This window comes from Phragmites australis, chromosome 1 (genome assembly GCF_958298935.1).
Source record: "Phragmites australis chromosome 1, lpPhrAust1.1, whole genome shotgun sequence".
Classification (NCBI taxonomy): Eukaryota; Viridiplantae; Streptophyta; class Magnoliopsida; order Poales; family Poaceae; genus Phragmites; species Phragmites australis.
In genome coordinates this window covers 44,089-116,177 of record NC_084921.1, presented here as the reverse complement: position 1 = coordinate 116,177, position 72,089 = coordinate 44,089, and the positions used below count along the sequence as shown (strand labels likewise).

At 41.7% G+C, this 72,089-nt stretch overlaps 4 protein-coding genes across 5 annotated transcripts; 1 reads left to right on the top strand and 3 right to left on the bottom strand.

Annotated features, from left to right (window-relative positions):
• The first annotated feature begins 39,959 nt into the window (after positions 1–39,959).
• Positions 39,960–41,358, top strand: LOC133886631 (uncharacterized). The gene is made up of 2 exons (XM_062326367.1): positions 39,960–40,766; positions 40,866–41,358. Exons 1-2 carry the CDS (start codon positions 40,305–40,307, stop codon positions 40,872–40,874), a joined length of 471 nt encoding a protein of 156 aa, XP_062182351.1. The 5' UTR covers positions 39,960–40,304; the 3' UTR covers positions 40,875–41,358.
• A 674-nt stretch (positions 41,359–42,032) lies between these two features.
• LOC133928542 (rhamnogalacturonan I rhamnosyltransferase 1-like) lies at positions 42,033–45,579 on the bottom strand. Its single transcript, XM_062322370.1, has 8 exons — positions 45,098–45,579; positions 44,472–44,539; positions 44,260–44,348; positions 43,873–44,035; positions 43,499–43,788; positions 43,212–43,416; positions 42,972–43,129; positions 42,033–42,805 (listed from the first exon to the last, which is right to left on the bottom strand). The coding sequence occupies exons 1-8, from the start codon at positions 45,336–45,338 to the stop codon at positions 42,559–42,561; spliced, it is 1,461 nt and encodes a 486-aa protein (XP_062178354.1). The 5' UTR covers positions 45,339–45,579; the 3' UTR covers positions 42,033–42,558.
• Positions 45,580–48,711: 3,132 nt separating this feature from the next.
• LOC133914502 (autophagy-related protein 18d-like) lies at positions 48,712–52,905 on the bottom strand. Of its 2 annotated transcripts, XM_062361185.1 has the most exons (4): positions 51,434–52,905; positions 50,983–51,241; positions 49,780–49,903; positions 48,712–49,100 (listed from the first exon to the last, which is right to left on the bottom strand). In XM_062361185.1, exons 1-4 carry the CDS (start codon positions 52,190–52,192, stop codon positions 49,028–49,030), a joined length of 1,215 nt encoding a protein of 404 aa, XP_062217169.1. In that variant the 5' UTR covers positions 52,193–52,905; the 3' UTR covers positions 48,712–49,027. The 2 variants fall into 2 exon arrangements, with proteins under 2 accessions (XP_062217169.1, XP_062224324.1); XM_062368340.1 differs by lacking the exon at positions 49,780–49,903.
• An 875-nt stretch (positions 52,906–53,780) lies between these two features.
• On the bottom strand, positions 53,781–57,469 carry LOC133883150 (uncharacterized). The gene is made up of 8 exons (XM_062350747.1): positions 56,642–57,469; positions 56,412–56,488; positions 55,502–55,670; positions 55,069–55,157; positions 54,764–54,928; positions 54,608–54,685; positions 54,371–54,474; positions 53,781–54,193 (listed from the first exon to the last, which is right to left on the bottom strand). Exons 1-8 carry the CDS (start codon positions 57,111–57,113, stop codon positions 54,088–54,090), a joined length of 1,260 nt encoding a protein of 419 aa, XP_062206731.1. The 5' UTR covers positions 57,114–57,469; the 3' UTR covers positions 53,781–54,087.
• Between the last annotated feature and the right edge of the window lie 14,620 nt (positions 57,470–72,089).

Here is a 72,089-nt window from a genome sequence, read left to right as displayed (position 1 = left end):
GCCGCATTTAATGAGCGTGCACGGCCTGATATCCCCAACTGCTCCCGCCGTAGTGTCAGTCCCTGCCATGCTTTGGTAGAGAGGCATGGGGCCATTAATTGCACGGGTCCCGTCCCGTATTATCCGGTGTGTCTCAGGATAACATCGCCAGGATCAAGGCGTTCCGTCCGCCACCCTGCTGTGGCAGAGAAACAAGACAGGGCGGGCACGCTGGGTTGCTCTGTGGCTGCCTGGTGGGCCCTCTCTACGGCGTCCATTGCCAGGGCGTTTATGGTGATAGGTGATCGGGCGTGCGCCGCGTTTTCCACCCCCAGTCACTTCACCCAGAAGAAATGATGACGCCTTTCCCAGTCATGATATCTTGGAACTTGTGCCCCCTCCTTCCCGTTCGGGGCATGCCTCAGCCGGCGAGTGCATAAAAGAGTCGGCACACCCAAGAAGGAAGGGGGGCCCCCCGGATCAACAAAGAAGAAACCGTAAGCATCGAACATAGAAGCACCAAGAGCCGAATCATAGTCCCTGCCCAAGAACAAGGAGCCTCAAGCTCTTAGTTAGACACAATATTCTTGTAACCAGCACACCTTGAGGGACTTCCTCAGGGCAGTTAGTACATCCACACAGGAGTAGGGTATTACGCCCCCATGCGGCCCGAACCTGTCTAAATTTCCGGTGCATTTACTTCCTTCTGCACTAGATCATCATCCCCATCCACCGGCCGTTGCATTTACTCTCATTCATTTCTCCGACGAACTTATTCAGGATCATCCCCCCGGCCGAATCTCTAAAAAGGGGTCTCTCGGGATCCCTGCGACAGGAGTTAATCCTCCGACACAAGTCGACATGCAAGCCATCTGACAAGTTCCTTATGGTCAAAGGTATGGATAACGATGTAAGTGATGATGAATCCGATGAGGATTCTCCCTCCTATGATGAACTCCTTCATTTGATCAATAAGTAACAAAGGGTCCTTAAAAAACAATCAAAAGAGTTTAAAAAATTTAATGCACTTGATGACATTCAAGTTATATTTGTTTCTAATTATGAACAATTATTGAGTAAATTCAATTTGCTAAACAAGGAGAATGATGAGCTTAAGGCTAAATTTGAGTGCATTGAATCTCAAACTAAAGTCCCTTTGAAGCAATATAGCTCTATATTTAATTTCAATCCTAAGGTAGATGCTTATACTTCTTGTGATGATTTAATTACTTTATCTAGGTCACCCTTTTGTAATGAGATTTGTGTTGAGAATGTTGTTGTAGAATCATCTAACAACCTCATTACACAAAAGATTGATGAGCTTAAGCAAGAAATGGAGAAGCTCAAGAAGGACTTGGCAGGTTTAAAGGGCCAAGAACGTGTTCAACCTCCTCAAGATAATTGTGCTTTTATGGTAAAGAAGCTTGCGGAGGGGTCAACTGTGACATGCTTCAAATGCCATCAAGAAGGCCACAAGTTCCTCTAATGCAATCAATTAAAGAAGGAGACCAAGGAGAAGAAGAAGATGTCGAACCTTTCCAACAAGATCTCCAACCTCCACACAAAGCTCAACTACAAGATCAAGACCAAGAGCAATCACTACAAGCTCAAGAAAAAGGATAGTGGCAAGGTGGTTGCACACATAGTTGGCAGAAAAAATTGGAGGTGGAACCAACCCATTTAGCTATCTAAGGAAGTCATTACCAACTTGAAGGGGCCCCAATCGATTTGGGTTCCAAAAAAGACTTGAAGCCCGAAGGAGCTATGGGGATTTGGAGACTTAGCTCATAAGATGAAGTGAAGATTTAAGCAAAGAAGTCAAGTATACAAGTTTGGGTGCTTTGATGAAAATCATGATTATCGTATACCCAAATCTCCATCCAAAGATAAAAGAGGTAAATGGTAGCTAAACTTATGTTCTTGCATTTTGTTTTTTCTTCTAGCTTATTTGCCTCGTCTAGGATTGCATATACTTATTTTAATTTATTGCAATGCCTAGGGTATGTTTTCATATGGCGGGTTGCTTGTGTTTATCTCTAACCCATGAGCAAGCTACATAGTTTATTAATTATAGGTTTATTTTATAGTACTAGTTTTACATTTATTATATTTCATGTGCCATGATCCAATCTATAGGATAAATTCTCGTTGTTATCAATATCAAGTGCATATATCTCACAAGTATTCAACACCTGTATACACATATTTAGGGGGAGTATATCCTATAAGTTGTGATTTTGAGACTAACATGTGTTCCAAGTTGTATCTCTTATAATTTCATGGGGCAATCAATAGGTCCCCAGATTTATGCAATACTTAAATGATTCAATTGGTATCATTGTCAAATATTTTATTCATTTAAGCTATCTTCATGCATAATATAGCTTAAACTTCCTATCTTGATATATTATCTAGTTGTGCATATGTTTCTTTCTCATCATATGTATGCATACATATAGGAGGAGTTTAGACTATATTATATGAGTTTTATAAATTATGATCCATGTGCTTTCCTAGCCTACAATTGATATCTTTTATTTGTAGTGATATCTATATAATTGGTATCCTTTTAATTGGATCATGATTTCTAAAGCTCTCGGCTATTTGCTCTAATGTTTTTCCCTTTGAGTTCAACATGTGCACATAGCCTTTTTGGGAGATTATTAACAAAGGGCGAGAATTTTGATGACCAAAGCAAGATGCAAGTTGCAACATGAACAATGTGGAGGAGATTATAGCAACTAGCAATATGTCTAGGAATGTGAAAGTTGACAAAAGAGGAGAAGAAGAAGAAGCTCTTGCAAGGTCAATCAAAGGGGATAGTGTCGATGGAGAAAGAGAGAGCCGCAACAAAAAGAGACTAAGTGGTAAGAACATGATTGTGATTTTTGTGATTAATGATACATAGTTAATGAGACTAACATGTTTGTCAAAAATATATGTTAGTAGGTATCATGGATGCAATACATGAGGAAGCCACTACAGTCAGGACAAAGTTTGGTCGAATTAAAGAAGTCCCGTGAAGATTTGCCTCACCGGATGGTCCGGTGCTATGGGTGTTGAACTTACCGGAGCATATTTGACAAAGGGGGAGAGAGTCCTGAAGACCTCACCGGAGCAATTCTTCCAGAGAAGGGTGTCGTCCTGAAGAATGAAGGCCAAGCCTCACCGAATAGTCCGGTGATTAAAAGCATGGCAACACTGAAGTGTTTCTGTCCAGAAGGCGGAATGGAACAACCTACCGGATAGTCCGATGATTGGAGGAAAATACACACCAGAGCATTTCCACCAGAGAATGTTGCAACCATGGAAGATCGAAGATCAACACGCCGGAAGGTCCAATGATGAAGCAAGGCTACACCAGACAATACACCGGTCAATGAACAATGCAAAGAGACAGAACGTAGTTCAAGGCATCGGATAGTCCGGTGATGCAGTGATGTGCATCGGATGCTTTCAGCGGAGCAATTTACAAAGAGAAGAAGGAAAGGCTCGGATGGCTCAGGTAACTCACTGGATAATCCGGTGATGGAGATGAAGTATACACCAGAGTATCTGGTGTTCACAGAGGTTTGAGTAGGAGTTCCAACGGCTAGTTTGTGAGAGTGTACTCACCGGATGATCCGGTGTTAGTACTATTGTTCTCACCAGATCATCCGGTGTTAACAACTTTTCTGAGCCATTGGGTTAATGGCTAGTGCACAGGTTTAAGGCTATAAATACCCCTTCACTAAATTATTTGAAGGTGTGGCATGCTGCTGAAGTCCGGAGGAAGCTCATACACACTTGAGAAGACTTCAAAGCCATCAAAGTTCTTAAAGTGATTATCTAATGCAATTAAGCACAAGATTAGAGTGTGTTTAGTGCTTACAGGCCTAGAGTGAGTTGTAGTTAGATGTTGCAGCTTGAAGAAGGGATCAAGGAGTGATCCTACCTTGTACCGAGTGGTACGTCGACGTCTTGGAGTCTTGGTGACTCGCCGGCATCTTAGTCTTGGTGACTCAAACTTGTTGACCCTCTGACTTGGTGTGGAGCGGCAACGAGAAGCGTATACGGGGACGCGAAGACCTTTGCCTTCATGGCTCGAGCTTGAAGTGATCACTGCGGCATGGAACCGGAAGAGAGGCTAGTAGTGAGACTTTGCCTTGGTGGCTGGCTTATTCAGGTGGAGGCCTTGTCTTTGTGACTTGATGGCTCAAAAGCTATGATCGGGTGCCGACCGGGAGCATATCCTTTGTGGAGCTCTAACGTGGACTAGGGGTGGTATTTATACGAAAGACACCATGAGATAAAAATCCTTTGTGCCGAGTTTTCTTTCTCTACCTTATTTACGTTTCTGCATTTACTTTCTTGCAATTTACCTTTCTAGATAAATTGCAAGTTCTTTTGATTGGTAGAGTATACATACTAGATAAATCTAGAGCATATTTAGATAGAAATTGATATATGTTTAACTTGTGTAGTTTTTGAAGCCGAATATATTCTAAGTTCCCTAATTCACCCTCCCTCGTAGGATGTCACCGATCCCTTCATGTATGCATCACAAATCATGCGTGAATGGATGATTTGTAATGAGAAATAATAGCAGCAGCACTTTGTGTGAAGATAAGGAAGTTGGAATCAACTAACTTTGTTGCGGCTACAAAGAGAGGGGGCGCCAGGCAAAGGCAAAAAAATTGTTCAATAGCGTCAGTAGTCGCCAGTAGCTATCAGTAGTTTTTCAGTAGTTCAGTAGTAGTCTTGCAGTTGCTCAGTAGTGTTCAATTGTTTCAATTCATAGTAAATTTTGTTCAATAGTTTTTTTTCAGTAGTTTTGAGTATTTATTCAGTAGTTTCTAGTCATAATAAAATTATTCAATAGTTTGTTCGGTAGTGTCAATAGTTTTATTATGTAGTTCCAAGTCATAGTAATTTTTTTCAGTAGTTTATGTTAGTAGTGTTAGCAGTTGTCAATAGTTGCTAGTAGTATCAGTAATTTTGTTTAATTGTGTCAGTAGTTTTGGTTTAGTAGTTTCAAATCGTAGTAAATTTACTCAATAGGTTTGTTCAAAATAGTGTCAGTAGTTATGTCAATAGTTCAGTAGTTATATTAATAGTTCAGTAATTTATGTCAGTAGTGTCAGTAGTTTCCGGTCATAATAAAATTATTCAATAGTTTTTGTCAGTAGTATTAGTAGTTTATGCTCAGTATTTTATTCAGTAGTTATGGTATGAAGGGCGGGTGCAACAGAAAACATATGTTGTTGGCCTACTGCTTCTGAATGATTGTATATCTTCGTTTTCCATACCAACATGGCTATAAACAAAGAGAGAGAAGAGCTAGGGAGTATTGCCGAGCAGCTACCCGGCGCATTCCTGCTATTTCCAAGCAGTAGTCATTTGCTATAGGATTAAAAAAAAGACCATCATAATTTTTAGACTTGACTGTACGGCAAGCCAGTGGTCATTTACTATAGGACTAACAAAATAGACCATCATGATTTTTTGACATGACTGTCACGGATTGGTGGATGATGAGGTACGCGTGGATGGCACGCATGAAGAGCTAGCATAGGGCAAGCATACGTAGCACACTTGTGGTGCGCAGACGGGATCGTGCGGGGCAGGCATGCGGACCAGGGTGTGTGGAGCGGGGCCCATGAGGCACGTGGGGCAGGGCCCATGTGGCGCATGCGCTCAAGGCAGGCCGGTGACCTGATGTGATAGGTATGGTGGGCTAGGCCGGTTGAGTGTAGAATAGTGTGTAAAATAATTATTATATATATGTACATGTGTATGGTATTATGCATGCCTGGTGAAGTAAGAATTACGGGAAAATCTTGTCTCTTGCGCAGAACGTGTTAATTAAGCCTTTGGAAATATGTGTGTAGGGTCGTATATATACGTAATACTATGTGTAGGCCCGTTATTACCAAACCTCTCCATCACATCACATCACATCGTGGGATGAAAACTTTTGGATGCATGCATGCATACACATCGATGCGACACATCACGTACAATACACTTTTGACTCGTGATGCTATCATCCACATGAATTCCTGGGAAAGCTATTTGATTGTTAAATAATATCAAACTCTCTCCCCGGCAGTTTGTTGTTCACATGAACATGGTCACCGATACTTTTGCCATTGCCTGTTATAATTATATGTTGATAAAATTAGAAATATAGTCACATGGAAGTAGCTAGTTTTGATGACATAAAGACCTAGTAGCGTCATTTCCATGTAAAAGTATATTTTTCACGTAAATTAGTGATTGAAAGTTTCAGAATTGGACTATGCATGTTAGCAACTTAACTTGCAAGTCTGAAGTAATTAACATCTATTTCAGATTCGAGGGGCTGATGGAGTAACCATGAACTGTGATCATAAAAATACTCCACCCATTTTTTTATAAGGTATACTGTAGCACTTGGAAATATACATGTTGTTCGGTCTGTGGACCGGCTTGACTCAAATTAACAAATTGTAAGACCTCATAATCCAACAACTTGCTGGCGTCGGTCGCTGGTGCCCATGCATGGTGACGAAGCCGCCCGGGAAATTTTCCCGGCACGCATGGGCCATCGACTCGTATTTACAAAACCATCCTTGATAGCTACGCTCTACCATAATTTCATGTGCCATTGTGCCATTTGGGAGTAGTTAAAATAAAGATGCTGACACAGGCACACACAAGAAAACACATACATATGCGCTCGATCATGAAACTTTCTGCGTGATATTTAGTTATTTCAGATGGCCATGTTGAGCTCAAAGTTACATGCGTGAGTAATAGGTAGGGATGTAAATTTTATAATTTTTAGTTACGGGTAAATCTGAAACTAAAAAAATAAACTAGAGATTTACTTATATCTAATTAAGTTAAGAAAAATTAACTAAGTAGTAACTAGAATTATTCAGCAGCCACTTGTATTCTTAGACCATCTTCAAACATATTCCCTTCGTTTTGTTCCCTTTCCGATTTCCTTCCCCGTTTATATTTTCTTTTATCTCTAACGGCTTCACTTCGAGAAGAATTATGAAAGGAAAGGAAAGAGAATCCCATACTAAAAGGAATAGTCTTGGGAATTCCTTCGTGATGAGAACCGTGAAGTGAAACCGTTGAAGCGTTGAAGTTGAAGCGTTGAAGAAAACGAAAATCCCGTCGTAAAGGAATTCTAGGACCTAAAGAAAAACCCTTGAAGATGATCTTAATCATAATACCACGGTGGAAACCTGACCACACAAGCCTACCACGGTGGAAACCTTAACCACACAAGCCCGTAGGCTGTAGCTAGGGTAATGCCTGATGGGAATTCGTGGATCACTATCCTGTACGGTTTCGGATCATCGTCGACGGGTTCTGACCGTCGAGAAGAATCCGGATCCTGGTAATGAGTAACAAGATATGTCATGCTCAGTGCGTGCAATCGTAGGACTTGTGTCCCAATTGTCATTAGCTGGTACTAGTAACTTTATTGCTCCCCACAGACAAGAGTTTCTGACCAGCCAATGACAATTGAGGTCAGATCATGTTGATCCGAGATTACCTACTACCAAAGCATCATTAGATCCCAATTAGTTATCCTAATCCTGTCCTGCAATCTCCCCCCTGAAAAGCGAGGAGACAATAAGATCGATGGCAGAAAAAGTTATGATCATTACAAGGAATCTGACACGTGATCTCGTGGTGCGCTCAACACTAGCAAAAGAAAAAAACTTATCCCGGTCAGGTCTAGAGGGCTTATATCCTAGTCGATTTTGTAATCGATTAAAAGTAGCAACTGTGATGATCGCTTGTTATCCTAGTCAGTTCAAATCGACTGGAATAATGTTTTTATGATAGTCAGTTCTTTGCATGAACTTAATGGGATAATTCTTTTATATACATTCAAATTCATATCAGAGTTACATATATAGATCACATAAACAGTACATACACATAAAAACCATATACAAAGCCAATCGAAGTTCAGACCACACAATTCATATTCACATTCGAAAGTTCAATCCATAATTCACATTCACATTTGCATTCAAAGTTGAATTCCAAGTTTCGATACATAAACTCCTCTTGCTACACCTCGAAAGCAAATATGTGTACACCCAAAGTAGCTGGAAGTGCAGTCGTGTATTCGTCCAATGCGAATCTGCGCATGTGAGAGTGCTGTGTCGGTTGAGATCAAGGGAGAAACCAGACCAAAATGAGGGGTACCGTAGGGTTACTATTAAAAAATTTACTGTTCATCATAGTTATATTTAGCAGCGATTTTGGATGGAAGGGCATGCCTGTGCACCCGCCTCCCACAACGTAGCTACGCCACTGGTTGAGATGTGTATTGCCAACCGCAACAGATATTTTTATCAAGAACACTCAATCGATCTGCATGCCATGCATATGGAGGGAATTAAAACAAGCTCATAACATTTGCAACCATTGCCTTATAAAGTGATTACCGAAGGAAAAAATTACAGACAACATACTATTACAGAAACTATTTTTAGAAGTGATTCGTAACCCGTTTTTACAGGCGTTTAGTACACCGTCTGCGATCGAAGACCTGTGGAAATGGACGATTTCCTTATGTGCAAAATAGATCACATGTGAAAATCTATTTTTACAGACGATTCTCTTACGGAATCACCTAGGGAACATCTTTTCACAGGCGATTTCTTAAGTGAACCGCCTATCGAAAACTATTTTTACAGACGGTTTCTTAATAGAACCGTCTGTGTAAATGGTTTTTACAGGCGGCGCACTTTAGCGTCCACCTATAGATAGATAGATTTCTACAGGCGGATGATATAAGAACCTGCCTGTGGTATATATTTTATTTAAAAATTAATAATAGCATATATTTTATTTCCTCCGGATTTCAACACATTTTCAAGACAGATTTCAACATCGCAGATTTCAACAGCATTTGAATCAACACAATTCCAATATTTAACACAAGTACAATATTATTCACAAGTACAATATTTTTACATCACAAGTAAACATTGCTAAAAAAATACCTCTCCCACTCACACAGTCTCAGATGGCTAGCTAATTCACCTCCGAGGTCAAAAAATCTGCCACTCTTGTGAATGACTTCATGCAGAATGAATCGGCAAATGTCACATTAGACGTTTTGGATATATTCGTCTTTGAGCGAGGTGTGGGTACATTCGATCATCCGTGTCTGAAATGAAAATACAACTAAAAGAGTTAAAACACTACTGACAACGGAAACGGAACCAAATAAGAAGGTGCAAGCGCAATGATGACTTATGTCCTCTAGGACCGTCATTGCATCTGGCTTGGCCATATCGTGTATCCCGCCTTTTGTTACGTACCACTTGTAGACCCTATTCGAATATCAAGAAGTAATTATCAATCCATAAATGATTTATATATGGGCCTATTTGTAGGCCCTATTGGTGTACCATGCATGATTTTTTTTTTCTTTGCTTTTGTGTACTATTGAAATGCGATGTACAAACAAAACATCTTTTGAACAGAAGCTATTAATTCATCTCTATTTTTACTAAAAACTCATACAATTAATTATCATTTTCAAATATATGTGTTTTATTTTTGTATGATATAAATGTACTAAAAGTACATGATATATCATATATGTTAGACTATATATCAATTTTGGTAGTCATATATATAGTTTTAATTTGTTGCAGATATGCATGAGGAGATTGAAATGGTACCTCCAAGTGGAACAAAAAAAGGTCAATTAGAAGGGACCCGTCGACAATAGCATTGTAGACTGACAACTCCTAGTTCTTTATCAATATTGTGTCGACCTAAATTTACCTTCATCTCTCAAGTAACATGCATTATAGTTGTTTGCAACAAGCACATATGAATAATCACACTTGGGAGTGGAAAAGGAAAGCACTTTTAATTTATGTCACAAGCTAATAATCATTACACATATCCTCCTTGTAAAGGCAAAGGAAAAAAATTACAAAAATAAATTGGAAACATTGCAGTGAGTTGACATGTTATTATGTCAATCTTTCTTTGTACATAGCTACAAGTAGATCACCAAAACATGCCACCTTTTGTCCTATCAACAAACAAACTTCATACCTCCAAAGTAGCAACCATTTTTCCTACCATCAGCCACTATCATTTTTCTACCCCTCAACTAGAGATCTATCTAGGGAGCTCTTGTGTCAGTGCTTATATGTAACACCAACGAGATACATAGCTCAAAAAAACTTGATGCACAATCTGGTTGTGAAAACAACATGATGGCCATGGCTTTTATGTTGAAGATACATATCAATAGATAGAATAACAACATATATGAAATTTCATTGGCAGACATCTAAAACCAAGTGCTAATTGAGCAATGAGCAATTCATTCCCAAAGATGCAAACAAAACTGTCAAAATATTAGTGGCACGATAGCCAAGCATCACCTAGAGCACGGCGGCACAATGGCCAGGCATCACAGAGAGCACAAGAAAGGACCATGGCTCAGCCAGAGCACCGGCTACGATGGCTCGACTGGGTATAAAGGGGGAATGGCTACTCACCACACTGGTTTGTTGGCAGCGAGGTGGACGTAGTCCCTCAGACTCCGGGAGAGGTTGTCGGTGCGGGTGACGATGATGGTTGGGCTTGTCGGTGCGGACACCTACTCCTCCAAGGCAACGTTGATGGTGGGATGAAGAAGGTGCGCGAGCGACCGGGCGGCTTCTCTTCGATGGTCCTCAGTGTCGGCGGTGGTGGTTCGGGCGGCTCCTCCTTGGTGACAGCGGTGCGGTCCTCCTCTGTGTGGGGACAAGGCGTGGGGTGGCCCCACCTCGTCAGGGGCGATGGTGTCGCGGGGTGGCCCTCATCATTGGGGAGGGAGAGTGCGTGGCGGCGGATGTTGGCAGAACGGATACCGGAGGCAGAGAGCGCAGCGGACGGAGGGAGAGGGCGCGGTTAACTTAGCAGCCTGATAGCGCAGGCAAATTTTGTTAATGGACTAGGGTTTTTGGGGCCTCACGTGGGATATATATATATAGAATGCATTTCCACAGATGGTTGACCTAATGAACCGCCTATGGAAATGCATTTTCACAAGCGATTTCTTAGATCAACCGCATGTGGAAACGTATCAGTCCTAGTTTTTACCTAGAACCAGCACTGATTATTTTTTTATTTTTTCTAGGAAATATTCTTCTATTACATATTATGCTTGTTTGTTAATGCATGCCCTAAATATAAATTACAAATATTATTACTCCATACATACCCTCGATATAAATTAAAGCATATTCTTATATCATGTATACAAGTCCTCGATATAAATTAAAGCATATCCTAAATTTATACAAATTTTAGGTTCTGTCACATTGGAAAATAATTTGCATAGCATGGCACTAATTGCCTTGAACTATTTTCTCTACACTATCAAGGCGTATTTAGGGCATCACAGATCTATTGAAGGTTGCTTCTACAAGTTTGACCTTTTCTGTATTTTCGAAGGTGGTACGTCATCGAACTGATTGTATTCCTCCTCATTCTTCATTCTATCGGTACTCAACACGAACCTTACATTCCTTGGTTCTAGATACATGGCATCGAACTTTCTCTATTGGCTAGCATCAGCGGGGTGTCGAAGCTTAGTTCCATCCTTCTTGCGCTTATCAAAAATGTCAACGTATCAGTTCAGAGTCCCTAGGGTTCGAGTACAAACGCTGCAAGCAGAAGATCACTAGCAGGTACCACATCACCATGGCAGGACTTCTTCTCTTCTTCTCCGCATTGGAAGAAGTGTCTTCTTCGTCATGACCAGCATTTCTCTTCTTCTTCTTCTTCTTCGCGTTGGCAAAAGCATCTTTGTCCTCACAATTATCATTCCTCTTGTACCAACTCGCATTGCACACTAGGCATCTATCCAAGGCTTTGTACTCTTTACGGTAGAGGATACAGTGGTTTGGACATACGTGTATTTTTTACACATCCAATGACAACGACAGATAAACTTCTTTGCCTGGTAAGTGGTGGTGGGCAATGAGTTAGGCTTCGAAAGCATGTTTTCCAAGAGACTCAATAGACCCAAGAAACTCTTGTCGGACCATCCATTGCTGGCCTTCAACCTTAGAAGTTCAAGCACTGGATGCAACATCATAAACTATGTATCACAACCCTTTGATTCCTAATACAAAAGTTCATTCGATGCCTTCTGTAATGCCTCAAAATTATCTAAACCTCTTGTGTCCCTTAAAACATGCAGTTCTGTGTGGCGCAACATTTCCTCCATATCGAATTTAGTATCATCGTCCAACATAACATCAGTGTCGCCTTCGACTCCCTCATCATCACCATCCACTTGATCAACAGCGATGTCATCGTTTGGTTCGCATGTACGTTGTTCGTCGTGATTGTACCAATATGTCTAATCCTCGACAAAACCTCTCAAGATCAAGAGTGATTTGATTATGCTTGATTTGTCCCATAATTTTTTGTTCTTGCAATCAGAACATGGACATTATATTTCCTTTGTCTTCTTAGTCAAAGCGTCTTTCTCGGTGGCTTCAACAAAAGCAGAGAGTCCTTTGATGTATATTTTTTCCATATCTTGGTGCATCGTACATCCATGCTATGTCCATCTTTAACTTCAACCACAAAATTAGATTGATTAATTAATTAATTAATTAGAAAATCATAATTAAAAGATTTTTTTAGAAAATAAGGAAAATGGGTTTGTTATGATTATAATATGTCTATGTAATTGAATCTACATTTGCGCAAATTTATAGCTCCAAATAATGTGAATTCATTACTCTCTCTCTCCATCTCCCTCTAGATCTAGATCTACATCTAGATCTAGATCTATCAAAAAAAAACCCATTCATGACAAAACCTCCTAAAGGAGAGAATTTGGAATGCTCATCGAGAGCAAGAACAGCGAGAACTTCGACGGCGGACGGTGGAGCGTCGAAGAGGTGGTGGCGAAGTGGCTCGGCGTCCGGCATGGGTGGCCTCTCGTTGGGCTTTTGGTCAATGGACGACAGCACAGGGACGACGGCATCCTCCTAGTGCTCCTTAGTAACACGTGGACAGTGGATCTACGATGGCGATCTATGGTGTCGTGCAATGGTGGCGGTGGTGGCAATGAATTGGGGAAAGGGGAAGGAGAGGGCCCGGCTACACTATTTATAGAGGGGAAGGGGTGCAGTGATACGGTGGGCGCGTGAAGTTGGGCAGACGTTGGCACCCACCATTTTTCCGCGGCATGGGCTCTCTACGCCGTCCACGCACGGGGTGGGTGCGAAAGTCACGCTGCATAGTGGTGTGGGTGGCGCGAGCATAGGAAGAGAGAGAGACACACACACACAGAGACACAGAGCGTGGAGGGTGTCATAGTGATATTTCCCAAGGGAAGGCGATCGGCACAGTGGCAAGGGATAGCGCGGCACTGTGTCGCACGTGAGGAGGGAGGAAGACGATGGAGGCAAGGGCACGGGTGACCAACATGTGGGCGGTTGAGCTCGAGCGCGGTTGGATGGGCCGGGGACGCGGGATGGGCCGTGTGGGGTTGCAACGGCATGCGCTCACAGGAGAAAGGGAAAAGAGGTCGTCCTGGCTCCTGTGGGCTAGAACAGAGAGAGGGGAGGGAGATTCGGCCCAGGGAGAAAGAAAAAGTAAAAAGGGAAAATGAATTAAGTTTAAATTCAAATTGAGGCATTTGAATTTGGATTTGACTTTGGATTAGGATCAATTTCAGGTAAGTATATTGAAACTGTGATCTGGACATGGATCTTGAGATTTCGAAGATGATTTGAATAAAAAAGATTCAAATTCAATTTGGATCTGGGCTGAATAAAATCTAAGAATAGATTTGAAATTGAGATATATTCAATTTCAAATCTCCACATAAAGAACCATAAAAACCATAAAACATTGCATATGAACCAATTTAATGCAGGGATCATTTTGAAAACAACTCTAGTGCATTTTGGTATACCTAGTCCAGTTAATATATTTGAGTATATATTTTCCTTGATTTTATTTAACTTAATTAATCACAAAAAGTTTTAATTTAGAGTGAAATTTGTAATTAATTAACACGTTAAAAACTCAGGATGTTACATTCAGGAACAAGCTCCGTCCAGATGGCACGCTCGATCGCCGGAAGGCGCGTTGGGTCGTTTGCGACTTCAGCCGATGCACCGGAATCGACTTCGACCAAACGTTCTCTCCGGTGGTAAAAACCAGCCTCCATTCATGTTGTGCTGCATATCACCGCTACTCGACGGTGGCCCGTGCACCAGATGAATGTGAAGAATGCATTTCTTCACAACCATCTGCAACAACGGGTCTATTGTCAGTAGCCAGCAGGGTTTATCGACTCCAACCACCCTGACCATGTTTGCCTCCTGACCAAATCATTGTACGGACTAAAGCAAGTAGCGTGCATGGTTCCAGTGCTTCTCTGGCCACCTTTGCTCCATCGGCTTCAACTCAACCATCTCTAACACCTCCCTCTTCGTGTATCACAACCGCTCTAGCATGGCATACCTCTTATTGTACGTTGATGATAGCGTGCTCACGGTGTCTTCCTCCAGCTTACTTTGATGCATCATTGATTGCCTCCAACATGAATTTGCCATGAAGGATCTCAGGCCACTTAAGTTCTTCCTCAGCATTCAGGTGCACCAAAGTGAATCTGGTTTTTTTCTCCACCAAGAATAGTATGCTGAAGAATTATTGGAGCGTGCTAGCATGGCAAATTGCAAGCCTGCACCAAGCCAAAAGTTTCAGCGTCATTTGGCACACTCTGCAATGACACCACATTCTACCGGAGTCTTATTGGTGGCCTCCAATACTTGACGCTTACATGGCCGGACTTGACTTATTGTGTCAACCAAGCATGTTTGCACATTCATGCGTCCACCGATGTCCACTAGTCCTTGCTCAAACGCATCCTCAGGTAAATCCATGGTACACTCGGCCATGGCCTTCAGCTCCATGCCTCTCCTTCCAATGAACTTGTGGCCTATTCCGACGTGACTTGGGGTGGTTGCCCAGACACTAGGCGGTCTACGTCTGGATATTGCATCTTCTTCGGTGACTCAATGATTTCATGTCCTCTAAACACCAAATTGTGGTGTCATGGTTGAGTTTAGAGGCCAAGTACCATGGTGTGGCAAATGCCACACCCGAGTGTTCTTGGATACAGAACCTTCTTCGCAACTTACATAATTCCATATCAACATCAACACTGTCATCTACCGTGACAACATCTCAGCTATCTACACGTCTGAAAATCCTATCAATCATCGAATGACTAAGCATGTTGAGCTTGATGTACATTTCGTCAAAGAGAAGGTCACACTAGGTGAAGTTCGGGTTTTGCATGTCCCCGCGCAATAGTAGTTTGTAGAGATTATGACCAAACGTTTGCCTTCACATGTATTCAAGGAATTTTGTAACGTTTGTCCATCAGTTCAAAAGATTCACAAACTGACAGGGGGTGTAGAAACGGATGAATCATTCTTCCTGATCGTGTCTTCAGCTCTAGTCTCACAACATGACTCGACGTTCAGTTAGCTAGTTTGTAGGACTTTATATTTCTCTATGAGGGCACCATGTATATGTATATGTATCACATCCTCAACTCAACACAATTGACGAGATTTTGAACCTCCTACACATCAAGACAGCGATCTCCAAGACTGTCATCACTTGATCCAATTTAGGGGGCTCGACATCCTAAACCTAAAAAAATTCACAAGATATCTCCGGCTTCATTGGATGTGGTATGAATGGACGAAGAATAATAAACCATGGGTTGGGATGCCTACACCTTTCACTAACACGGATCGGGAACTCTTTGCAGTGGCTACCAGGATCATCATCAAAAATGGGGGAAAAGGCAAGTTTCTGGCACTCAGCATGGCTCCAAGGGGAATCATCAAAGATGATAGCGCCAAACAAATTCGCGATTTCCAAAAGGAAGAAATAGAAGGTGAGGGAGGCTATGCACAACAACACATGGGTGCGGAACATCAATTTTATTGCTATTTCATCCGCCTGGCAATTAGTCGAATTTGCCCTCCTATGGGCACACCTTCAACAGGTCTAGTTGAATGAAAATGTCCCCAATGCTATCACTTGGAACCTCACCTCCCATGGAGAGTATACAACGGCCTCAGTCTACCAAGCGCGGTTCTTAGGATCAACATCTCAGATATGGAGTGACTAATTTGGAGAGTATTGGCACCAGCAAAGTGCAAGTTCCTCTCCTGGCCTGCATTCCAAAATCAAATTTGGACTGCAGACAAGCTCATAAAGAGGGGGTGACTAAACCAGAGACTTGTCCATTATGCAAAACCACAAATGAGTCGGTGATCCACATTTTTGCACACTGTCAATTTTCTAAGTGTGTATGGGAGGCCATCTACACTTGGTGCATTGGGAGAACCAACTACACAACAGCATGGAATGCCTTTGACACAGTCAAGCAATGGTGAACAACAATCGGCTCCATGCAAGGAGTGCCGCCTAGGGCCCTTAGATCTCTCATCACCCTTATAGTATGGGAGCTATGAAACAGAAGGAATGGGAGAATTTTTCAACACTGTGAGAATACGATGATCGCCCTGGTGGCAAAAATCAAGTAGGAGGCTAGGGCATGATGCATTGTGGGAGCAAAGAGACTAACGACTTTTCTTTCACGGCCCTAGTTAGGTTTATTTTGTTTTTTGTTTTTTGTCTCATGAAGACTTTATACTTTCTCCTACTCTATCAATATAAAATTTCAAATCTCCTGCCAGTTTCTTTTTCAAAAAAAAAAAAGTTTAGGAAGCTAGATGTCGAGGAGGTGATGGTGAAGGAGCATGTAACTATATAACAGCAAACAACCATTCAATTTTCTTTGAACCATTCACTTTCCATTGAACCGGAAAATATATATTTCATACTCTATAAATACTTTGTCATGTTTATGTGTACTTTTAGCTTTCATTGAACCAAAAATAGAGTTCCCTTAATCAGTAAATTACTTGTTATATTTTTGTACCATTTATTTTCTTTGACGTAAAGCACAATTCAAAACCAGTTTGCTTTCAAGATGTTGTCACTGGACTAGCGGGAAGAGATTAGTAAGCTTGGGTGAGGGAAGTTCCTGAAGTTCAATCTTGATGCCCTTGAGAGCAGGGATCTTTTCTACTGGCAGGTGGAAAAGATCGATGTGGAGTCTATGGAGTTACGTGTGCCAAATAGCAAGGTACTTCCAATCACCAAGCGCAAAGTTAATCTAGTTATGGGCGTGCCAATGGCTAGATGCAGTATTCCTCGCCACCAATTAAATCTGCGGAAGTAACAACAACGACCTATGAATTTAGGATTCACTACGTGAAAAAAGTCATGGGTGATGAGTGATAACCGTCATGGGTGACGGGTCCCACAGCCATCACCCATAAGGCATAAATGATGATTAGGGTCCCATCACTAATGATGTCATAGGTAACAGGTAACCTTTTAACCTTTCACTTGTGATTTTCTATACAGCTCATGAGAGAAGACATAAGTGACGGGTGAATAGGTTACCCATCACTTATGTATTAACATAAGTGATGGGTAAAGATGTTACTAGTCACTTATGTGTATGTTTCCCTGAAGGCATGTCCTACTTCCTGCCTTCATCCTGGAGCGTAGCCAGGATTTAGCAGTCGTCTTCTCCCTGCAAACAATAGTAATGCATCCAAATCTATATCGACAAACACATTTATATAAGAACTCACTTCATCACAGAATCGCAGAAGTTACAAAGTTCCAATCAATTCATTACAGAATCACAAGTGTTACAAAGTTCCGATCAACTTACATAAGACCTCACAACCTGATTTGATGATTTAGATATTACCAGCTAAAGCACACTAACATGATTATGCCTTAATTAAACTGAGAGAAAAGCTAATGGTTAAAGGCTTTGCTTAAGCACACAATCATGATCTTGTTCTTACCAATCAAGAACTAGAGATATTATGATTAGATCATGCTACACTTAGGCATTGCAATGATGACTACACAATCTGAACAAAAAGACCATATTTATTCTATTGCACATGTTAAACCTGACATGAGTCTATTTGTTGATCGTCTATGGATTACATGCACACATACACACATGTCAGATGGTAATTATGAACTGAATAGCAGAAATATTTCAGCTAGCAAATAGAACCTGATATAGTTCTCAAGGTTTTAAAGCATCAACATGGACATGGTTGTTGTGACAAAACAAAGTACTCAAACTCATATCATAAAGCTCCATTCAGATCACACCTAGCACCTCAAGCCACCAAGATCTACTTAAATCACCTCTAAGTGGCATAACCAAGTATGGTAATAAATCGACTAAGAACCGCTAAGACCTAACACATCTAGCTCATAGTAATTAGTTGATCAGATAAACTCAAATTTGAAGGCAATAAACTCAAAAAAATAACCATTTGAAGGCAATGAGCAAACATATTTTTCATTGATCAAATATTCTATTCGCAAACCTTGATCGAATTTGCTTGGCTATATCCTCATGTGTAGATGTACTTGTCTATTGCTTAAACCCCTTAAACCAAACTAGAGCTAATCTTTAATCTTTCCAAACCGGCAAAGCATCTTCTATTCGGCAACGTTGCTCATATGGAAACCCTCCTCTATCTCCATTCTATGATCATTAACTCACTAATCACGGCCAATTCAATTTAACCAAGAATTGAACCAACCAAACAACAAAACTAATTAACACTCCTTATCTTAATTGACCGGCCATACTAACTCTCTTCTCTCTTTGTTTGATTAACATACCAACCGTCTTAAGTAACTAATTGATAAACATATCATCTCGGCATACAAACCATGCAAAGCAACAAAAACATCAAGTTGAACAAGTTGACCAATGCCTACTCACCGCACCTGCCTATTATATGGTCTGCATCAAGTTGAACAATGCAACAAAAATTTCATTGCAACGCAACATGTCAACAATTGAGCTAGCTAAAGCCACTAGTACAACCTCCAAGCATCAAGCAATGCAAAATGACCAAAGAGCTAGCTCATCAATTGCAACACATGTCAACAATTGAGCTCGTTTCATCAACATATTCTAAAAAAGACATCATTTCCAAACTATTAAGCAATGAAAACATCAACTATTCTTCCCCTTTCTCCTCTATTATCTCCATTCTACAAGATCTAGCTAGTGAGAATGAGCGGCGATCGTACTTACCAGCGAGGACGCCGAGGAGCACGGGGAGGCGGCGTGGGTGCACAGGGAAGATGCAGCGGCGGGGTAGATGGCCGGTGATGAACCGCGTCGGGGCGGGATTTGAGCGACGGTGGTGCTTCGAGTGTGGTGGGGCTCCGACGGGGGCGGGGACCCGAGGGTGTCGTTAGTGGGGGCGGTGACAGGCTCGAGGGTGACAGCGGCGATGGTGATGGGATCCGATGGCGGTGATGGCGATGGGCTCGGCGGTGAAGGCAGCAATGGGCTCAGCGGGGACGGGGATGGGCTCAGCAGTGACGGCGACGGGATTAGACAGCGACGACGACTATGGGCTAGGCGACGATGGCTACCGGCTTGGTGGAGGGCACGGGGAGGCGGCAAACCCTAGCGCGTGTGAGCAAAATGACTTAGGTAAAATGATAGGAGTGCATGCGGGGACGACTCTGCCTATATACATATAAGTTATAGGTGATAGGTGATAAATGTCACCAATCACCTATGATTATCACATGTCACTTATTGTAAGTAAAATGTGACATGTTAAGAATATTACTCATCATATTTTACTTTGACTCGGCTTATGTACATATAAGTTATAGGTGACAGGTAATGATCTACTGCGCGCGCGTAGAGCTGGCCAGTCTGTTAAACGCGCGCAGTAGTGGGTCAGATCTTATAACAGGTCAAAGTCATAAGAGGGTTATAATATTACTCGTCACTTATTAGTTGTGTAAGGAGACCCCTCACCTATGCCAAGTTACACATGACGGGTCGTAATACGACTCGTCACTTATGACTAGAGTAGGGAGGCTCATCACCTATGACCAGATAATAAGTGACAGGTGTAGTTAAACACGTCACCTATATCATAAGTGATGGGTAGTATTATAATCAGTCACTTATAATCTACAACAAGTGACGGGGCTATATCCGATCACGACCCGATGCTATATAAGTGATGTGTCGTATAATGACTCATCACTAATTTATATCTTTTTATCTGTTTTTTATGTAGGGATTGCTCTTGGTCTAATTGACCGAAAAATATCTATCGGGAGGCTTGAGCAGGAGATACAGAAGCATATAGTCGATGCCGTGTCTATGAAGTGTTTTTTTTTGTTATGATCATGTTCAACATGCTGTTTTTCCCAACCACAAGTCTTGATATATCGTCCACCGATGTCATACTAATAGAACAATAGACATCGATCAAATTGGTGATATCAACTGGTGCCGGGCTCTTGTTCAGGACCTCAGGGATGCAGCCTATGATTGGCAAACGAGGAACGGTAAATCCAAGAGCCCCTCGATCTGTGGTTGCGCACCATTCGTTATCGTGAGTAACATATATGTATCTAAAATATCTTTGTGGCTGACATTTCTATCCCTTCTTAACAACAAAATTATCTTAATGACCAGTATACTATCTAAACAACCTCGACCACCTTCTAAACAAGTGGACAGCTGGCTGGCGACCATTTGCCATGACAGTGTTCGAATAAAGTAGGTTAATATTCAAGCAGAAAATTATCAACTATCAGTATTATACGAATGAAGCAGAGATTATTTTTAATTAATCAATCAAAACAACCCCACCCAAGCTAATAAACTTTTGTGATGTCTGCAGCACGCACGCGCAACGGTAGCATGCATGCAGCAGCAAGAGGCAAAAGGACGCAATGTCAGCCATTCGCTGTAGCTAGCCCCAATGGCCACGTTGAGCATATAATACACATGCTAATCCTTGTCTGCGAATGATTAAGTACAACTCTCGTCAGTTAATCACTGACTGCTAACCGTATCCACTACGTGAAAAAACAGACAGAGGTGACACAAAATTACTGACAAATTGTAACATGACCCGTCACTTACAAGTGGTGTAAGGTGACCCATTACTGATAATAAGTAATAAGTGAAGGGACACAATTTAACCCGTCACTTATGACTGATCTAAGGTGACCTGTCACTTATGACAAGTAATAAGTGACGGGTCACTTTGTGCACTCTCTTATGACCTGACATCAGTAACTGATCATGTTGTAATCTGTCACCAATGATAATAGTTGTAGATACTTAGTTCACTAATTTTTTTTTCTTATTTTTCATCACCTCAGCAACATTAGAATAGAAAATATATATAATTTTTTCTCAAGCTTGATGTAAGGGGTGTCGGTTATGAACACAAACACGTTCCGAAAATGGTGCAAAAACTTGTAGGGCGAGAACTCAATCTTTCAAGCTATTTTTTGCCTCGAAAAATTCACCGAATCTGACAAAGTGGGAGAGAAACATATGTAACTTTTTCTGTAGATGTCTATAGAGTAAAATAATTCAAAATCGGAGTTCGTATGCAAAAGTTATACCCATTTTACTAGAGGCACTTCGGACTACCTATCAAATTGCGATGGTTTGCATGAGATATTCAGAAATTCATAAAATATTAACATAATTTTATAGGTAAATTATAACCAGTCACCTATGTAAATATTAATACATATTTCATATGTATATATCGATACAAATTTTATATGTAAAATAAAAAAATCAGTCATCAGTGATAGATCAAGATTATGACCCATCACCTATAACCTTCATAAGTCATGGGTCACGGTTATGACCCGTCACTTATGACCTTCCGACTAAGAAGATAAAAGAATAAAATATCTAATGTCCATCACAAACACACGATAGCTAAGGTGGTAACGCACGCGAGGGGAGGTGGCGGGTTCGATTCCCGCTTGATGCAAAGACTGAAAATAGTGCTGAAAAAATAGAAGTGACCCGTGACCAGTGGTGATAGGCATGTATTGGGATGGCTCGGATGAAAAAAATATTTTTTTAATTTTTTTATAAAAAACACGAAAAATATAAATCAGTCATATATGACGGGTCATAACTATAACCTATCGCTTATGATTTATAATAATGATAAGTCATAATTATAATATATCATTTATAATTAGTAATCAGTGACATGTTTGGCATCCATAAGGATTTTGATCCTCGCTTTTAGTGGTCCAGCAGTGCAGCCGAGGCTGCCGCGCAGATACATGCATGCATGCATTCGTTTGTTGTATTAATCTGTCCATGCAAGTTGCATTTGTACTTATTTAATCAATAATTTATTTTATTTTTGGTTGGGTAGCTATAGCTTTTTGGCTCTTGCGCAGTATTTTATCTCGTGCATGCAAGGAATTGTACAGCTTTCTTCGTATGAAGTACCAGATTAGTGAAAATACAAACAAAGGCCGCCATAATTTTGCCGTACATGCAACCCTATCCTCACACATGCATAATGCAGGCTTAGTTCATTAAACAAAACTTAATAATTGGAGAACATCCTCCTTCCAATTGCAAAGATAGGTCATTATAAACTCGTACACAAAGATTAAAAAGTAGATCAAATGATTTTATTATTTTTTATTAGAAGATGACTCATTTATTTGTGAGAGTGATAATATTTATTAAATAAGGACCAGAATAGAAAAAAATGTGTAAAAGTTTAAAAGTAATTTATATTTAGAAAATAGTTGAGATGGCTAAAACTGGAGTAGGCCTTAGGGGTATAGTTAGCTCAGCTAGCAACAGTGTTAGCTAGGCTTTCTAGTATTGGTAGAGGTAAAGTATTTAAACATTGTGACACTTACAACCATTCGAGTATAACTTAGATTCAATGCCTGAAATCACTTGAATCGGATGGTTTAAATGTATAGTTGTACTTGAGTTGTACTCAAATAGTTGTATACGAAGCATTTCCCATAATATTTGGAATGGGACGGCTCACCTGGTATTAATACAACTTGATGCAACTTTCATGCCTCCAGGGCGGGACCAAGAAGGGTCATGGGGTAGCAAGCGAGGAACAAAGCTGATACGTGATTCAATTGCGACTTTGAGAGTCTTCTGGTATGCTTGCTGAAAGATTTGGATTTTCTTTGTACTTGGCATTTGCTCGAATGCTATGAGAGTAACCCCCCTCTGAAAAGGTACTTAGAAAATTAAATGCCGTCGTGAAGTTTTCCAAATTATTAATTTCTAAAAACAACTTGTTACGTGTCGGTGCATGCTGCGAGAGCATACAACTCCTTATAGATGCACGCATCCTGGGACACAAGACGCCGCCGATTCCTTGATGGATGTCAGCATACTGGCATTCCCGACATCCAGAGCATGCAGGGCCCCCAGAGCTTAGGTATAGTCTGGTCAGTAGCGCTGCAGTGGCGGCTTAGCAAGGGTTATGGGTATATAGATATATACATCTAAATTTTTTGACAAAAAAAATTAATATATATCATATTTTACAGCCTTACATTAACAACTAGCCCAACAACCTAAGTGCTCAAGCCTAAGACACCTCAAATGGCTTGAGCGGCTCAGCTAACATCCAAAACTTCACCAGTCATCAGACCACCATTCCTTATGTGTTGCCACTCACCACCGGCCCAATTGGCTGACGCATGCCCTGCCAAGAGTCAAGATAGAGAGTTAACGTTTTCTGTTTAGCGTTATTCCCTTTGCTTTACAGCGCTAGTCGATCCGTCCAGCCTAACTATAGGCGTCCAGCGGTAGGCCGGTAGCAGCCCAGGTGGTCATTAACAATTGAAAAATCAAAACCAGGCCCTCTCCAAAATAGTTGATTATGAGCGACGCTTGTCCAATTAGATGTGATTGGTTGTGTACGAGTTTAGTTCGTTTGGATTGTATATGTAACCTATATTATAAAGGGCTAGGATCTTAGAATATAACTTATATCATAAAGGGTCAGGATCGGCGAGCCCTCGGATCATCAGGCTATTGTAGCTCATGTAGCGCGTGTATGACGGATGGGCCTGGTGTCGGCGCCAGCTCCCACCTCATGTAAAGCTCATAGAATTCCAACGCTTTCCTCTGCGAACTCCCGTTGTCAGCCCAAAAATCCTCGCGTTCTCTCTCCGTTCGACCTTCTCCTCGCCCCTCCGCCTTCCCAGTGGCAGATCTCTATGAGAGAATGGCCGGAGCAAACTCCTCCTCGATACTTGTCGTAGCCCTTCCTCGCCCGAATCCGCCTCCTTCGCTACAGGTCCAAGCCTCCAGAGCTACGCCCCTGCTGCCATAATGTCCGAGCCGCCACTGCCCAGATCCATCACGGGCTGCTGCCGCCGGAGCCACGCCCCGCAAGATTCAAGCCGCCTCCGCCCGAATCCGCACTGACCTAAGCCTGCAGCCGCCCTTTCTCACCCGGATCCGCCTCCTCCACGTGGGCCGAAGTCGGTGGGGACATGGGAGAGACTTGCGCGCTCCCTCATGGTCTTCTCTGTCGAGCCAATGGGCAAAGAGAAGGCGGGGACAAGGAGAAGGTGAGCCCGGGGAAGTAGAGACGCTGGGGCATATCGTCGCCACTCCCTACCGCGGTGATCGCCGTCATCCACGAGCTACTTGAGATGAAGGATGCCGCCGGTGAGAAGATGTGCTTCGGTGGCATCGGCTCCAAGCTAAAGATGGCGCCTCGGCAAATCCCCCTCTGAAGGGATCGGTGACGTCCTAAGAGGGGGGTGAATTAGGACACTTAGTACTATTTTGGCTTAAAAATAACACAAGATAAACATATATCAATTTCAATCTAAATATGCTCTAGGTTTATCTAGTGTGTCTACTCTATTGATCAGCTTGCAACTTCGGCGGTTTGGATATCTTCTCAGGTGTACATGAACTTCTCTGACTCCAGCACCTTCAAGAATATAAATGTGGAAACATAAATAAGGTAGAGAGCAAACTCGGCACAAGAATTTTTTTTCATGGTATCGATGGCATGAATACCACCCCTAGTCCACGTTAGAGCTCCACAAAGGATATGCTCCCGATCGGCACCCAGTCATGGCTCCTGAGCCACTAAGTCACAAAGACAAGGCCTCCACCCAATGAGCCACCAAGCCACCAAGGTAAGATCTCACCACTAGCCTCTCATCCGGTTCCTTGTTGTTATGGTCACTTCGGAGCTTGAGTCACCAAGGAAAGGGTCATCGCGTCCCCACACAATCGCCTTGCCGCTGCTCCACACCAAGTCGGATGGTCAACAAGCTTGCCGGCAAGTCACCAAGACTCCAAGATACCAGCATACCACTTGGTACAAGGTTAGATCACTCTTTGATCCACTCTCTAGGTAGCAATCACCTAGCAACACTCTCTCTAGGCCTATAAGTATTAATCACTCTCTAATGGTGTACTTAATTGCCTTGAATAATGACTTTGAGCACTTTGACAGCATGGATATCTTCTCAGGTGTACATGAACTTCTCTGGACTCCAGCACCTTCAAATGGCCGAGTGGGTGGGTATTTATAGCACTAAACTTGCATACTAGCCGTTAACCCAATGGATCTAAAAAATTGTTAACACCGGATGATCTGGTGAGAACAATAGTACTAACACTGGATCATCTGGTGAGTACGCTCTTACGAACTTGCCATTGGAACCCCATTCAAGCCTCTATGAACATCGAGCACACCGGTGTATACTTCACCTTCATCACCGGACTATCCAGTGAGTTATCTTGAGCCATCCGAGCTTTTTCTTCTTCTCTGTGTAAATTTCTCTGGTGTATGCATTTGGTGCACATCACTCTATCACCAGACTATCCGATGAGTTGTCTTCAGCCAACCGAATCAATGTAACCCTCTCTGGAAATAATGCTCCGGTGTTGCACAGCCTTCATCACCGAACCATTTGTTGGGTTGAACTTCGTTATGTTTCTTTGCATTATTCATTGTCTGGTGTATTGTTTGGTGTTCATTCTATTAGCACCGAACCATCCGATGGGTTGAACCTTCTATCTTCAACGGCTGCATCCTTCTTTGATAATAATACTTCGGTGCATTCATCCTTCTCAACACCGGACCATTCGGTGGGTTGAGTCTTCTCTTCTTTTCTCTGGAAATGCTCCGGTGCAACTCCCACTAATCACTGGACTATACGGTGAGGCATATTCTTCAGCACAGCACCTTCTCTAGAAGAATTACTCCAGTGAGCACTCTGCTCAAGCATCGGACCTTCTGGTGAGGTCTTCAAGCCTCTCTCCCATTTGACAAATATACTCCGGTGAGTTCAAACACCTGAAGCACCAGACTATCCGGTGAGGCAAATCTTCCTGGAACTTCTCCAATTCAATCCAACTTTGTCTCGACTGCTGTGACTTCTTCATGTATTGCATCCATAAGACCTGCTAACATATATTCTTGACAAACATGTTAGTCCCATTGACTATATTGTCATTAATCACCAAAATCACAATCATGACCTAATGGAGCCATTTTTTCTACACCCTCTCCCCCTACCATTAATGCCATGTGTGCCTGCCGCCCTCTGTCGTGTCTCCCTTCCCCAGCAACCTTGGAGGAAGGAGGGGCCCAAGAGAATCGCCAAATTCACCGCGGGGACCTCTTTGCCATCCTGCTTGGATTGGATCCATGAGGCCAGAGCTGAGGATAATCTCACCATCGCAAAAATCCATCACCATCGGCCATCTTCTTCCCCGTAAAACACTGTTGAGGTCTCCCTCCTCCCTCTTTGTAGCTTTAGATTACAAGCTGATCCGCCTTCACGCGGCATAGATGCCCAATAGCTAAGAGGCGCCATGGTGGCGAGCTCCGTGCTACCAGCGTGCATTCTCCTTTGTGTTTCGGTCGTCGAGATGAGGGGCCTCATAGGAGGCTGTAGGATAGAATTGCATATCAAGACTAGGCATGTCATCAAGGCCCTGGCCCCCATTCCCTGACGGGGAATTCCCTTATTAGGGGACAGGGATGGGAACAATTTTTCCCCCAAGGGAGTTTAATGGGAGAAAAATATCTCCATCGGGTATGGCGGGGCGGGGATGGTTCCCCATCCCCCGTCCTTGTTTCCTCGTAGAGCCCCGATGTATCTATGGGCTTTACTTGTATTGAAGTTTAATTTACTTAACTCCAATCGGCCTAGCCAGAAAGTTCCTACCTAACTCCAATCGGCCCAGCCTGAAAGTTCCAATCACCACATTGCTTAGAAATGTGGGAGAAGCACCGCAACCTTACCCAGATGTCACCCCTCAAAGACAAAGTCTACTCGAACTCGAGGCTAGGCTCTAGTCGTGGTCGTGGTTGTGGTCGAGTCTCAGGACAATACGTCAGTAAAATGGACATAACTCTCTCATACGAAATCTGTTTTAAACGATCTTGGACATTATGGAGAGCTTATGATGAGCCCTTTCTAATAGATATGAGCTCGACCAAATATTCCTTATAGTTTAGTCAGAGTCAAAGAAATAAGGTGATATACCACCGTTTTAGACCTAGTTGGGTCTTGTAATCGTGTCGGGGTCAGAGTCCAGGTTATGTACCCCTCTTTCCATGTCTGCATAATCCTAGGTCGATCTCCTCACGTTCGCCTATAAATATACAGTAGATGTTGTAGTTTAGGCTTGGGTTTAGCTTAGATTATTCTGTTTTGGACAGTTTCATCGTTTATTAGTTTGTTGAACCCCAACTCGAGTACTTTATTAGTAATCAACAATATTCAGATTGCGTGTACCTATTCTTTCTTGTGTTCTCGATTCGTTGGCAGCAAAAGCCTTCTTAACGAGATCAACCACGTCTTGGCACGGCTGATAAACACAGAGTAGTGGTTGCGAGGGTTCTTGATCTATTCTAATCGGAGCCTTTGGATCATCAATGTCGAAACTCCACCAAATCAACTTATCATATTATCTACGAAAAATCAGGTACCCCCGCATCACTTTTGGATAGCCACACCTAAAAGAGTAGAAAATTTCAAGAAATTGCTAAGTATGTTAAAGTCCCTATTGAACACAAGTTAGGTCTTGATTGCAAAACTCGGTAGAATTCTACATATAAGATGTTTAGTATTGTTTTACCTTATGTGGCGGTTTTTAACCGTGCAACATATGTTGAGAAACTATATGATTGTACTCCAAGTAAGGAAGAATGGACTTTTGCTAGATAGGTGGTTGAGAGGCTCAAGATCTTCAATGACATAACTGTTGTGTTTTCTGGAACTAATTATGTCACTGCCAATGTTCAGATCCTATGTGATTTGATGAAGGAGTATCAAGTGGAAGATGATGAGGATAACACAGAATCATCAGCTCCTCCACTTGGCAATTCGGGTTTATTATCTACGATCAGTGCATATGTTGCAAGTAGAAGGCCAATAATCACAAGAGTCAAATCTGAGCTAGATAGGTACTTGGTGGATGAGTTGGTTCCAATTGCATCAGAGAACTTTTAGATTCTAGATTGGTGGAAGGTGGCTGGGACACGTTATCCTACATTGAAAAAGATAGCACATGACATATTTGCTATTCCAGTCATCACTGTTGCATCTGAATCTACATTTAGCACTAGTGGGAGGGTTCTTAGTGAGCACCACAGCCGACTCACTCTGGAGATCTTGGAGGCACTAATGTGTTTACAAGATTGGATACGCAACAAGTATAAAGGTGTATATATTGTACCATTCCTATTCATTCAATTTTCAGTGTCATGCTTGCAATGTAATTCTTGTCATCTTGTGATTGTGTTTTGTAGATGATGATAATAATGACAACCTTGAAACCTTTTGGAGTTGCCTTCAAGAGATCCCAGAAAAGATGGAGGTGATGTTCATGTTTTGTTACAATAGTAAAATGCATGTTTAGTCATTTCCTTGTTAAATATTTAACTACTTTGCTGGTATGCAGGGACTTGCACTTTGTTGAGAGCCTCATGAGGACGAGAAGTCAAGAATGCATGTGCTTTTGTGCTTTTGTTGCCTTATTGCTTCCTAGTTGAACAGCCTTGAATCTAGTATTATCTTAACACTTGTAGTGTTGTACTATTGTTGTTGCTCTCTCAGTCTCTCTAGAACTATATCTGTGTGAATTGTGATGTTATGATGAACTGATGATCTTGTTATCTTGTTTTTTTTTTTCTTGCCTGTTGATCATGACTCATGAGCAATGTCTTTGAATTTGCCCCATATGGTACTGAAAAGCAGCTAATGGAGTAAGGATTGTACATACCAAGTTGGTCTCAGCTGCTTGGCTAGTATGGGTGCTTGGAGCATTGACCAGTGCCAGGCCACAGTGCCAGCTCCCATCCAGATGCATTGCCATCAAACAATTTTTTTGAGTTATAGATGTTGAGGCTTTATCTTGATCACCTACTTGTAAGACCAACAACTGATGATATTTCCTTTTTGATAATGGGGACGGGGACCCGTCGGGTGCCCATTTCCCGTGCGGGAGCAGGGATGGGAGAATTTTCTCCCCCATGGGTGGGGACGGGAACAGGAACGAGGACGAGAGAAATTTCCCCCAATCAGAGGCGGGGATGGTTACCTATTCCCTGCAAGAATTTTCCCCATTGACATGCCTAATCAAATGCTTTAGTTTATCTCATGATACAACGAGCTGCCTCATTTAAAATTGACCACCTAATTGAACTTTTAGAGATTGTAGCAATTATTGAAAGTTGTGCACTAATATGCATTTTAAATTTTGGTTTATATAGGACTTGATTGGATGCCAAGTATGACAATGTAGATTTTCACAGTATAGCGTTAGATTAAACTAAAGGAAATATAGTCAATACACTAATTCTGAAATCATGGTAGAGATATTTTTATGCTTGATAATCCTTGACACCTCTCACTAAATAGTTTCAGTTCCATTTCTACAACTTTAGATAATATGCAAGATGATCATGACACTTATGCCATACATAAAGAAAAATTGCTTTAGGTGTTGCGAGCCGATATATCACGCTTTATGACCACTTCAGCATGTAGTTAGCTATTTTTTTGGTTTCATACATCATCTCTTGCTTGCGATTATTTCTTATTCTGTGCAGCTGATACGCTCAAACCGTTGTCAAGCCTTGCAGCTGCTACGAAATAGTTGTGGTTGCTGGGTGGAAACTCAAGTATTGTTTGTGCTTGATTTGCATCAATTTCAGGAAGCCTTGGCTGATAAAAGATTAAGGTAATGCTCTCACTATATACAATTGGTCAATGCTTTCTTTTTATTTCCCTGGATGAGATTGCACTTACATTCCATGAGCTCATATTATATGCAGCAAGTGGGCTTCAACATCCTTCCATGTTTTATTTCAATAATTATAAATTTCATCTTCACTCAATAAATTATTGATTTGATACTGCTATTTTTCTTTGTGACCATTGAACAAATCAAATAGTATGCTTCTCATGTGCTTCGAAGATATATATTCCCGTAACTGTTCATGTGCTCCAAATGTCAAATATTAACGTTATTACCTTTTTGGTACTCATTCCAGTTACAAGCAGCAACACTAGAGCTCAAAATCAGATGCTTAGTGCCAAGCTTTCTTCGTTACTTGAAGACAGTCTGCCCATGTGTATGCATTTAAAAACTCCATGCTTTGAATAAAGCCGACCCCGGCGTTTGTTGGTTAAAAATCATACAACCTTTCTTATACTTTCGTATGCATCTGTGAATGTTTCAAAAAAAAATACAGATGATACAATCACCTACACAGATGCAGCGAAGCTCACCAATCTACTAGTGTTTTATATTCTAAGTATCTATACTAATTAAAAAATACGTAATGATTCTCACACCAGACAGGATATCCTGCTTCTAGTCCTATAAACTACCTTAAACTTCTCAAAAATTACCCATCTCATGACACTCAATTTCTACTACTCCGTTCGCATATGTTCCGCTCCTACGTTTCACCTCTAACTCGTGCGCCTGTCTACCCAGCAGGCTACGCGTCATATATATCGACCGTCTCCCATAGCTTCTGATACCCGCGGGTCAATGACTAGTAATCTAAAAAGATGGATAGGTTGTTGTCTGCTCGTACTTCATCGATCTGTGCTGGACTGTGGACGAAGCTCGTCATCAAAACTGGGCCGTATTTTCCATTTTTCTAACTGGGCTTCTGCTATTGGGCCATAAAAGAAAACGACTGGCACAGATTGTCCGCAGATGGGGCCTAATAGTTCGCTAGCGTTTCCAACTTCGTTCCTTTTCTTTTATGAAACCATTTCATTTTTTCCTTTTAGATAATGGACAGAGACATCTCGGCCTCTACACCCGAACAAGTATGCATCCGATAGCTCCTTTCGTTTTTGACGAATGGTGTGAGTTTGCTGATCATTTCGCCATGAGATGCACACAAGCTAGAAGCTCTAAGAATCAAATAGTGCTAAAACCAAAGAGAGAGAATTTAGTTGGCGGTGAAAAAGCTAGACACAATGACAGGCCGCAAGAGGGAAATTGTCCATTAGAGTAGTAAGATTATCTTTAATTATATTTTTTTATTTCATTCTCTTTCTGATTCTTTTTTTCGTTTCTATTCTTTTTATTCTCTCTCATCTTGTTTTCTTTTGAAAGGATTCGTAAAGGTAAAGAAAAGAGAATCTCGTTCTGAAAAGAATGATTTTGGGAATCTCTTCGTAACGAGAACCGTGAAGGAAAATCGTTAGAACGCTAAAATAAATAAAAATCCTTAAAAAGAGATTCTAAATACTAACGAAATCGGTTAAAGATGATATAATCAGAATTACAGAAGAACGGGTGAACTAATCCCACCTGATGACCTGACAAACCTCGTCCACACTACACACCCCGTTGGTCCAAGCTACCGAGCTTTCGGCAACCTCGCGGTAGGCGGCGACCAATAGGAAATTAGGAATACAGGTGGGGACACTCCACTTCAGCTCACGTTCTCTCGCCATGTAATCGACGTCGCAACTGACAAACCTTCTTGAAAACTGGTGTGCCACTAAAGCACGACGCACATCATCATACCTTCTAGAAACTTCACTGCACTTTCCATGATTCATGGTGTATTGGTGTTGAATGCTTCAACCTTTGCAGCTTCCTTTAATTTTATCGTCACCAGAAAAAGCTCAACAAAAGAGGAAGGGAATTTAAAATGCACCACCTGCCAAAGAGAAAAGCAGACTGCTCCGACCGGTGGTTTGTACTTGTACAGAGCTAAATGTGTTGCGGTGACAGACAAATGGGATCAGAGGTGAAATGTAGGGGCTCTCTTATTCCTCCTCCTCCTCTCAGCTCTCTTTCTTCCTTCTTCTCCTCCTTCCCCTCTTTCACATCTTTCTTTCAATGGTATTCCAGCCGGTAGAGGGGCTTGGGACAATCCAGCCCCTCTCCCATGGATCTGCCTCTGAATGAGACTACATATCATATGCATGAGATGCAGGCGTACAAAATGAGTTTAGTTGATGACGAATTGATATATATAGAGAGGGGGGTATGCACTACTATTAGCTATATGGGTGAAAACGGCCGGAAACGATTGAAAAATGTTAAAATTGTTTTCAGTTTTACACTTTTTTGGAAACAAAATCAGAGTGATAATACCGGAAACGGATATGACATCGGTTGTATCAGAAAATCGAAAATGGCATTGTTAGATCGGTAATATATCGATATCGATTGGGAATCAATTATTCTAAACGAAAATACCAAACTGTAGCGCACAAGTTACACATCTCATACGACAATGCCTACAATCTATAAGTATATGACAATATGACACATCTATTATGATAAGACAAATAACAAGACACATTTAATAAAATATATGTATTTTGGAAATAATCTCAAAGTGCAAAGGAGCGGTGTTGAACTGTTGATAGTGGGTCAGATAAAAGCAAGTGGCATTTTCTACAGTCATTTCCTACCAAAGATCAATCCAGGAGCAATATAGGAACCAAAGTTTAGGTACAACAAATAATTGTCAATAGACCGTATTAATATCATTTTCACTAGTAGCCTTGAGACCCATGAATCATATAAATAATTAAGGAAAGATTTATGATAAAGCATTGATGTGAAGCAATTGACAACATATGCACAATTTAACTATAAGGATGATACTTATTATACTATGATAATAAGTTCAAATGTAAGGGTGTTGGGTACCCAGTAGAAGAAAGAGGTGAAAACGGTTAGAAACAGTATAAAAGTGAAAACGGTCAGAAATGATCGAAAACTGGCCAAATCATTTCCAGTATCATTTTTTCCTCAAAATCGGAATAAAGAACATTAAGGCTAGAAAATGACATAAAAAAATACATATTACCATTTTTTAGTTTAGTCGAAAAAGATCTCCAACCCGTTACCGTTTTCACACCTAATTAGCCTCTCCATGCATACCCAAACAGCATGTATAATAAAAGAAACCACCACGACCTACTTACCAAACGCTAGGCTTCAGCCACCTTCTCCACCTCCGGCGAGCCGCTAGGGTTAGGGTTTCAGGTTTTGGGGTTAGGGCTCCGGTGAGGCTCCCTCTATCCCCCGGCTTATAGGGAGACTTAGGGAGGCTGCCGTTTGAACTGGTTTTGAGAGTAGAGTGGTATGTTCTAACTGGTTTTGGACTTGAGGGACGAAAAGTAAACTGACAAAAGAGTCAAGCACAAAATTGGACCAGATCAAAACAGGCCTAGCTTGAGCCTAGCCCGGCCCAAAAGAGCTTAGAAAAACAGTCACAAAGACCTTGCTGGGCTGGGCCTAGGCAGCAATTTCTCAGCCCAAAAAAAATCTAGCTTGACCTGAGCCCTACCCGAAATAATAATCTTAAAAATTTTACATGTAAAACTACTTGGGTTGCTAGAGCCTGGCCCGATTTGGTTGGTCAGGTAGGTTCATTGGGCGAGACTAGGCACAGATTTTAGGCCCAGGAAATTCAGGCTTTTTGTCGGTCCAACCCTGTATGACTGCATTTTGACGTAAGTGCTCATTTCACATTAATTATATATTTTTAATGCATATGCGAGCGTATACGCATATATATGTATATACACACACATATATATAGAAAAGAAAAAAGGAAAAAAAAGCAGCCCAACCCCTTCTCTTTCCTGAGCCCACCCAGAGCGGCCTAACCCCTTTCTTCCTTCCCCTCTCCTTTTCTCTATCTGTTGGCCTACGCCCACAGCGGCCTAGGCTAGCGCCCACGCCCCTCTCCTTACCCTATCTCTACCCGAGCACACCCCTAGCCAGTCCTGTTCTTCTTCTCTACCTGAACAAGCCGCCACACCTGGCTAGGGGAGCGGCCCCTCTCCTCCTTGATCTGAGCCGCCGCAGCCAGCGGCTAGCACCTCTAATTGCCTCTCCACACAAGGTGCACCACTCCTCCTCTCTGCGATGTGGGCCCGAACTGCTTCTGCGCCTCCAAGCTGCAGCGGCCTCAACCCCGTCTTTGAGCCACCCACACCACCTCTCTTCCCTCTTTGATGGTTGGGCTCGGGTGGCAAAGCTATCCTCTATCTCTATCTCATTCGATTTGAGTATGTTCTTGAGGTTTCGGATGAGGATTGGGTTACCAGAGCTATCCTCTATCTTAATCTCATTCAATTTGAGTCTATTCCTGAGGATTCGAATGAGGATTGGGTTGCTAGTTTTTTGTTGTAAACATTCGGATGAGGATTGGCCTCATGCTCGTGCCGTGCAAAGTAGGTTCGCCGGCTAGGACTCGTGTCCGTGCCATGCAAAGCAGGTTCATTGTCCGGGCCTCGTGCCAATGCTGTGCAAAGCAGGTTGGCCGGCCAGCGTTCTCGCGCCGCGTCCGTGCGCATATAGGTGATTGTCAGTAGCTTTCATGCCCATGCCGGGCCCGCAAGTTTTGGCCAGCTCGTGGTGTGTTTTTTTTATTCAGCTGTTCTTCATCTCTTTGATCCAATCGGTGCCCTCGTGCCCATGTTCGTGCAAGCTGTGAGCTGTCGGATGGCTCTTTGCGATGGTGATCGGTTTGTTCTTTGTGCTGGTGGCCGGATGCTCTCTGTGGTGGTGATCCGGTCGGCCTCCGTTCCGCGATCGTGATGGTGGAGGTGGGAAGGCGTTGTGGTCCGGTCGGCCATATGTTGTGATTAGAGATATTTATTTGATCTCTGTCTTCTGGCCTCGGTTGCCCTTTTGCCGTGGAGACATATTTGTGGCTAGCTTGTTTCTTCCCCTCTGTCTTATCTTTGGTCTTTTGTCGTCGGCTGGGAGTTAGTGCCACCGTGTATGCCCCTAGCTGGGGATCGAGTGCCACCATACTAGTGTTGGTCACTGTTAGGACCATTCTGTGTTGATGGTTACCGTTTAGCCTCCCCTGTTGCTAGTAGATGCATACGGTGGCTTATGAGTTGATGTGGCTCGAGTGAATTAAGGATTGATCTTTCTATCCTCTGTTGTAGCTGTGATGAGTTCTGAATGTGGGCACTGACAGTTTGCCCCATTGATCAATCTAATGGGTGATGCTCTCTTTGCTATCTGGGGTGATAGCTTTGTCTGATGGTGCTCTTAGTTTTCCTTCTATTATTAATATGGGGTTGTGCATTATGTTATTGCCCTTTCAGATTATATATTAAGTTGAGGCCCAGCTGTTGAGGCTTGTTCTCGCTAGGCTAGTGCTGTTCAGGGTCTGTGGTTGTTGGCCCTGTGGGATGCTGGAGTAATATTCTTGATCTGTAGATATGTTGCCTGCTGTTACCAATCTGATATAGGGTTCCCTTGTGATTCTGGTATTTCTGTGGCTTGATTTAGCTTTATTGTTGGTCTTACCCGGCTGTAAGCATTCTTGCCTCCCTGTGGCTGATTGCCATCCTGTTATGACTTCTTGGCACATCATTGTGTTGAATGGCCATGCTCCCGGGTACTTGTTTCAGTTAGCGATGAGCTACATTAGGTGGTGTGGTTGCTGGATGTACAGTGTCATTGGTTGTTCCTTTGATTAGTGAGGTGGGCTAAAAATATAGCTTGCCCTCTGTTAGCAGTTGAGGCTGGTGATGACCATTTGGGCCCATTGTTCACCCTCTGTTGTGATTTTGCCATGTGGTTGATTTTGCCCTCCCCCCCCCCCTCCTTGCTGGATGTCACTGTTACCTTTGGGGCTATGTTGCCTTTGCATCTTGTTATCACCTTTTGCCTTTGTAGTATTTGCATGTGTGGCTCTATTGTTGTGGGATAGGTTGAGATTAGAGGTTGTAGATAGGAGTCTAGAGACATGCGCTGTTTGCTAGGCTCCCGAGAGGTTGTAGCTGGTAAACGGACATATAGCTAGACTCTCTCTCCCTCTATCTCATTGTAGTACCTGAGACTACGACCGATGATGAGGTGCTACAGTTTCTGAGGCCTGTGTGGCCGATGATGACCCGGGATATATAAACAGTCCATAAAGTTCATGCTAGACTGTTTATCCCATCTTTTCCTTTTAATTATTTTTCTAACGCTTACTTTGATCTGTTTTGATGCGTGTGACTACAACCTTGTAGATTCAAAGATGACCTGACGACGACCAGTGAAGCAGCTTAATCGGAGGTTCTTTTGGGAAACCGGACATAATTAACCAACGGCCTTGCGAGGCCACGATAACTAGGAAGACATGATTGCTAGAGCATTAGTCAAATAGCGTGTGCATTTGTACATGTGTGTAAGCAAATTGTAAACTATGAAACTGTACTTTATAATTTTGATAATGAATGAATAAAGTTACGTGTTTCAATTAGATTTGTCTCATGTTTTCTCGTATAAGACTGTATACTGGCACACCCGTATATATTCATAGTTATACAATACAGCAGTTCGAACACAAACAGCAAGTGTTCACGAAACACCGACGACTTTGCTTGAACGCGATTTTGCCGCACGCTGTGAACACCGATCACAAGCCGTCGTCGCCATGAACACTAGCTGCTTCGCCACCGTTATTGTCTCGCAAGGTGAGCCTAGTCGTGCCTTCCCTTCCTTTTGTCCGGCCATTTGTGGCATGATTACGCTGTGTCACATTGCCGCTGGCTTTTACCCGATCCCTAGCATCCAAATCGGGGGTAGCAGCCCAGTGCGATGTGCGTGCATATGCTGCTGACTATGCTGTGCTTCTCCCCGGCCTTCGTGTCGGCGTGCACTTGCTCTTTGTTCTTACTATGTGCTAAGCGCCATGTCGTCTTGCTGTTGTACTGTTGGTTTTTCCGCCAGCCAATGATGATAAAACTGAGGCCAAACCGCTTGTTATGTTCCCTGCGGTGCCCCTGCTGTCGTCGTGCAAGGAGTACAGGCTGAAGGCCATGTGGCTATTCAAATCCTGTTGTCCTGCTATTCTATGGCCACGCTATGCCTCTATTGTGCTGAGTCATGTCGCGCTAAGCTGTGCAGCACCGAGATCTGTTGCTGCGATCCCTCTACTGGTGCAATGTGCTATTGCTATCTTGATTACCGGACGAGTGTGGGTCGTTCTCCTACAGCCCCATAAATTCCAATGTTCATCGATAGAAGATTGCAGGCAAACAGTGGTTAAGATGTTTTCAGAGGACCATGTTGCTGGTTGTCCCGATTACTTGATCCTGATGTTAAGTGCAGAAAGAATAAATGTTGCCTATGTGGCTGATACCTTTGTGGCTCATATGTTATCACCATCCTTTGTGGTATAGCCTATGTGGCCATTCAATGACGCTTGTTAGAAAGAATAGAGTGCCATTGCGGCAAAAGCCTTCGTGGCCCAAAAAGTGATCACCCTCACCTTTGTGGCTTTTGCCTGTGTGGCGTAAGTTGCCTATTGCTTTCGGAAACGGCTGATGGGGATACGTCTGAGGCCCTGAAGAGGGAGTGAGTCAAGCATGGCATTAGAGCTCATAGTTGTGGCCACGCTGCAGCTTTCGATCGAAGATACGCGTCATACTACGTTCCTAGCTCACCTCTTTTTACATACATGATGCTGAGACCATATGTGACCGATGATGATCTGAGATACATAAACAGTCCAAAAAGCTCATGCTAGACTATTATCTCATTTCTTTAGTGCTTTTATTGCTATACACTTACATCGCTTGGTCTTTGTTGCGTGTGACTACAGTCTTACAGACTCGGAGATGAACTTAATATGACGACTGTCAGCGCAGCTTAATCAGAGGTAGCCTAAAAAGACATACGTAATTAATCAGAGTCGCTTTACGAAGCTCTGGGAAATAAGACGAAACAATCACCAGATCATTGAGATAGTCAGATAGCATATGCGTTGTGGAGTAACATGTATAATGAGAGAAACTGTACTTTATGAATTCGATATGAATAAATAAAGTTTACATGTTTCTGATTATTACATCCTCCCTTCTTTCGTATACTCTGTATATTGGCACGCCCACTAATATTACATTCGCAGTTATACGTAACGTAATATATTCGACGTGAGTTTCCCTTGCGCTAAACAGACCCGAGCCTAACCTGGCCCACAAAATGCTCAGGTCTCATGAAAATAAACTTTTTCTAATCTTTTAAGACGTGTTGCTCTTTATATCTTTGTTTTCAAGTGAGATATCTTTTAAGATGGTGTGCCCTTTCTTTGTATCATGATATAACTACAGTTAGTTGTATCAATTCTTTATATATTGGTCTTACTAGTGGTCAACCCGTGAGAATAAACATATACTTTTTTGATTTTACGGTGCTGATAATTGAATTATTCAAATATTCAAATTTAACAAATAAAATAAAGTATTTCTTGAATGTCTAGGATTCATAGAATTACAAAAGTTTCCTGTACTTGACGTGGAGGGTTCCTTTCAACTGAATAAATATCTTCAATCTATTTCTTTTCTATGACTAATGAGTGATATTTAGATATTTTTTGTAATACTAATTTTTGGTGCATCCGTAATTATTATTGTCCAAGAATTTTTATTCACAACAAATTATATGAAATTAGGTTTTCATAAACAAATTAATTTTCTATAGTATTATTAGATATGGAGTACTAATATAATTACATGGAAAGAAAAAAAATTATATTTTGGAATTTTAAAATCCAAATTTATTAACGGCAGTGTTAGTCATAGAGTCTTCAAAAATTATATTAGGAAGGAATCCTTATTTTTCTATATTTTAAGCAAGTTTTTGTTAATAGGAATAGATATCATGTACATTTGTGCTTAACATGGAGCGTTTTGATATAATTTAAATATATATAAATTACAAATCAATTGTTAGAGCTGCACTTGACGAACTGTATTTTTTTCTTGATTTTTCTAGAATTGAACATCTAATCTATTTGATGTCTAGTTTCCTATAAGTCAAATTAAACCATGAAAATAATAGTACAACAACATAATTTTTTTAATTGTCGAAACCTTTTCTTAATAGGAATATTTTTAAAACTCACTAGGACGTTATTTCCAATACGGGGTTAAAATTTCTTTGAAAACTTATTTTCTTAAATTTCTTTGATCTCCCCTACATAGCTTCTAATATCAATGGATTTGAATCAAGATTTTGTGCTCTATTACTTTTGCTCGATTCAAAATGCATGGACTTATCTTTATAATTCCATATGTGGAGTCCTTTTATGCCTTTATGCTGCATACGTAGAGTCGTCTGATGCCTTGTGTATGGATCGGACTTGAATTACGATCTTCTTTATTAAATCCAAACTGTGATAATTTTTTGGATTTACTAGGCTTCAATAGACTGAAATCATGATTTGTTTCGCTCACCGTATTGTTCGTCCGATCGTCTGATCATACGTTTATATATATATATATATAGTCACGAATATTTATATGATATAAAAAAATTATATATGTCTCTATTATAGAAAAATATTATTTATTTGTGAATCAGTTTTTATCAACCGTTAGATTTTCATCTAACAATTGCTTTTATTGAGTAAAATATATTCTTATTTCCATTCGATTAAAAATTAGCAACTCTCACATTTTTTGATAGATCTTTCAATGTTAACTGTTATAATCCCTTTCCTCTGGACGTCGTGGACCCCTCGCGCCATGGCGTGAGCGTGAGAGAACTGGATTTGCGTCAAAGACGTATAGCATGCAGAAAGCGACGATGCATCTGCCCTCAACAGCCGAGAGCGCAGCGCATCATCTCACAGTATTTTTTTCAACGGGTGCAAGTGTGCAGCTCTTATCTTTAGCAGTGAGCAACGGCAGGAAGGGCTGAAGCTTCCACCCACCGTCGCCGTGCTCTGCGTCGGCTCCCACCGCCTCGCCGCGCGGACGCCCCTGGCGCTGCCCGTCCCGACCGCGTCTCTCCTCCGGCGCAACACCCGGCGACCACCACGCTGACGCGGACAATACAGCGGCGACGCCGGTGCATGCTCTGCGTCCCGCCGTGCGGCGTCTCGCGCTCCGTGGTTGCAGCGCCACCCGGGCTCACCTGGGTACCGCGAGTGGCACTGCCCACACGGCGCGGGGCAGAGGCCGCGACGCCTGGCGCCGCCGGCCGGGTGCCACCGTGCCCGGGCTCTCAGCGTCTATCAGAGCCCTCTGGCGTGTGGCAGCAAGCAAGGGCGCTCTCAGGCGGGTGGCTGCCCGCCGTTGACCGCGACGACGGGTGGTCGGTATTTCGTTTACCGTCCACATCGTGGACACGTTGGATCCTCATCTCGCTGTCGCGACTCAGCAAAGAGACCCCGTACAAACGTCACATCGTGGACCCGTTGGATCCTCATCGCGGTCGCGACTCAGCAAAGAGACCCCGTGCAAACGCCACGGAATTGGCCGGCGCCACGCCGTGGCGGGAAGCCGCCGCGCCGCGCAGTGAAAAGAATCGACCGGTCTCTTTCTCGTCATCCCGTCCCACCACTTCTCCGGCCTCGTCGCCGTCCTCCGGCTCCGGCATGCTATAGCTTGATGAGATGAAACAAATTTTGCAGGAAACTTGAGGGGGCGACGATGAAGGTAATCCCGAACGCGGGGCACCTGCCGCAGCAGGAGGACCCCGAGCTCTTCAACCGCGTCCTCCTGACTTCCTGCTGCAGCCTTCCACCTCCGGCGGCGGCGCCGCCGCGAAATAGCTAGCTTTGGTTCGATACGGCCGGGCGCAATGGAGTTCTTAGTTTCTCTCCCGTGTGTTCTTCGCACGAGCTTGGACACTGCATACAATCGAATTGATTCCATGCTCCATGTGGTTCTGAAAACGCCTACGTAGAGACCGGAATGTTGTTATTCCGTTATTAAACAAAAATAATTAGTGTTCTGAAAAAATATATACATAGAGAAATCTATATTGTTGTAGCAACTAAAGGTGTAAGGATGGAATGTTTTTGCTTCAAGCACTCGCGTCCTTAATCAACTCGAGTTTTGTACAGTTCTGTTTTGACTTTAGACCATCGGTGCAATGTAGGAGAAATTACTGGCCGGTGGACAAATGCATGTGCTAATAAGATCTCTTATATATTATTTATGTGGTTAATAAGATCTCTTAGATATTATTTATGTGCTTTCAACTGAAAACCTCGCAGTGAACCAGCAAAGTAAACATCTGAGCTTAAACTCTCATGAATTCGTGTGGTCGTTGCCGTGAACTAGAGTAACCTGAAGTTGTTCTCCAGTTCTAAGCATTCCAAACTTAAGAAAAGATTACCTTCACCTAAACAAACGTCGGACCACTCATTAAGTAAACGTCCGTTGTGCCAAAAACTTGCACGGATAAAATACACATTAAGGTTTCACAGAATTATTTACACACGTGGAGGAATGATTGTCATCAAATGGGCGCAGTAAAAGATACAAGGCAACTTTGCAAACATATTCCTTCTAGAAAAAACTCCTAATTCATACAGGGTAAATTTCTCCTATGTCATTGCAATTTTGCAAAATCCCCTAAATGTGTCACTGACACGTAAGCCTTGTACCTACATGTCAGTGACACATTTTGGAATTGCAAAATTTTGCGATGGCAAATAAGGGCGTGCAAGCAAATCCAAATCAGCCGATTCGTCTGAAGTTGCACGCCCATGTACAGAACAAGGCAACAACCACATCGACATATTATATACGTCATCTTGTTCAACAAAATAAGCATGGCATCCACGGATCAGTTGCTGAAAGATAACAATCGATCGACCATTGGTCAGAGTAAACTTTGCAGAAAATCTTTGTATCAGCTGAAAATCTTAAATTGTTCTGGTGACAGAATAGGACCAAAAAAACTAGAAGGATAATGAACTTCTACTTACGCATGATCAGAGCTACTGCCCCTACAAAATGAACACAGAAGCAGCAAAAAGGGGAGTGGGGGACAATGGAATGAAAAAAAAAGTGACTGGTTAACAAAAGGATTACAACAACTATTACAAATGGTGGAAAGAGAGCAGACTGGATGCTCGGGCGGCATCGCTTCATTCTGAACCCAGAGGTTTTCAACTTCTTTTTCCGCTTTATTCTGTGAGGGAATCTGGTAGTGAGCATTTGACTCGTTAACATGCCTGTACCTGAAGTAAATGCTCAGTAAGCAGAAAGGACCATTGGTCAGCTGTACAAAACTGATGGTGTCAACAAAGGAACACGCTATGCTATCGGGTTGAGGCACCAATACTGATTGGCAATGCTTTCCAGGAAGCACTGTCAGGAAACAGCTCTTAATCCCCCATTGGAACCAAGGCATTCTTCAGGGTTAGCATAAAAATAATCCTCTTCCTTGGGCTGGCCAGGGATGATCCTTCTTTCCAAGGGTTGCCCCATGCGTTTCTGGTGTGCTTCCTTCACTGCAGCTGAGAATTCATCCCAGGACAGTGCACCTCCTTGGAAAAGGTCCAAGAGTTCAACAAGCTTCTTTCTGTCCAATAAGATGGTCTTGCGAAAACCCGTATACCTAAAATGGATCAGCAAAGATAAGATGTTCATAACCACAACGGCGGTAGTATTGGAATCATGAAAGCAGAGACAGTCTTTTCCCCCAAAGAATTCAAAGCTCGCACATGACTAATACTATAAAAGACAAAAGACAAGAAAAATGTCCAGCAGATTCTGAAGCAGACCTGCGGTGACCTTCAACAACCCTTGCCATATTCCCATCATAACTGGGAATGAAAACATCGCTTGCTATAGAAACCATGTAGTCCAGTGCTGCCATCTGGGTTGAATGGTTCTGGTATGGCCGTAATTCATCAGGAGATAATAGTTTCTCCTTCCTTACCTAATACAATATAAAACTGAGCAAACTGGCACCCCATTAAAAAAAATCTCCAGGAACATGTAATTGGCAGAAAAGTGCTCACTAGTTTAGGATATGCGGCCTTCAGAGCAGCCAAGCGCCTTTCACCCCCATAGATTTCACCAGATGCAATATATATCAGTGTATCCTTTGTGAATCCTATTGCTTTAAGCACTAAGGTAATTTCCTCTGGTGTGAGGGGGCAAAGTCCCTGAAGCCTCTTTACTTCAGAATCGATCTCCTTTTCTTTCCACCATGGATAAGCGTATCTACAGTACATGCACGATCAGTTTGTATCTAGTGAAGCATCAAAGCAGCACAAAGTACCAAGTAATAATGCAAAACATAAACCTCATTCTAGTGAGCTCCTCGGTTTCTTCATCAGAACAGCCATGTGTGCAGCCTGAAAATGAGAGCATATCCATTTCATAGCGTAAGTGAAGCACAACAAATTGCCCACTTCTCTGGAGGGTGGAGATGAGTTTTCTGCCAAGGGCCTCAATCTGCGGGGTGAATCTCAAAGCCTCAAAGTTGACACGGCAGCGCAGCATCTGGAGTTGAACAGGAAGGCCATTATTTGCAAGGCGGGCATCTGATTTATTGAAATGGATAACTTTGTGCTTCCTTGCAAGAGGTAATATCTGCAGGAGAAGAGCAAAGATCACTTGTTATAACTTTTCTCATTGCTGCTAATTGCAGCATGTAGTATGAAAGAGCAAAGATACCCGCTTTAGGTAGTATGTTTCATTTGACCAGCTGACAGGAGGCATCGAGTAAAGTCTTCGCTTAGTTCTTAACTTGAGTTTCGAAGGAAGTTCTTTAACAATCACCAGCTCATCTCTTAAGGAATTAATGAAGTGATCCACATAAAAAATATCTCCAAAATCACTGCAAAATCAAGAAAATAAACAAATTTTTGAAGAAGCTATAAATGAAAGAACTACATCCAGTTCACTAACATTTTCACACACGCAAATCCTAGATTATTGTGAAATATGTAGATGATGATAACTCATGTTCAAGCTATTTGCTGGAAGCAACTTAGGATAAACAGCTCATCGGACATGTACAATATTGATCTCGTTGAAACAATGTTATTTGGGAAATCATACCTAGGATCAGCCCAGAAAGACCTTTTATCCAGTTCAGGGACCACTAATGTTAGATTCAGATGGCGTGCTATGGTCACCATGTCACATATCTGCAGCATACCATTTCATATAAATTCAGAATCCAGTGATGACTGAACAGTAGTGCTCACTTGCAGCACGAACCCAGGTGATACTGACAAGAAGATACTGAAGTAGAGGTACAAAGTACAAACCCCAGCTCGCATTTGATTTAGACCCCCGTTGCAAGTCACTTGTAGGTAGCCATTGCTCCTATAAATTCCTGTAGAAAATAGCAAGGCCCTAATCAGCTATAGTGCCAACAGAAGGGCTGAGACAAGATATGCCGAATGCCTTCTAGTGATGCATGTCTGGATGGAAGCTGTCAGATTTCCGCATGTCTTAAGGTATATTCAGGGCACTAATTTTAACTATAGCGAATTAAGTCAAGCCCCCTAATCATTCCAAGGTATCGATCACAGCTCTGTCTAGCAAGTGTTGGGCTAACCACTAAATATAGCATATGCTGATATGGAAGATAGGAATCAAGGCATGAACCTGCATCCGGTCAAGTTCATTAAGAAACCTCCTTTGAGCTACCAAAGGATGACTGTACTATGTCAGGCCATATCCAACTAGCAATCACGAATTCAGAAGGTTTGCGCCCCAAGTCAAACCCGAGATTTGAGCCCGCGATTGAGAAGAATCGGCAGGAAATGCGCCTCCTTCGACCACGGAACTGGCGCATTTGACTCGCCCTCCGCCCAAATCCGAGAGCCCCGAGCTCCCCCGGATCGCCGCTAGCAAGGAAAGCGAGGAGACGAACAGGAGAAGCACTCACTCTTGGGCACGAGCGTTGGCGGCGAGAGCCGCGCCGCGCCGCTGTCCTCGCCGGCGAGCGCGGCGAGGCCCGCGGCAGCACCCGCTCCGCCGCAATCGGCGAGGACCCGCGGCCGAAATAGCCCGGCGATGGATGCCAGCTGCACCACCGCCATCCACACCACCGCGCTGGCCGCCGCCCGCATGGCCCACCGCCACGCCCGCCTCCGCCGGCCCACGCCCCCTCCGCCGACCGCCACCATCCCGAGTGGCCCCGGCCTCTCCCCCACCTACCTCCCTCCCAACTGGTACCAGCACTGCTACTACCACCACCAGGAGGGGTTGCGGGGGGGGGGGGGCGAAGGCTGATTAGCGTGGGAGTGTTTACGCGAAATCAGCTAAGCTTTTTGCGATTAGTTTAATGCGAAACTGGGTTTCGTGCTTGGTGGAGGGAGCCGGAGGAAGAAGAAATCGAGGAGCGGGCGCGTGCGGCGGTAGGCACGACGTGAGCATTTGACGCACTCTCCGGCGGTTAGTAAGTCGCGAGTAATCCGTAAACACGGCGATTAATTAATAAAGTAATTAATTGGTTAATCTAACCATTAGCGAGGACTGACAAGCCGTGGCGGACCGGGGCCACCAGGTAGGTTCCCACTCTTTTTCGTGTTCCTATTTTTTTTTCTTCTCGAGCGCCCTTTCGATCCGTTCCTGCTAACAAGTGATTTTGGTATCATATCCTCCTATTTTCATAGGCTGTTCGTGTCTACTCTCTCTTCATTACTTCATTTTGTATTCATATGGCCTTCGGGTGCCATTTTAAGCGCTATTTTTATCATGACACATTTATAAAATCAAGAAAATTATGGAGCTTTGAAAATATATTTGGAGGCAAAGTATGAAAATTTACAGCTTCTATTAATTGTTAAGATTGGAGGAGCTGTTGTAAGTTATTTTCCAGTTGTTTTGGACAAACCTTTGGATGTCATCTGACTCCATTTGTACCTGTCAGTGCTATAAATTATATGGCATCTCTCCTATTAATTGTTTAATTTGAACTATTTCAAATTCATAGAGCCTATAGCTTTTCTTATTGTGAAATCTATCAAGAATCCAATGACTGCTATTTATAAGAATCCAATGTCTCTATTTTTTGTAAAGGGTTTTTTTAACCCTGTCTTCTTTGAAGGCATTTTGTAGGTGCCAGGGTTCGAGCCCTAGTCAGCCGGCTCCTTCTATGGAGCCTTTATCAACAGATCTACAGTCAGTTCTCAACGGCTGGTCTGTATTGCCATTCGTAAATGTGCTATTCATGATGATTTTGGCATGTCAAGTATCTTTCTCAAATTGATGCTTTAGGTGTTTGGATAAAGTGCATCCCTCATTATAGACTGATACTTCTATTTGAACACCTATATAGTTTTTAGTATCATACATTTTGAATAATTTTTTTGTTATACAACTGTTGTGATTATAATCTCTTTCATGATCCATAATTATTTGGCATTGCCTATTTTCATTCATGGTAGCAACGTACCTCTTTTTGGTATTCCTTGGTTCATGGCATATCAGGTTTTTTGCTATGCCCTTGCCGTTCAAGCATGTTCGTCTCCTCGAGATCAGCTATATAGGGGCAGTGAATCTGAATGTTCCTACTTTTTAATTGACATGGCTGCTGAATCAGAATGGAGATTATAATAATTTGTCAGCAACAGATACTCAGGTGCCTTGACTACACTCCTTGTGATTTTGAGAAAAATGCAGCATCAGTGCGCCTAAAATATATGAAGTACCTTCCAATATTATATGGTCTTTTCTAAATATAAATTCTACATACGCAAGAGTAATTTTCAGTAGTATCAATTGAATCCAAGTGACTTGGATAGAGCCATTAGGTCAATATCGATCAGTTCATGGTTTGCTACATATGTTTTGACATCAGCCTCTTTAATTAATTTGGTCCTATTCTACTTCAATACATACATGTGTAAGATTGACAATTGTTCACATCATCCCCTTTAATTAATTTAGTCCCTACGTATACATGTGCAAGGTTGATGTATTGTTGAGTATTTCTCCTTTTTCCCTATATCGTACTGGCTCTGGTTTTTTCTAATCAAGTGCTGTAATTTTTCCTGTTTGCTAAATATTCAGATCACATACAAATCAAAGGTGTCGCTCTAAAACACCTGGAAGGTTCGAATTGGATATGCAATTATCTCCTTCGATTGCTATTTCTAGAATCAATATGCATTTATTTCATGTTGTGTTCACTGTATATGTATGAGTAAGATTATGTGGCACACAAGATGAGATTGATGGCTTGAGATGTATCCAACTATCTATTATCTAAGTCACATCTCACAAGCCAATGCCTCCTGTTATCGTTTAAGATGACATTATTAAAAATAATATATGTTTGGCATTCAGTACAACTTTATAGTATACGATTCATAGGCAAAATGGATACTAGCATTTAAAGAACACATGTCCATCGACAATGACAAGATGTTATCGAAGTGATCGGACTGCTATTTCCCCATTTTTTTCTTGTCTTTCTTTTTTTGTAAAGATTACACATACTATGGTGTTCTTCTAATGAGTTTTACCATAATTTGGTAAATTCACGTGTCGAATCTTGAAAGAGGTTATAGTTAAATATAGTTGATAGTGATACCTATTATTATTTGTAAAATAATTTGTCAAAGTGACCCAGAAGTGATTAGTGATTGTTCACCCAACTGTTTGGACCATTTCAGTACTTAACACATCGGTATGGCATTTGCATTGTTTGGTATTTCTCTTTTACTAGTTTTTTCTAGATGTGTACTCTGCTTGCATGGTTCTGAATCTTCCCTTTGTTGCCCAAATTTAAGTGATGAGAAGTTGCATCTGCAAGTCACTTTCCTCGTTGATTTCCTAACTGTAACTGATGGATGCCTATCTACAGGCTCATCTAGAGGGACGTGTCATCCTGAAAAATATGGTAGTGTTGCTGTTCACACATGCTACCTTAATCTAACGTATGATTTATCAATCGATACGATTAGCACATTGCAAAGAGTGAGTGGTAGCGACAGAAAATTAACACGCAACCACTGGACATGGTGACGTCAGAAATGGGCTACCAGGAGAAAACTGGTCAGACGTTCTTTTCACGAAAAAAAGTATCAACAGTACTAGAACTGTGCATTTCACCTCGATCAAATGAGGACAGACCTTAATTGTGTTGTTACTTATTAGCTGCGATTTCAGTTCCTGAAACAATCTTATAGAATCATTGTATTTCTCAAAAAGAAAAGTCGACCCATTTGCGCAATCAGGTTCGGTTATATCTAAACATAGTTAGGTCTTGAGAAACACATATTTAAACCATCCTCATCAAACAGCCAAACATAACCATCGTAGACCTACCAGCAAAGCAGTATCAAAACATGAAGATTTTTTTCATTTGTGCAATCAGGTTTGAACGATCTAAATCATAGTCAGATCTTGAGCATCGCGTACTAAACAATCCATCAAGCAGCACAAGCATAAGAATCAGAGACATACCAGCATTGAAATATCACAACATGCAGAATCCAAAGTGGATGCACAATAAGGAACAGTCAGATCAATAAATTACAGGCAAGAGCACAATAGCAAGTCTCAGGTCAGATTTTTATATTCATCCTTGAGATTTTGTTTATGAATATGTTGAGGGTGTTCTTGTTCTTAGAAATAAAAAGTTATCAAATGATGATTGCAATTAGGATGGGAGGACAACTGCTCCGGAACAGGTAACAAAGTAGGTTGTGGTCCAACAGTCAGCTCTCCTTATTCCGGCTGCCTATAACTTAGCCAGCGAGAAGATGATATGTACAATGGACTGAGCACAACCTTCCATATTTACAGGGTGATATGATCTTCATGCAATTCAGGTGGATGAAGTCCGGAAGGGTGCTCTGTTGTCGGCCTACAGAAACCAGAAGTATTCCTTCTGTAACATCTGCCCTCCATTGACTTGGTCGAAGCTGCACCTGTAGAAGCTGAAGATGACAAAAGTTGAAGCAATTAGTGAAATCAGCTAAACTTTCAACAAATGGAGGATGAAGATGCTAGAACAGTCACTCACCACAGAGGAACAAGATCTGCCAAATCAACTATGTTACCAACTAACACGGTTCTATGCATTTAATCTGCCAATCAATAATATTACCAACCGACACTGTTCTATGCATTTAATCTGCCAATCAATAATATTACCAATTGAAACTGTTCTATGCGAAACGTAAACTATTGCTACCATAATATTACCAATTGAAATTGTTCTATGCGAAACGTAAACTGTTGCTACCACTGGCTGATGTATTTTTCCATAGCTAAATATGAGGCAGTTGCTACGACATTCTAAAATGTCTCCCACATGACTACATAACCTCTGAAGTGACTATTGACAGTAAAGGTTGATTGAATAACATAGGCTCTAGTTTCAGTGGCTCAGTTATAACATGCAAACTTCATAAACAGGACATGCAATGTGACAAGGCCAAAAATGTTTTGGTCCAAAACAGAGAAGGTACCTAGGTTTATATTTCATTTATGTGTTCCTTTTTCAAGATTGAACTCAGACAGAAAAATATATTTGGCAAAAACAAGCACCATCAAATGTAGACATTTGCTGAAAGGACAATTCTAAAATTAAATTCAATCTGTACAGGTGAGTACCTGCCATCCAGGCCAACCATCATTACAGTGTTCTGAGCGCCAAAGGCTACTATGTAGCGTGTCACTTCTGGTAAATGGAACTGAGCAAATGACCACTCTGAACTGAAATACTTTGGCAGAATCCCTGAAGAAATTCAACACAGATAAGCTAATGACTTGTGTTTTTTGAGAAGCCAGCCCAATACCTTCTCTTAAGATTATAAAATGAGATAAAAGGGTATGGCCAACATGTATATATACGAATTAACTAGGTTTAACGAGACTTATGGTTCATGGAGAATGTATAATAATATGTGTGCCTTAACTGCTAAAAATCAATTTGTTTAATAATCTTTTGCATTAATATCAGAGTAGGAGGTTGCATGATTTTATGTCTCAAGTCTTGACAACACTCCTTAGTTCTTGCAAACTTCATACATCACTCCTTAGTTCTTGCACACTTCACACATCACTCCTTAGTTCTTGCACACTTCACATCATTCCTTGGTTCTTGCACACTTCAGAAAATTGTCCATAAAGTTGAATATTCTAATTTTCAGATATTCAGGAAAAAGATTGGTTGAAGTTGAATATTCACCAAATCATTTTTTATAAGCAGCTCACAGGATTGCAGAAAACTTTACAGCCAGTGAAAAGTCTTCTGTTAGCTAACTAAGAAAATAGAATGGCTCCTTCATAACGAATGTTGGATGAGTGGGTCATGTCAAGCCATATGCTAGCGGACATTTTTTTATGTTTCATTAACCATGAGAGAGAGGGCAAGATGGCGTATGCTCCCATGTCAATGCATAACATGACCAGATAACATGAGGGCAATGTTGAGGGCTTGAGGCCAACGTAATGAGATCACAAACAAGAAACGTATGAATAATAACCATAAAATGACTCCCAGTACCTAGAAGAGCACAATTGCCTCTAATCAGGTGTCAGATTTTTAGAAGATCATTAGCGTAACTGCATGCCTCCAATTGACATTCAAACAAAAGAGATCAACTAGGACCTCTGTGATTGAAGATAAAGAAAATCGTCATTAATTAAGTTAAAACTAATTTTATGGATTGCCAGACAAATGGCACTGGATTATTGGATTATATCTCATCTAACTTTGCAACAATTGTAAGTTTTTATAATGGGGCAACCTCCGGTATTGAGATCAAGACCAAATTAACTAAGAATGAGTGCAAACTAGAGTAACATGCTTACCCCTCATGAAAGACAACGATGAACTCGCATTGGATCCAGTGCTCGTTTGAATAAGAGGGTTAATAGAACTGGAAGAGTTCTGGTGATCCATTCGTGGACCTTCAAGAGTGCGTTGCTCATTGCTTGCATCCTCCCTAGCAACTCTGACTCTCAGAGAGAAAATATGAACAATTCCTTTGTCATTGGACACAGCCAACCACTGCACATTGGGCGATAGCGCAATGCTATATATTTCTACTTTGTCAAGCCCTCTACGTACCTACATGTTATTTAGATTAGACAAATAGATAATTACGAACTTATGCTAACCATCCATGAATTATGATACTACAAAGACTTGAGGCAACAGAAAAAAGAAAATAAAAGATGCGCATGCACCTGCCCTTTATTTACAAAAAAGGAACACCCAAGATAGGGATCATCCTAGAGAGCAATAGAAAATATTGCTCACCTCTTGCAAGCGGGTGCCATCCATTGTGTTAAAAATTCTGATCAAAGTGCCCTTCATGCTTGTTGTTGCCAGTAGGAGACCATCCATAGTTAAGGCCATGCAAGAAATGTGTGAATCATGAGCCGTAATCATCTTTGTCACCTTCAGCCCAAAATGCTCTACATGAACATGCCCCTGGTGCACCCTAGGGCAGGCCAACACTGAAGTATTGGAATGATGGGAGAGGCAGCACAATCCTTTGGGATTTGACAGGGTGTCAATCTGGTGGAGCAGCTTCAAATCCGTGAAGTTGTAAACATATATCTTCCGCTCAAGAACAATTACAATGTAGTCCTTTCCCAACTTTACAGCCCGAACATCAGAGCGAAAGGCGAATCCAATGCAACGGCTCTGGTGATCATCCCAGATCATCACCTTGTTTGGCGGATACTGCACATTGGAGCCACCGCCTACAAGGGCAAGGATGTTGCAACGGAACAGCATCTCAACAATCCCAAACCCGCCATTCTTGAGATCCCTCCTGAAAGTCTCCTTATAAGGGTCGCAATTGAAGATCCTGAAGCCGGTGCTGGTACCGGCAGCAAAGCAACCACAATCCTGATTCCAAGAAACCGACAACAGCCTGACCTCCTGGTTGTCACCACGACCTACTTCAGGCTGGCTAGTAGGTGCAGAAAGCGGCCAGGTGTGAGGGGACTCGAATGTCCCAAGCTTGCTCGGGGGATGCAGACCCCTTGATGTGGAGACTTGTGAGCTCATGTGGAGAGCATTGAAGCCAAATCAATCGATTCTAAATGCAATCAGCTCACTACACCCAGGGCTGTTGCCTTGCCAATTGATTTTTTGCCACCGCCAAGTAGAAAACAAGCATTGAGCTATAGATACACAGATGGTGAATTGACAGAAAAAGGAAACAGCTGCAGGCCTGCAGTCCAAAAAGGAAGAAAAAATACAATTTTTTCGTCGGCAGCATAATACCAACAATCATCAGACTGCCGAACCTCGAGCGCAACGCTTCGATACTTAGTTTTACTTCTACAGGAAAAGCTAGCTGCCAGGTGGTGGTTGGGGGGGGGGGGGGCATGGGGGTTCAGTTGATCCCCTAACAATTTTGGAAATTAAACTCTCACACAAAAGAATAGAGTTCTGCAGATGAAAGCGAACGATCCATCCAGGCAAGCTAGGGCTTCCTCATCAACATAAGAGGAAATAGATTCGTGTCCAGACGCACCAGTCCAGAGGGGACGAGCAAGCCGACGGGAGAAGGACGCGAGGCGCAACCGCGGCAGAGAGACGCCCGGATCTGGGCCGAGCCACCATGTCCGGCGCGGAGAGTGGCAGCGATCCGATGAGAGCTGGGGGAACGAACGGATGGACGGGCGGTCGCCGCGGAAGGTTCGGGAAGACGCGAATCCCCAAGGGATAATCGGAGGAGGATGTCGAGAGAGAGAGGGGGAGGGAGGGAGGGAGGGGAAGCGGGCGGGTGTTACCTTCCTCTTGCGTGACGCCCGCGTGGAGGGAGGGAGGGAGGAGGATGGGGCAAGCCACGCGACGCGACGGTCGGAGGAAGGCGGAGCCGGTAAGGAAGGCGGCGGTACAAGCGTTTCTCCGGTCCGCACTCCGCCGGATGTGTGCGTTGCAATTAATCTCCCTCGTGCTCCCCCGTGTTAAATTAATCTCATCGCTAAATCGTCATTACGAAGACCTGTCTGCTCTCATCACAGGTGTTTTTTATTTTTTAATACCGGAACAATTCGAAAACACACGTACTCGCTCACCCCGTACCTACCACTAACTATAATCGTCTACCATTTAAATTATCTAGATGTCCATCGTTATCAAATAGTACATCACTACTCCTAAAAATTACAAATTAAACATGAAATTTAATATCAGATAGAAAATACAACTATCTTTGGTTATCATCTAAGCTAAAGCTGCTCTGTGCTTTTCCGAGACCAGATAGGTCCCGGAATCGCAGGATGATTCCAGTCCAGGTCTACCCAGGATACGGATCCAAATCCCCTGCAAGACTCACACGAGATACCAGTGGACGTTCAGATTCTCCAGAACATTCGTCCCTACTTCCTTTCACGTCACTCTGTTACAAAAGTACATGGAGTATCTTGAATGTAAAAGCAACTGTACGCTGTCAAAGAACAACCAAAACAGAGGTGCCGTTTTGAAGGGAAAGTCACATGTTACCCTTTTCGGAACTGTAAAACATTGTGACACAGAACTACAATTTCATTGCATCATTACGATTTGTTCACGCGTTATCATCCATCACTATCATGTCGCAGCAGAGCCATCAGCCATTGATCACCATTCTCTCTGAAACAGTCGCAGGCTCAAATTGTACTATATACTCGCCGTTTTCTATTTTTATGTAGTAACTCGTATAAGGTCAGGTAATAATTCTCAGGTGCTCAAGCATCACGCCAGAGCCTATACAGGGGATGATAATATGCACACTCAAACACACACCCATGTACTCCTGCTTCAGCTGGAAGGGACGTGCGGACTCTTTCAGCACCGCATCAGGGCCGCTCTGCTTGCAGGGAGCGAGCAACAACACATACAAACACACCCCTAACATCTGCTTTCTTATCTGCAGAGGGCGCTGGAACTCGCATCTCTTTTAAGCTGGTTGTCTAGAATAACTGGAAGAAGAGGCTCGTTGAACCGTCACCAAACGACCGGAGGTCTGCTGGTTTCACCAATGCCCTGCACAGCGGGCACGTCCGCTCCCTCTCAAACCTGCCAGCATCGAAAGAATGTTAAGAAGGAAGGAGTACAAGATAGTCTAAACTCTAAAGGCATGTTTGGATGGAGGAATTTGAACCCAGTTCATACAATTAAGTAAAATTTGGATTAGAAGTTTCCGGAGCAATTCCTTTCATCCATACACCCCAAGGCAATATGCATGTAGCTTACCATTCTGATACACAATCTTCACAGAAGATATGTTTACACCGCAAAAGAATGGGAGCATACATCTTTTCTTGGCATATCGCACACATATCTCCAGCAGCGATAACCTGAAAACACACACATGCATACAAAGACAGTTAAGTACAGTAAGCAAGTGTGTTGAGGGATCTACTACGGAATGCATATTTCAAGACGTTCATTAATTCACATATCTTGACGAGTCAAAAACATATTAGCTACCTGCTCACTTGTTGCGTATGAACCATAATGGAAGTCTTTAAGTGATAATGCTCTCAATGCTGTCAAAAATGATTGAACCTGACAAAGAAACATTTAAGTGTTAGGAGGCATCCACTCAATATCGCTTCTGAAATGAGATAAGCAAAGGTATAGCACCTTTTCCACGACAGATGTCAACTTGAAAGTGAGATACAAGCCAGTGGTTAGAGAAGAAAATAGGCTTCCATACTCCTTGTTCAGGAAAAAACGGTACCACACGGGAGTAGGCAATAGTGCACGGTACAAAAGTAGAAAATATTCCACAATTGTCAGCATTTGACCCTGAACAAAAAGGAAGAATTGGTTATAGCTCCCCCAATATATGATTATGCAGAAATAACAGCAATACACCAGGAGCTATCAAGGAAAATCACCAAGATATATCACAGAAAATGTAGGATAACAAATGTAGAGTGGCTTACCTGCCTACGATAGCTGCGGCCTCTGCTGTTTTTATAGTACATGAGAAGCATACATTTGACGACCATAGAAGTTTGGCGCACCATTGTATCTGCAAAATATTACAAGGAACACATATGATTAAAAACAATACAAGGAAAATATCACCTTATGACAATATTGATGGTTGAGTGAGCATAAAATGACCATGACCTTGAAGTGTAGGGGACATGTTACCCACTTACAACCTAGGAAATGACCTAACTTATTTGTTGAAGGCAAGTACAGAGCCAAGTGAACATCTGAGCCAAGTTGACAAAATGAAGAGACTCCAGCGCCAAAAACTAAATTTGTTCAGGCAGTATGACTTTAATAGATGCTGACATTATCACTATGCAACCATGCCAGAGACGAAAACTAAATATGTTCCAAGTACCATAAGAGAAAAGAAAATACCATTCACCAAGATGATGAATATTGCATGCCAAAATGGTGGTATTTCTTTTGGAGGAAGCATCACGAGAGGTCTTATAAGGTCTCCATTCTTGTAACACCAATAAAATCCAAATACATGAACAACAAATAATATTGTAATCCCGACAAGGACTGGAATTTTTCTCTCCCTCTGCATTACATGGGAGGAAAAAAAACAAAATTAGCCAAATGGAAGGTAAACACCACATTGTCAATAATAGAGAACATATTTATAAAAGGATAGAAAGTAACTAAGTTTGCAGGGTGTTGTAACTTATGGGCATGTGGCAGAAACATGAAGATACTAGAAATCCCCTATGGAGTAAAGCTCAAAGTAACATCAGATATCAATTTGAAAGAGATGATAGAAGCGGGAGTTCATTTTGAAAGGAGAGTCTGCTATCGTATACACACGTATCATCCTTGCCACTTGTTGGGTATAGGACAGAGGTCATAAACGATCCAAGAAATTCACCTAATTTATCCTTGGACTATAGCACAAATGCAGAGTAACGAAAGGACAGAGTAGCCCTAGTGATTTCTTAAATGCATGCACAGAATTACAATGTGTTAGCATGCAGAAAATCCATGATAATTGTCAATACAATAGTGATGTGACCAAATAGGTAAAACTTCACCATCGCATTCATTTGCATATTTGCTACACTCAAATACTTCCATGTTTAGAACACTCAAATACTTAATTACATATACATCTTAACTCTAGGCAGAGCACTAGCAATCAATGAAACCAGAATTCTTTGATGACACTATATTAGTTCTCAGAAACATAATGTCATTCAACAAAATGATTTTTTTTTCTACTCCGTATTGTTGCGACACAAAGCTGAAGTAAAGTTACACCAAAAAAATTAACAAAACAAGCCCGGACCTTCAAAGCAGTCTGCTTGCGCAGGATATCATTGGACTTGAACATCACCACAGCGATCCAAATCGTCACAAAGAAACCTGTGCAAAACAACCAAAAACAAATTTAGCCAAAATTCCCCATTTCATCTGCACTTCTTAATTTCGCAAATAACAAGACACTATGTTCTAAGCATCAAACATGTGATGCGTATTGATTTGCGCTGTTGATAAAGAAAGACAAGTGAGCACGACCTTGCAAGTGCTGTCTGATGAAGACGACGAGCAGCAGCAGGGAGAAGGGAAGTATCTGCTCCACCCACCTCGCCACCTGCTGTATGTCGTACCTCTGATACGACGACGACGACTCCCTCCCGCCCTCCCCGCCGCCTGCCGCCGGCGCCGGCGCCGGCTCGGCGGGGTGCGCCCTCGCCGCGTCCCCCTCCTCCTCCACGACCCCGTCATCTCCCATCTCGGACGACGTCCCCACCTCGCCGGGGCGCACGATCCGGATCGACACCTCGCCTCCCCCTGCCCCGGCCCCCGCCTGGGGTAGCCCGCCACCGGGGTCGGGGCGGAGGATGCCGGAGTACTCGAGCAGCGCGGAGAGGGGCGCCTGGATGAAGCTGGAGGCGGAGAAGTGCACGCCGTACCTCCTGGACGGCGCGGGCGGCTGAGTCGGGGGCGGTGGAGATGGGGTCCGCGGCGGCTGGGGTGGCGCGTCCATCGGGTGGGGCGCCCGGGAGGACGGAAGCTTCCAGAGGCCGCCGCGGGGCCGGCGGCGGCGGAGAGCGGGCGGTGACGGGTCGGAGGGGGTGGGCGGCGGGGACGACGTCGGGGAGGCGCGGAGGCACGCGGCGAGGCGGAGGCGGAGGCGGTGGAGGGGCCCCGTGCTCGTCGCCGTCGCCGTCGCCGTCGTGGCGGTCGCGGTGGGAGGAATTTCTGGAGGTTTTAGGATATTTTTCCGGTATGCTTTTGATCTTTCTTTCTTTTTTGGGGCTTGCGTTTCGTGTTTGTTGTTTCGTGGGAGTGACACTAATAAGTGGGGCAATGCAGCCGCGCAGGATGGATCTCAATATCTTCTTCCTCTGCTTTCTTTGCGTCGGCGTTCGGTTTGGAAGCTTTGGTTGGTAGTTGTGTTGTTTAAAGGTTTTTTTTTTTACGAATTGTGTTGTTTAAAGTTTAATTTTTTGGAAACTTTGGTTGGTAGTTTAATTTTTTTTTTTGCGAATTCAGATTCATCAGAGAAGTAGTTCAATAAAAAATAATAATTTTGTGATTGAAAATAATTCTCTAGCATAAATTTTATAGAGCAAGTGATTCTGTTGAAAAGTGAACAGAAAAAACTGGTTTTTTTAGCTCTTATTATCTAGTTCATTTCAAAAAATCACTCCTACAAAATTACTTTAAAACTAAAAACTGCAAACTGATATTTGATAAAGTTTCCACTAATTTTATCCTGAGAGCTCAGTCAAACAGCTACTTTGTAAGCACAAAGTTGTAGTTATTTTTATTCTTTTTCACTCTATCTTTAGGGCTTTTAAACGAAGCTAAAAAAATCCATATTATTGCTGTATCATACACAGGCTTATTTACTTTGCTTTATTATGGTTAGCATCACTTTTTTCTTCTCCTATCATATTCTCCTCAAGATAATAAATAGTGTTTATAGCGGCCACTATTGTGGTAATAGATCTTTGTCGCTACCGTATTGAGGTAACGGGCTAAATATAGTAGTTTGTAACTTAACAGTCACAATAGTACTTAGTGAACTACAATTACAGGCTGCAATACCATTTAGTAGGCTATTACGTTGCATTGAAAAACCTAGCATGACATCTCAACTCTCCAACCCAACCTCCAGCCCTCCACTCCAACCATCACTCGCCAAACATCCAGCCCCCAAACAACGCTCGGTTACCGCCTCAAACCAGCCAACATCGTCGCCGCCCTTGTATTTCATGTTTGTTGTTTCTTGGGAGTGACTAATAAATGGGGCAATGTGACCGCGCTGGATGGATATCAATATCTCCTTCCTCCTTTGCTTTCTTTGCATTCGCCTTTGGTTTGGTAACTTCGGTTGGTAGTTGTGGTTTTTAAAAGGTTTTTTTGAATTGTGTTGTTTAAAGTTTAGTTTTTAGGTTTGTCTGGTAGAGCTTTTTTGATTCCAATTCTCTAGAGAAGTAATTCTCTAGAAAAAGTAATTTTGTGAGTAGCAGAAATTCTATAGAGAAATTGATTTTGTGGAGAAGTAAATAAAAAAACTGGTTTTTTAGCTCTTAGTATTTAGTTCATTTCAAGGAATCACTCACACAAAATTACTCTAGAGCTAAAAACTGCAAATTATTGTTTGACAGAGCTCCCACTAATTTCACCCCGACAGCTCGGCCAAACAGTTCCTTAGTAAGCACCAAGCTGTAGTTATTTTCATTCTTTTTCGCTCCATCTTTAGGGTTTTTAAACGAAGCTAGAAAATCTATGTTATTGTTGTATCATACACGAGCTTATTTACTTTGCTTTGTTGTGGTTAGCATCACTCTTTTCTCGTTTCATCATATTCTCCTCAAGGTAACAAATAGTGTTCATAGTGATCGCTATTGTAATAGTGGATCTCTATCGCTACGTGTTGAGATAACAGGCTAAATATAGTAGTTTGTAACTTAGCGGCCACAATAGCACTTAACGAACTGTAATTGCGGGCTGCAATACCACTTTGTAGGCCGTTACGTTGCATTGAAAAACCTAGCATGCCATCTCAACTCTCCATCTCGGCCTCCAGCCCTCCACTCCAGCCATCACTCGCCAAACTCCCGTGCCCCATATAACACTGGTTGTCGCCTCAAACCAGCCAACGTCATCGCCGCTCTTGCCCCAGCCACCCTTGCCTCGGGCCCCGATCGCCACCTACGGCCTACTAGCACCTCCCTGCCCTGGCTGCCGCTTACCACCTACCAGCATTGTCCTGCCCTGGCCACCATCGCCCCTGCCTGCTAGTGTCGTTGCCCCCGCCCGACCCCCCACGGCGCCGGCTATGCCCCAACAAGCTGGCCCCCGGCTGCTCTGTTGGTCCTTACGTGCCTCAAAATTATGAGTATTTTTAAAATTCCGCTATTGTAACTTAGCGTCCGTAATATCGTCTGTTATATGTAATCCGCTACTCAACATCAATCCACTACCACCCCACTGTCTACTATTTATTACCTTGATTCTCCTTCTCTCCCTCATTTCACATACGTGTGGTCACCCACAATTTTCTTTTCCCAACCAAGCATCTGTGTTCCAAAGTGAGGTGCACGAAGCCAAAAGACGAATGACGGGTCTTGACCACGATGACCTCCTACCGACGTTGTCTCTTACTCCCTTCTCCGATTTTGTCTCCTAAACTACTCAGTGTGATTAATGAATAGAAAAAACGATTACCTGAAATTTTATTTAAAGCATTTTTAAAATGCCTATATAAAGAAGGAAACGAAACATTTTATTTCTACAGCTAAAACATCAAATAGACAAACAGAAAGAACACCCACGCAAAAAAGAAGAGGAGGAGGAGAAGGAGAAAGAATATCAATTGGTTGGAGCACGAATGAAACACCCTATAATTTAGCATTTAAATGATAGCCAAATTCACTCTAATTTTATTTTTTTATAAATTGATATCAAATTAAAACCAATGTGTATATATATGTGTAAATATATAAGTATATTTGTGTGTGCATATATATGTGTGTGGGGGGTATATATATACACTTATAAATCGAGCTAGGTATCTCAAACTCACCTCAATTTCCAACTTTTGAATTCAAATCATGCATTTAAATTGGCCAGATGTATTTTTGATTTTATTAGTGTTATTGGTTTTTTGAGTGTTGATTTGAATTTGAATTTGGATCTTATTCAAATTCAAATCAAAACCATATATAATCAAAACCCAAACCAATTTCCCCATCTAATTCTAAAATTCTTTTCCTTCATGTCCTTTTCCCTCGAACCGATTTCCTTTTCCAATCTAGTGTAGCCCAACATCTCCCCCCTCCCCCCCCCCCCCGCCCACACACACATCTTAGACTATCAGCCCAACCCACCAACGGGTTCGGCCTCCCCTCAGCGATGATACCTCAGTCATCTTGACTCTGCCACCCACCAGCTTGCCCAGTGCCGCAACACTCTAGCTCAAGGCCCAACTTTGTGCGAGTTCACGCCGATGCAAGGACGACTTGGCTCCCGTCTGCTTTCCCTTACATCCTCACCAACACGTAGGACCCACTAACTCAGCCTTTGTCTTCCACCTCATGTTGTCCCAAAAATAATGAAATATGATGAGCATCATATCTGATACATATATGATTTTTGAAGCCAGTGCTTATGCTATATAGGAGTTTTTGTACTTTCATATCTACATGTGTAACTGTGTAGTTTTTTTCATGACTTTTTAAATCGAATGACAACTTGAATTAAACTTTGTCATGGTCAAACTCTCTTGATTACTTTTATCTTTGATAAAAATGCTATATGTGAAAGAATCAAAGAAATGAAAAGATGATGAATAATAGTTGATAGATAAAAGATCAAGAAAGTATGCACTATCACACGTCTTTTTTTAGACTGCTTATCATTGCACTTTGATATGAACTTGAAATAAGTTATGTATGACCATAATTATTGTCTTAAGCTTCTGATTGTCTTTTTGACATATGCTTGGTATGGTTGGATAGAATAAGGTTGATGGTATATATAATTCCCTACAAAAGAATATAAGAAGTTCTTGACATCAAAATTGGCATCTTGTTATATGTATTTTTAATCAAAACAATGACATACTTTTGATATTCATATTTTTTATAGCATATAAATTGAGGATTCAAGTGATTGAGATTGGGAGACCACGCCTTGCAAATAAATCATTAATTATACTTGATAAGTTGTGCTCACACTATATTTTTACATCTGTATATAGGTTGGTGTAAGTATTCTTGATAGTGTGGCTTGGTCGAGTATTTTTTATATATATGGATGATTCCTAATGCTCATTGAAATGGTTGAAATAATGAGATTTGATTCTCTCTTTTGAATTTTTTATGAAATCATTGCCAAAGGGGGAGAGAAAGTTGCTCACTTTTAGAGAGAGTTACAAAATTTTTCTTCAAAGGATTTTTGTTGATCTTTTGATTTCACTTTATGTTTGATTTTAAAATCAAATCATGTCTGTTAAAAGGTTACCAATGTTCACATGAGGGTTGCCAATGTTTTCATCAAGGGGGAGATTGTGAGATCATGTGATGAAACATTAGTTTGATTGATGAAATTGGCAGAGCAAAGTGATTTAACATAATGATATTTGGTTGATGTTTATAAGTTGCTAAGATATGCTTGGATAGTATAGTTGGTTTGATGCACTATCATTAGATGGATATGCTTATTTTAGCGTGTTGGTTTTGCTTGGAGTTTGCGTGGTGTTGCGTGAACTGATCTTGAGTCAAGTTGGGAAGGACTTGTGCTTGTACTCGATTGTTGTTTGATTCATGTGCAAGTGTTGCTCAAAGGCGAACATGGTCGATGACGGATCGACGAACTAAGTTCAGGGAGGAACTGAGGTTCGGCGACTAAGCTCAGGGAGGAACTGAGATCGTGGTCATCGAGGATGTCATGCGGGGTGTTTGAGCTGAGAAAACAATGCATATGAAGGCAAGGCTTCGCGATGGACGTAGGAGGCAATCGGATCGTGAGAGGACGTGAAGACTAATTCGTGTTCAAGTTGGAGCAGGCATGAGGGAGTCATGTGGTGGCTGGACTTGAGACAAGAGTTAATGTCAGAGACGTACTCTGAGTTGGTTATGTATATGTATGTATACATGGGAGATGTGCATGCATGATTACGTAAGAATTGTTGGCTAATTAGCTTAATTAGCGGAAGTTGTTTGTCCTTTTGTCGTTAGAGGAGGATAGAGATCAGATTGAATATGATAGGGAGTTGTAGTTCAATTCGGTCACGTTTGTGCGTGTGACTACCCTATAAATAGAGAGATATATTATATTGGGTAGAAAAACGTAGAACAGGGTAGCACAACGCTGCAGAGAGATATAAACTCGAGAGAGAGCTGTTTTGAGATTTTGTGGAAATCCTTGTTGGATGCTTTGGAGAAGCATCTTGTAAACTCATATATATAATGAAAATCAAGTTTTGTAAGTTGATGAGTTGCTGATTCAGAATTTTCTCTCTTTTCTATATTCTGTATGCTCGATTTTGGTTTTAAACTAATTTCATATTTCTATGAACTTTAATCTTGGTTTAATCCATCCAAAACCTTGCTAGAATATCTAGTGTTTGATCTGAGAAAATTTCGAGTGGATTTGGTTTGGTCTCGACATTCTTAAGTTTTGTGCAATCTATTTCGAGTGAAATACCAAGTATAAATCGAGTTTTGATTTAGGCGAGTTAATCTTTGAATTTGATTTCCGCAATCATTCATCCCCTTCTGATTAGGTATTTTGCGCATATTCGATCCTACAGGGACCTTGTCTGATAATGGACGGCCATAAAAAGTTGAGGGCAAGCTCCACGCCGAGCACTCGTGCTACCCCAGGCGCCAAGGAGCCCTCCCGGGGACCTCATATACATCTTCCACGCAGAACTTGCTTCCGCATCTAATGGCCTACCTCGGCCGCGCTACCCCATCCCGCACGGGTCTGTTCTGCCGTCATCCAAGCCCATCCGATGGTCCTTCGCCGCCCGCCCCCACGCCCACCACCACCACTGGTCCTCATTAACGAAGCACATGCGACTTGAGAGAAGTCATTTCAAACTGCAAGTAAGAATGTGTTGTGTTCTGCTGAGATGATACTCTTGTTAGTTTAGTTAAAGGTGTGCTAACTGAATCTGAGTTATCAAGTGAATTACTTTTCTGGATCAAACCTTTAAAGAATCCTCAACTGGTGGAGTCTTGAAACTTAAGAATGTCGAGCACAGATGTCATGCTGAACTACATATGCCAACAAATAGTGTCTTCAAAACTACATCAACAATGTTTGAAAACTGATTTGTGCATGTAGATCATGGTAACATGCATGGTTTTCCTCTTGAGCATGAAATCCCTTGAGTTGATGTCTAAAGAGATCATCTAGGGTGTGTGTGGAGCAAGGCTGTGGGCTGCAAGCTAGCCGGCTCCAGGCCACCCACAGTTGATTTCTTGCTTCCTTAATAGGCACTCGATAGCCACGAGTATGAGCAGGATATCTAAGAAAAATACCATATGTTGATCTGGACTTAAATTTATCCAAATTTCCATATTTCAGCATAAAGCACTTGCAGCTAAAAACTCAAAAGTGAGAAACACTAGGCATATATCCAAACCGCAGCTCATATGAAGTTTTACCCAATTTAGATCTCAAGAAAACACGGTTTGAAACATAGCAAGCAGTATATATAGCTTCAGCCTAAAATTTTCTAGGAGTAGAAAATTCATCTAACATGGTCCTAGCCATTTCGACCAGAGTTCTATTCTTTCTTTCAACTACACCATTTTGTTGAGGGACTTTAGATGATAAAAATTGATGTTAAATACCTTTATCAACACAAAAGTGATCAAAAGAAGAATTCTTAAATTCTTCCATTATCACTTCTAATCACTCTCAAAGATCCTGGGAGATCAACAGACAATCTAAAAACTAAACTTCTAAAATAACCAAAAGCTTCATCCTTAAATGCCATAAAGTTAACCCAAGAAATCTAGAGTAGTCATCGACAATAACAAACACATACCATTTACCTCCAAAAGATTGTACTCTAAAGGGCCAACAATATCAAGGTGTAAAAGTTGACAAGGTGCATTTGTCATAACGATGGTAATAGGTAGATATGAACCTGAACGCATTTTACTATGTCTACAAGAAAAGCAAACTAACTCACTATCACCCTTAAGCTTAGGCAAGCCACGAATAAGATCTAAACTACTAACTCGAGTGAGATGATCTATACCAACATGACTAAGTCTATGATACCAAAAGAATAAATCTCTAGAAACATTAGCAACAAGACATCTAAGCTTATAAGAAGGTGATACATCAAAATCAGCCTTAAAAACTCTTCCAAAACGTGAGATTCTAAAAACTAGATCACCTGTATCATCTAATACTTTACATTCATTTTTCTTAAAGTGCACCTCACGGTCTTCATCAATGATTTGAGAGACAGAAAGCAAGTTAAATTTCAAGTTTTCGACCAAAGCAACATCCTTTAACATAAACCTGTCATTTGCATGCACTATACCTTTTGCAATAACTTAGGTAGAAGAAGCATCTTCAAAAGTAACACTTTCAGCACGAGATGCACGTAAAAAGGAGGAGAATCAATTTTTATCACCAGACATGTGGCGTGAGCATCCAGAATCGACTAACCAATGTTCTCCTTCTCGCTCGATAAGCCTACAAGGAACTAGAAGATGTCGACGGCTCAGTACTGGGGTTAGTAATAAAGCTTTTAGGAATTCAGTACTGAGTCACTCAACCAACAACAAGAGTAGGCAAAACACGAGTAGCTCGAGTAAACTTAACCTGAGAAGCACGAGTGAGTTCAACTCACGAAGCACTAGCAGCTCGAGTAATCTCAACTCGAGAAGTTCGAATAGCTTCAACTCAAGTTACACGAGTAGTAAAAGGTGATGATTGTTTCACCTGAGGCACAAAATGAGGTGCCACAATCTCACGTGGGATAAAACGTGACTTTCGCAAATTAGATCTAGCATTAGATTTTTCTTTTTTTGTTGTTGTTTAGCTAGTATAAAGCAAAAATCTACTAAATGTCCATCTCTACCACAATAAGTGCAAGTGTACTTAACCTGATGTATGGATTTTGAAGAAGAAGCAAAATTTGCATTCATTATAGAGGATAAAAATTCAGCAGACTTAAAAACAATCTTATTAGGTTCAGATTCAGCAAGAGTTTCAAATTTACCGCATCCAAGAGTTCTAACAACAGTGGGTGAATTTGTCTTAGAGCTAGCATAGGGATCAAAACCTAAAACTTGTTTACATGTACTTGACTTGGATGAATCTAAAATTTGTTTAAAGTAATCAACCTGTTTAGAAAGAGTTAGGCACTTATCACAAGCAACACTCATGGGTTTATTTTATTTACGACAGTTAGAACATGAAAAACCTCATAAGTAATTATATCATTAGCTATTTGAGAAACTCTATTATTAGTATCATGTAACTTCAATTCAAGAATTAAGCAATTAGAACAAGAAATTGAATCATGCAAATCAGACGTTGAACAAATTGTAGTTTTAACATGTTTGCAATTCAATGCAACAAGTTTCTCATTTTTCTCAGTTTCTTCTCTAAGTTTGTCAAGAGTAGAAGCATGAACATCTGTAAGAAAAGTGAGCTCAGAATAAATTAAGTCATAGGACTTGCAAGCATCATCATCAGGAATTAAAGTCTTAAGTATTGCAATTTCATAATTAAGCGATTCAATTAAAATATCATATTTCTTAATATTCTTGTTACGTTTCTTTAAGATTGTAGCAAGACGAACAACAATATTAGATAGATCATCATAAGTAGGTAATACCTCGTTACCGTCACTGTCAAATTCATTCTCGGTTGAGCTTTCTTTGTTGCTTGCCATGAGACACAATCCAGTCAAATCACGCAATGTCTTACTCTTAGATGTTGTGTCACCCTCACTGCTCTCTGAATCAACGTCACTCAAGTTGAGTTGTTCGAGCACTGAAAGAAGTCGATACACAACCTTGTGGTTGGAAAAGCTCTTTTTCTTGTTGTTGTTGAAGATCACTTCTTTTTCTACTTCTCGTTTTTTGATGTTTTATTTGCAAACTTAGGACAATTGGAACGAATGTGGTTGAGATCACCACATTCATAGCATCCTTGAGGACCTCCACTTTCTCTCTTCCTCTTACACACATTCTGCAATGCTTTAGAGAACCGAGTACAAAGTAGTGCTAAATTTTCTTCATGAATCAACTCAAGCAGATCATTGGTTAGTGAAGATATAGAAAATAATGAAAAACTTGATGAAGAAGATTCAATATGAGACATATCGGGTTGAGAGACCAAAGCAATTGATTTATTAACGTTCTTCCTAGCAAAAATATCTAGCTCATGAGTTTTCAATTTAGAATAAAGTACATCTAATCTAAGTGAACTCATGATAGTAAATTTTCTAATTGATGTAAATTTCATCTCCCACACTGACATATCTAAAGCTCCTAGTAATTGACGTACATTCTCAGCATCAGTATATGTAATATTTACAGCATACAAATTACTAAGAATTTTATTAAACCAAGCAAAGAAAATCATCTAGTGACTCATCAAGTTTCATCTCAAAACGCATGTAATCTTTGTTAAATAAATCTTGGCGTACCTCTTTAATTGTATTTGAATCTTCATGGTAATCACAAAGTGCTTTCCATACCTCGTACGCCAATTTAAGATGTATTACTCGATCGAAGTCGCTCCTTCCCAAGTCTTGGATGATTAGGTTTATTGCCTTGCTGTTCGCCTCGACATGAGACATATTCCGTGCCATCATTTCATTATTCTCATGGACCATATATGGCTTGTAGATCTTTACCCAAATTGCAAAGCCCTGTGCTCGAATGTAGGTCTCCATCTTCGCCTTCCAGAACTGAAAATCAACTCCATAAAAAAACACAAGGTTTTGTGAATACCTATCTGAAGCCATATTTGTAATTACCGATTAAGATCAATTAAAAAGGATTAAAGCTCTGATACCAAATTGTAGGATCGAATATACTTAAAATACCCGATCAGAAGGGGGAGTGAATGATTATGGAAACCAAATTCAAAGATTAACTCACACAAATCGAAACTCGATTTATACTCGGTATTTCACTCGAAATAGATTGCACAAGCTTTAGTAAAAATGATATAGAGAAAGATCTGCTGATCAGATTGCTCTCAAATTTGGTCAGCGGAAGCTAGATTCAAATACAAAACTAATCCAACAAGAATCGACTAAATCAGATATGTAGATAAAAAGTTATTCCTGATCGAAGTAGGCTGTGTCAACTAGTATCGAGTAGATCAAAACTTTCGAGTCGACAAAAAGCTACTCGAGATCAAACCAAATCCACTCGAAATTTTCTCAGATCAAACACTAGATATTCTAGCAAGGTTTTGGATGGATTAAACCAAGATGAAACTTCATAGAAATATAAAATTAATTTAAAACAAAAATCAAACATGCAGAATATAGAAAAGAGAGAAAATTTCGAATCAGCAATTCATCAACTTACGAAACTTGATTTTCATTATATAGATGAGTTTAAAAGATGCTTATCCAAAGTATCTAACAAGGATTTCCATAAAATCCCAAAATAGCTCTCTCTCTCTCGAGTTTCTCTATCTCTCTGTAGCATTGTGTTGTCCTATTATGCGTTTTTCTACCCAATACAACATACATCTCTATTCATAGGGTAGCCACACGCACAAATGTGACCGAATCGAACTAGAACTTCCTGTCGTATTCAATCTAATCTCTATCCTCCTCTAATCACAAAAGGATAAATAACTTCTGCTAATTAAGCTAATTAGCCAACAATTCTTACGTAATCATGCATGTATATCTCCCATGCATACATGCATATACGTAACCATTTCAGAAAACGTCTCCGACACTAACTCTTGTCTCAAGTCTAGCCACCACACAACTCTCTCGTGCTTGCTCCGACTTAAAAACGAATTAGTCTTCATGTCCTCTCACGATCAGATTGCCTCCTGTGTCCGTCGCAAAGCCTTATCTCCATTTACATTGTTTTCTCAGCTCAAACGTCCCGCATGATATCCTCGATCACCACGATCTCAGTTCCTCCCTAAACCTAGTCGTCGAACCGCAATTCCTTCGTGAAAGTTCGTTTATTCGTTATCAACCACATTCCCCTTTGAGCAACACCTACATATGAATCAAACAACAATCGAGTACGAGCATAAGTCCTTTCCAACTTGACTCAAGATCAGTTCACGTACCATCACGTAAACTCTAAGTAAAATCAACACGCTAACAAAAGCTTACTCAACTAATGATAGTATATCAAACCAACTATACTATCCAAGCATATCTTAGCAACTTATAACATCAACCAAATATCATTATACTAAATTATTTTGTTATACTAATTTTATCAATCAAACTAATTTTTCATCCCATAATCTTATGGTCCCGTGCAGGCAACCATGCAGTTTCATAGACAGTGGCAGCGTTTGGGTAAGAAGCAGAGGTTTCACACATCTCAGGGAACGAGTGACACGGGCGGGCACACGGAGAATAAGCAGAGAGCAGGAAAAAAATGCGTGAAATTAGGTGCAGCCTACTGGATGGCCAACCAATTTTTACTTGTGCCTGCTTAATCAAATATGCTGAGCTGACTGCTGAGTATAGGATCCAAAAGTATACAGTTTAAGCAATTTTCACTGCTGTAGTACAATTAGATTACTTTCCAACTTTAAGATTTTTTTTATCCATGGCCCACATGTACAGTTTTCCTCGACTTATAGCTGGGTATCTTCATTCTTATAGCTTGCTGCTGCTTCATTCTTCGCATGCTCCGAGCAGCAATCTCCTCCATCTGCCTCAAGCATGTCAGTACAAAGTCAGACCCTTCAAAGACGAGAAATTTACAATGGTTAAACGTATGCCGAGGAGAGCAAACTGATTTGCGCTTGCAACAAAGAATTTACAATCATTACAAAGTTACGAACAAAAATAAAAAGTAGACAACATACACTTACGTATTTAGCGAAAGAGACAACAGATCGACGTATTTACAAATTTAGCACCTGTATTCGGTACTCAAAATCTAAAAACCCGATTTTGGTATTCAAACACCGAAAACAGGCTGGCCCCACCTTTTTCTGCAACTGAGCTGCTGAATACGGCACTGTTCTATATTCGACACCTTAGTTACCGAAATCTTCGTGTATTCGGCAACTGAGCTACCGTAGTGAATTTGGCAGCTTAGTTGTCGAATTTGGCCTCTGCGGTGCGCCAAAGCCAACAAGAAGCTAGGAAGTTGAAGCTCATAAAAGTGCAAATTTTTTATTTAACTCATGATTTTTTTAGTAAAAAATAGTCCAAAAATTCTAAATGTTTTTATAAGCAAACTAGAGATCACTAGCAACCCATTTTAATTGGCTTGGTACAAAAAGGCTAAGCCAATATTTAATTAAAATTCTCCAAATAAACCAACATTTATAAATTCTAGAAATATTTAATGCCTCAAATAAATTCTAAAAATCTAGAAAAATTCACTAATATTATTCTCTAGGTGATGTACTAATTTAGGATTGATCTTCATTTTATTGTTATCAACCAATATACTCGTCACCACAGGTGGTGTGCCACCAAAGTCCACAATAATATCATATAGCCATTGTAGATAATGAAGCATCTACATCAATCGGCATGTTAGTTTCTAAATTTGTTAACTACAATATTAACTAACTTTTTTATAATTTATAGTAAAAAGATTTTCATCTCTGGGTATGCAGATGTACCTAAGACAAGTCACATGTACGTTTACATGCTAAGAAAAAAAATCGCCAATGCTATATCAATCGACACATGTGGATAATCTCACAATTATGTCAAATCATCAATTGCACATCTAATAATAAGCCAACATATTTTGAACTAAAATACATATCTAATTTTAGATCTAAATTGGCTAACTAAAATTGCTAACTACAATTTGATAACTTGAATTTGAGAACTAATCCGGGTGTTTCGTGACCCTTCCGGGTAGGAAGGGGATACACCATTGATGATTTAAAGGCCGAGAGTACGAGGGTCGTCACCCGAACCTGAGCGGCCGGATAGGATGGAGCGGCCGCCTCCACCTCCACTATCGCTGCTGCTCGCCATGGGGATATCAAGGAGGCGACGAGGAGGCAGCGGTGGACCCGCGCAGGATGAGGATGAGGAGGCGGCGGCGAGCCGACGCACGACGAGGATAAGGAGGTGGCGGTCGGCGTGCGACGAGGATGAGGAGGTGGCGGTCGGCGCGCGGCGAGGACAGGGAGGTGGCGGTCGACGTGCGACGAGGACGAGGAGGTGGCGGTCGGCGCGCGACGAGGACGAGGAGGTGGCGGTCGGCGCGCGACGAGGACAGGGAGGTGGCGGTCGGCGTGCGACGAGGACGAGGAGGTGGCGGTCGGCGCGCGACGAGGATGAGGAGGCGACGAGCCGACGCGCGACGAGGAGGCTGTGGATGGGGAAGAGGCGGCGGTCGGGGAGAACGAGTGGCGTCAGGCTGAATGGAGCAAACAAGGAGAGCGGCTAAATGCTGGATATAAATATAACACAGGCATCAATGCTGGTTCCAATTCCAACCGGCACTGATAGTGACTATCAGTACTGGTTCTTAAACTCTCACGTGTGAGCAATAATTGAGACGACAAGAACCGGCATGGATAGGCACTCTAAGTGCCGGTTCTTGGCATCTCAATCGTAGTTCGCACATAAGAGTTTACGAACCGATATTAATACGTCAACAATACCGGTTACGTTTGAACCCATATTGATGAGACGCTACTTATGACATGTTCTGTAGTAGTGCAGGTTCGATTTCAGTTTGGTGGGTTCTGAATTTTTTGTAGGGGGCTATGTTAAGTTTTGAATGTGCTGGTAACCAAGTGAAAGAAGGTGGTGGACCTCATTAATCTATCCAGGTTAATGATAACAGGCAGGAACATGTTAACAGACAAGGTAGCATAGTGCCATAGTAGCTATGTTAATGCATATTTAGGAAATTGGTTTGTTTAAGCTGTGCATCTTCAGATTAACTCTCTCCCTTCATCAAGATCGTGACTGTGCAAGATGTAAACTGTGGTAGCAAGATGGCACTATAAATTCAAAGCAAGTAAGTTAAATCAGCAACAAGATAAGAAGAAGCGGTAATCATGACAAAGATGAGATGCTTATGACTGCTTGAAGGATTGTACTGGGATGCGTGGACGAAATGGGAGGAGCGCAGGATCAACGGGTTTGGCGGGTCAGGCATCCCAAAATTACTGAAATCCACAGCCTTCCTCCGCCGCAGGTCCACGGCAAAGATGCAGGAGCCGAGGAACCTCCACGTTGTCGGGGTCTTCAGGGTGGAGGAGCGCAAGGGCAGGGATGCTCGACGGCATCATTGTGTCCAGGTAGCTCTCGTCGGCCCAGACCAAATCATCAATGCATATGATCAATTTAGATGCATGGTTTTGAATTTGAGGTGGGTTTGAGATACTTAGCTCAAAAATAGTTATATAAACACATATATATATTAACACACACATGCTTCCTATATATATCTATATGTATATGTTTGTAGTTACGACTTATATATTTGTAGTTATCGCTGCGCCAACTTCAAATTATGATTAAGAAAATAATCAGTTATGATAGTATAGATAGTTGAGTTACAATCACATGACAAAAAATACATAATTACGACTAGAAAATGTATCGAGTTACAATCATATATATTTGTAGTAACTGACATATCTTGTGTATTGCAACTATACTGTTTTTACAATCATATATATTTGTAGTAACTGACATAAGTTCTCGGAGTGGCTAGGTGTCCTACGTTCATCGTCGATGGAATAATCCTTAGATGTGTGTATCTTGTTGACATAATTTTTAGTTAGGTGCTGAGGAACCCTAAAAATAGTGTTAGTT

Bases quoted from the DNA above. Each gene is read 5' to 3' on its own strand.
- LOC133886631 (XM_062326367.1), top strand. From the start codon at position 40,305: ATGCTCTGCGTCCCGCCGTGCGGCGTCTCGCGCTCCGTGGTTGCAGCG.
- LOC133928542 (XM_062322370.1), bottom strand. From the start codon at position 45,338: ATGGTGGCGGTCGGCGGAGGGGGCGTGGGCCGGCGGAGGCGGGCGTGG. The intron at 44,540-45,097 runs GTGAGTGCTTCT...TATTTTCTACAG, and splicing joins GCCAACGCTCGTGCCCAAGA to GAATTTATAGGAGCAATGGC. The intron at 42,806-42,971 runs GTCTGCTTCAGA...GATCCATTTTAG, and splicing joins GTTGTTGAAGGTCACCGCAG to GTATACGGGTTTTCGCAAGA.
- LOC133914502 (XM_062361185.1), bottom strand. From the start codon at position 52,192: ATGAGCTCACAAGTCTCCACATCAAGGGGTCTGCATCCCCCGAGCAAG. The intron at 49,904-50,982 runs GTAAGCATGTTA...GAATTTCTTCAG, and splicing joins ATCGTTGTCTTTCATGAGGG to GGATTCTGCCAAAGTATTTC. The intron at 49,101-49,779 runs GTACTCACCTGT...TGTCATCTTCAG, and splicing joins ATGGTTGGCCTGGATGGCAG to CTTCTACAGGTGCAGCTTCG.
- LOC133883150 (XM_062350747.1), bottom strand. From the start codon at position 57,113: ATGGACGCGCCACCCCAGCCGCCGCGGACCCCATCTCCACCGCCCCCG. The intron at 55,671-56,411 runs GTCCGGGCTTGT...CATGTAATGCAG, and splicing joins GCAAGCAGACTGCTTTGAAG to AGGGAGAGAAAAATTCCAGT. The intron at 54,929-55,068 runs GTAAGCCACTCT...CTTTTTGTTCAG, and splicing joins GCCGCAGCTATCGTAGGCAG to GGTCAAATGCTGACAATTGT.